At 36.9% G+C, this 72089-nt stretch overlaps 2 protein-coding genes and 1 pseudogene across 2 annotated transcripts; 1 reads left to right on the forward strand and 2 right to left on the reverse strand.

The window, feature by feature from the left end:
- The first annotated feature begins 17671 nt into the window (after window positions 1-17671).
- Window positions 17672-41326, forward strand: LOC143569641 (disease resistance protein RUN1-like; annotated as a pseudogene).
- Window positions 41327-43081: 1755 nt separating this feature from the next.
- Window positions 43082-49598, reverse strand: LOC143569643 (G-type lectin S-receptor-like serine/threonine-protein kinase At1g61390). The gene is made up of 7 exons (XM_077055507.1): window positions 49580-49598; window positions 48423-48620; window positions 46959-47089; window positions 45907-46120; window positions 44785-45016; window positions 44103-44253; window positions 43082-43522 (listed from the first exon to the last, which is right to left on the reverse strand). The coding sequence occupies exons 1-5, from the start codon at window positions 49596-49598 to the stop codon at window positions 44928-44930; spliced, it is 651 nt and encodes a 216-aa protein (XP_076911622.1). The 3' UTR covers window positions 43082-43522; window positions 44103-44253; window positions 44785-44927.
- On the reverse strand, window positions 43145-44746 carry LOC143569642 (cold-responsive protein kinase 1-like). Its single transcript, XM_077055506.1, has 3 exons — window positions 44727-44746; window positions 44103-44253; window positions 43145-43522 (listed from the first exon to the last, which is right to left on the reverse strand). Exons 1-3 carry the CDS (start codon window positions 44744-44746, stop codon window positions 43145-43147), a joined length of 549 nt encoding a protein of 182 aa, XP_076911621.1.
- Window positions 49599-72089: the final 22491 nt, after the last annotated feature.

A 72089-nucleotide genomic window follows, 5' to 3' on the forward strand; every position in this document is an offset into this window, starting at 1 on the left:
AAGTCATCGCTTACGAATCAAGGCAACTTAAGGTCAACGAGAAGAACTACACGACTCATGATCTCGAACTTGGTGCCGTTGTTTTCGCTCTCAAAATCTGGAGACATTACCTTTATGGTACGAAATGTGTGGTTTTTACCGATCATAAAAGCCTTCAACACATTTTTGACCAAAAATATCTCAATATGAGACAACGACGATGGGCCGAATTACTTAGTGATTACGATTGCTAAATTCGTTACCATCCTGATAAAGCGAATGTTGTCGCCGACGCCCTAAGTCGAAAAGTTAATGTTAAATCCGTTCTGCTTCTAAGCGTTGTCGTTCAAACCGATCTTCAAGTTCGAATCTTCCAAGCTCAACGTACCTCCGTTGAAGAAGGTAACATGTACGACGAAATGTCATGTGGAGCCGAACTTCAACTCGAAACCAAACCCGATGGTCTTTGTACTTTCTTAATCGTTTGTGGGTTCCAAATCGCGATGACCTTCGTACTTGTATACTCGACGAAGCTCACAATTCGCGGTATTCCGTTCATCCCGGTCCGGATAAGATGTATTTCGATCTTCGTGCTACCGTTTGGTGGCCGGGTATGAAAAAGGATGTAGCGTTATTCGTATCTAAATGTCTTACTTGCTCAAAAGTTAAAGCCGAACATCAAAGACCTTTTGGTCTACTCGAGCAACCACCGATTCTCGTTTGGAAATGGGAAGACATTGCTATGGACTTTATCACTAAATTACCCAACACCCAAAAGGGCAACGATAGCATCTGGGTGATCATCGATCGTTTGACCAAATCTGCTCATTTCATTCCGATCCGCGAGAAGTATTCTGTCGAGCAGCTTGCTCAAATCTATGTTCGAGAAATCGTGTGCCGACACGGTTTACCATTGACTATTATCTCTGACCGTGATGCTCGTTATACCTCTCATTTTTGGCGTTCACTTCAAGAAGTTTTGGGAACACGTCTCGATCTTAGCACCGCTTATCATCCTCAAACGGACGGTCAATCCGAACGTACAATACAAACTCTCGAGGATATGCTACGAGCATGTGTTCTTGATTTCGGTGGGAATTGGGATTCTCACATTCCGTTCATTGAGTTTTCTTATAACAATAGCTACCATTCGAGCATTGAGATGGCTCCTTTCGAAGCTCTTTACGGTCGTAAATGTCGTTCTCCGATTAGTTGGAACGTAGTCGGTGAAGCTCAAATCACGGGACCCGAAATGGTTCAAGAAGCCACCGACGTTATTGATCGAATCCGTAAGAACCTCCTAGCCGCTAGAAGTCGTCAAAAGAGTTACGCCGACAAACGGCGAAAACCGATCGAATTTAATGTTGGCGATCTTGTCCTTCTAAAAGTATCTCCTTGGAAGGGCTAGCCCGTTTCGGAAAGAAGGGTAAACTAGCTCCTCGTTTCGTTGGTCCTTTTAAAATCCTTGAGCGTGTTGGAAAAGTAGCTTATCGACTCGAACTACCGAAAGAACTTACCAGTGTTCATCCGACATTTCATGTTTCAAATCTTAAAAAATGCTTAGCCGAGGGTAATCTCTATATACCTCTCGACGAAGTACATGTCGATGAGTCGATGGTCTTGGTTGAACGACCCGTTGAGATCATGGATCGCAACGAGAAGAGAACCAAGCGTAGCCGTATTCGGTTAGTCAAAGTTCGATGGGAATCACGGCGCGGCGAGGAATTCAATGAGGAGCGAGAAGACAAAATGAAAGAGAAGTATCCACATTTGTTCGCAGCATCGTCTTCGTCTAAATTTCGGGACGAAATTTTCTAAAGTAGGGGTTACTATGACATTCGTCAATTTCGGGTCTTGTTTGTATTCGTTTTTGTATTTGTTTATTATGTAAACCGACCCAATTTGTAAACCGAAGCTTATGTTATAATCAAAATGATGGATTTATGTTACAATATTGTTTCACACTTGTTGGGTCTTGAAAACATCCTATTTTTATTTTTATTTTTATTTATTTATTATTTATTTATTTTTTTTTTGTTGTTTTGTGTTTTTGTCTTAATCCATTTTGCATGAAAACTCTTGTGTCTCACACCCATATTTGACCACCAACATTACCCTATATATACACCACCTTTCCTCTTCATTTTCCCTTGCTACAACTCCAAAAAAAAAAAAACTCTCTCAAACATTAAAGATTCAAGGTTATCTTCTTAAGTGTTCTTGAAGGATTTTGGTCTTTCATCTTAATTAGTTTATGTAGCCTTATTAATACTTGTTTATGGTTGTGCAACATATATATAATATACACCCCTTGTTTACCTTGAACTTTAATTATTTTTAAAAGGTTATTATTATAAATTCTTAAATAGTCACATTTTAAACCTTGAACTTTAATTATTTACATTTCTCAACATTTATTTTGTTTAAAGACCTTCAAGACAACCTTTCTAAATTCAAGACTTCTTTTCTTTTTAGGCATTGTGCGTTAAACTCGTCGTTACGACAAATCTCCAAATTATCATCTTTCAAGTTTACTACTTGAAGGTGAGTACTTCATATCCCATTTTCCATCTTTTATTTTGTGGGTGACATTTCATACTTATTCAACAAAATGCTTTATATTTGAATCTTAAACCACAAACGTAGTTGTATACTTTACCTAAATAATTGCTCGATTTGGTGTTCTATGCTTATATGCCTATGTGTTTATCGCTTTTGGTTGGTGGAACTATAAAATCCTAGACTATTTGGCATCCCCTTATAGCAAGGTGTCGTTAACGTAATGCAATTAACGATAACTATAAAATCCTAGACTATTTGGCATCCCCTTATAGCTAGGTGTCGCTAATGTGTTTAGCGATATCTATTTATCCAAATTACCACTTTTATTTATCCTTTCGTATGCAAGTTTTGTGGCTATCTTTATTATATACTAATATGATTAAACTTATGAATTGCTCACCGACCTTTGTGTTGACAAACTTTATTTTATGAAATGTTGCAGGTTTGCATCTTGGTTGATTTATGATTGTGAAGAAAACGACATCAAAGACCTTAGGATATTAGTAAAAATGAGCAATATCAAATTTGCCATATTTTGTGATATCTTGTTTATGGTTATTTTATGGATAATTGTTATGTGACATTTTCGATGTTGTGAAATGAAATGAGTTTATTAAATACTGTCACTTTAATTAGTGTCATGTGCTTATGGACAATCGTTACACCTCGGCATGTTCCGCCGCCTTCGGTCGGGGTGTGACACTTTACACTAATGAACTTTAACGAATTAACAAGCATTAAAACCGACATAAGCGTAAAGTAAGCAAAGCAATTCACCCGTGATTCAATTTTCTGTACCACTTGATTTACTTACTTTAAGCTATGAAATTTTCTGTCTATTTTTTTTTCTCATCATGTAAATGATATCAGGGCTACAATGGATTTAGGCATTTGGGTCATCAATTCTGCATAAATGGGCTGCAGTGACTTTAGGCTTTTTGTTCATCAATGTTACATCAATAGGAATGACTTTAGGAAGTATGTAGATATCCTTTATGTAAAACCTTGTATGTAATTGTTGTAACTATCATTACTTATATTCAACTACAATCTGTTTCATTTACTGCTACCAAACAAAAGCAATAACTCGCATTTACTTTCCCGAGCCGCGAAGCGCGGGTACACCCACTAGTTATAATAATATATAAAGCAGTAATTAAACGAACACGGAATTTACATGGTTCAGTCACGGTGTGTAACCTACGTCCACGGGCAACGAACAGAGTCTCTTCTTTTATTGAGGTGCTCAAAAAGTACATGATACAATATGGTTTAGACAGAATTACAGAAATTGTCCTTTATCTTTCACCCAAATTTCACTCGTGGTCTCTTATCTTCAAAATTGGTCTTTTTTGTCCTTTATGTTTCAAAATCCAACAGCGCTTGTCCTTTTCGCTTAACTACGTTAAAAATCTTCGTTAAGTCAGGCCATGTACCTTGCACATGAGGACAAATTGGTCATTTTACATATTAAATTAAAAAAGTGTTTTAATAAATAAAGAAAATTAATAAAAAAAATTAAAATATGTATTTAATTCTTTCTCTCATTCTTCCTCCTCTTCTCTTCCTCCATTACCACCATGCTTTCCAACAGCCATCACCAACCTCTCCGACAGCTACCATCGCAGCCATCTTCTCCGACATGGTGGTCCCATTTGATGGTCGGTCTGCTGTTACCCCATTCATGGGCTCCATAAATAATAATAACACAAATAATAATAATAATAATAATAATAATAATAATAATACTTCCAGTGCCGGTGAAACTGACATGAAACTGATGGCCGACATGGTGGTCCTATCCGCCGTGAAACTTTTGTTACCCCATTGATGGCTGACATGGTGGTCCCTGAAGAAGCGTGTATCGACTTACTTGTATACGATCAACGTTCCTCGGGTACGAGTGTGCTATATCACCGATGGTTTTCCGAGATACGAGTTCTTCCACCTACAAAACGAACAGCACCGTGAGCTTACCCCTCAGAAAGGGACAGAGGGGTCATCTTTGGGGTAACCCTCCGGTGTGAGAATCAGGTATTGTAGGAGAAGATAATCAAGATGTGAAAATGAGTAAAGGACTTAGAGTATATTTTCTTGCCTGCCTCCAACTGTGGAGGTGGTGTGGTATTTATAGTATTAGGGTTTCCAATGATTGGGCTCAGACCCAATTAGGGCCTTTTTGGCCTCCTTCTATTGCTTCGCGCCACGTGTACATAGGACACCTGGTGCTTTTTCATTGATTATTCTCTGACCAAGGTATTTCACCTGACCCATGTGCCATCACGTGGTGGCACATGGGCTTTGCTGATTTGTCCACCCTTCATTGGCAGCTGTCAACATCAGCACATTCTTTATTCCTTAAAAGATACCTTCTGGAAGGTTGCCTGATGAGTACAATCATGGTTGTCCTTATCCTGATTTAGATTAGACTATTGTCTCATTTGTTGTGTGTCGCTTACGCGCGGCCTTTATGCGCCTATCCCGGGGATGCGCAAGGTCTTCTCTTTATTCTCACTGATGTTTTATGCGCTTGCGCGTATGTGATATGCGCCACGCGCAGATGTTTCATACGCTTGCGCATAGGTTTTGGCTTTGTGTCTTCATGACATCCTGATTTCAAGCCTCTTGTCTATATCTTGTGGGTTGACCCGCCCCACTCGATGTTAAGGCGGGTGCATACCCCTTCAAGCCCCCCCAGTCTAATGTGTGTATTGTCTCGCGTGAGCGAGGTAAGATAGATATTAGACTTAATAGTTTGCTTTTTCAATAGGGCTTGTTTTTTCTTTTTCTTTTCTTGTACGCGCGTTGCGCGAAATTCCATCCCTTTGGTTAAAACGAATCGTCAATGCACGTGGTTGGTTGGTGTTGACATGCATCAGAGATAGAGACGTTATGTGTCAGACCTTTCGTGTGCTCGAGGTGCTACAGTGGCCTTTCACGTCTCCTCATGCAGTGTCAGGAACACGTGTCGCGCTTATGTTGGCCTACGCCTGCGAGTGGGGGCGCGTGAGCGTAGATCTGATTATTACTTGTTTCTCTTTCTCTCCCCTGGCCTATAAAACCAAACCTTTTGAACGGTTTTTTTTGTTCATCTTCACTGTCATTTTCAGAGCTTTTGCTTATCATTTACATTCCGATTAAGAGCTTTCGTCTTCGTCCCTGAATTCCGTGCATAAAGTAACCATATTGTTCGATTCGCAATTGTATGTCTGATAACCCAGACACCACAATTTCCTCTAGTAAAGGCCGTGTAAAATCAGTGGTTATGTCTACTTTGAAGAAAACCGGCAAGGGTATTCGGGTTGCCGAGGCTTCGTCGGAGGAGGGGGGAAAGAATAAAACGGCGAAAAGATGGGACGAGATCCCCTGCAAGTTGAAACAGCCTGAGCTTGATAGTCTCATTGCTTCACAGGGTTTTCTTTCTGAGTATGGTTGTCTGCTCCCGGCAGCCGGGCAGACGGCGGCGGATCCTCCCGCCGGCTATATCTCTTTATATTCTCACTTTTTCACCCGCTGTAATCTTTGTCTTCCGATGACGAGGTTTATAGGTGCGCTCCTCCAATTTTACGGGATTCATATATCTCAAGTCCATCCCTGTGGATTAGTGCGCATGACTCATTTTGAGTTCATGTGCAAAGCTCAGCGCGAGGAGCCCACCCCTCGGCGCTTTCAATTTTTTTATAAGCCGAAAATCCAAGATTCTTGGTTCTCATTCACACCGCGCAGTCAAAAGGTTAAGTGCTGCACTGTTACCTTCAAAAGCCTTCATGACTGGGCTGAAAAATTCTTTTATATCAAGGCTGGTGTTATTCCCATTCGTATGACCATGCGCGCGATTACTTCCGCGCCCGCGGATGATGACGTTCTTAAGAATCCATCTGGCGCGTGGGTTAAAAAATTAACTGCTGAACCATCCCCCGCCAAGAATATTTGCGAGGAAGCGTTGGTGGGGGTTGATATGAGCAAGAGGTGGACTGACAGCGAGACTGAGCCTGTCATCCATGTTGATGGCTCAGGTGGGTTGTTTGTTCATTGCATTAATTTTGCGCGAGTATAATTTGTTTTGCTAATATCACTTGTCTTGTTTTACGCAGAAAGCAAGGAATACATCCACGCCGCCTATGACGAGCATACAGAAGGTGGCTCTGTCGCCCTGAACGCTGGGGAAGTTGCTTTCCCTGATCGCTTCGATGATATGTTCATCCCTGTCGACTTAGAATTTTGCTTTGACAGCGATGCGCCTGGTAAGCCCTTGTATTTGTGTTTAGGCCCTTAGAATACCAAATTTGGTTTTAACATTTCTGTTGCGCGTATTGTAGATGCGCTCGCTAATTATGGGTTGGAGCCTGTGGAAGAGGAAGGGGAGGAGGAAGAAGCTGAAGCGCAAAAACTCAAGCGCAAGGCTAAAGGCAAAACTGGCGCAGGGGCCAGTAAAAAACAGAAAAAAGATGATGCCTCTGTTGCCCAGAATCTTCCTCCTACTCAAGTGAAGGGACTTGAGAAAACCAAGGGTTTTACTTCCAAGTTTTCCTCGTCTTCTTTGCCTCAAGGTGTGGGCACTCCTCCAGTCCACACGAGGTATGGTGCTGCCACCTCATCTCTGCGCGCGGCGGGCAAGGGAAGCGGTGCTGCGCCTGCTGGTTCGTCTTCTCCAACAGGTATACTTTGTTTATATTTTGTGGTTTTATGAGCGTGATTCCGATAGAGTTATTAATGAAGCTTTGTTCACTCAAATGTTTGTAGAGCCGGCAACGTTGGTGGCTCAACCTCAGGCACAGCAAGGTGCCAAGGCTATGCCGAAGGTTGTTTTGAAGTCCTCTGTTTTGCCCTCAAAAAGGGGGAAAATGGACTTCATGGCGATGCTTAATTCGCGGACTGCGGTGCGCCAAGGTATTTGTTGCGCTTTGATTGTCTGATTTTTTCCTTTAGTTCAAGTCATGAATCATTTCTCCTTGTTGGTTTTGTTCATAGGAATTATAGCTGGCACACAAGCTGCTGGTGGCACTGCTAGCGCTGGCGCCGTTAGTTCTGCTCCTGCTCCAACAAGTACTGAATCTCCCCTCATTGGGATCACTAAGGAGCAGAAGACTATTTTTCGCGCTGCTCTAACAGCGTCAAGACCTCCCTCACCTCCTCCTGCGCGCAGCCCTCCTCGTGAGACTATTTTTATTCTTCCAAGTCGCAGGAGAAGAGACCTGTTATAGAGGATGATGAGGAGGTTAATTTTGAAAATTCTGATGGTGGCCGCGTAAGCCCTATAGCGCCACGAGATTTCGTGGCGCAGCCTTTTTCTCATGGGGCAGGCAGGAGCTCATCAGCTGGCGCTAATCTTTCTGCCGGTTCTCCTCAGGTATAAGTTTATTTTGCTCCGCTGTGCAGACTTCCAAGTTAGTGTTTAGATAACTAAAACGTTTCTTTGCGTTGCTTTGTGTTTGTAGGGAGCCGATCACATATACCGCTCGAGCTGGAGTATCACTAAAGAGAGCTCATTCCAATCCTTGGGCGTATGTGAAGACTTTTGAGCTCACTCTGTTCCTCCAGCTGAAAGGAGGTTCCAATCCTGGGTCTGCGTTTTTTGCTGCCTCCCAAGAGCTTCGCAATGATTATATAAAGGTACGTGATGCCCTTGTGGAGGCCAAGCAAGAGGCTAAGATTTCTGCTTGGAATCTTTCTGATGCCGGAGAGAAAGCTGAGAAACTCCAAGCGGAACTTAACGAGAACCGGGCAAGTTCCAACGCTGCATTTGTGAAGCGCGGGCTTGAGCTGCAAGCTGCGCGGGAGAAACTGCAAGTGGCAGAGGCAGATGCGGCCAAGTACGCGCGTCAAGCGCGTGACCTGGAGTTAGCAATGGAGGCGCGTGACCAAACTATTGCGCAGGTTAATACTGAAAAATCTTTATTGGAGACTGAGGTTGCGCGCCTGAAGAAAGAGCTCGATGCTGCGCGAGCGGAAAAGAATGAAGCCTTGGCGGTAGCAACGTCTGACAAAGAAGAGCTAGAACAAGTCAAGGAAACTGTTAAGTTATTAAACTCTCAAATCCCTGCTCTTGAGACGTCTGTTTCTTCCCTCGCGCAGGACCGTCAATGGCTGATTTCACAGAGGGTGTGACTCGTTGCGCTTATGCCATGAAATACTCAGACGAGTTTCAGACCCTTGTGATGGACTGTAATGCGGCGTCGCGCTTGGTGGGTCGGGCTGAGGGGTTTAAGGATGGTTATGAATATGGCATGCTAAAGAAGAATCCATCCGACTACCCTTATCAGCTCGACGCTGTCTGCGCTGACATGGCTGAGGTGGGGGAGAAGTACTTGAATACTCCAATTCCCATCCTTGAGCATGTATTTTAACCTTAATGAGTTTACTTGACTTATTTTCATAATCTTTGGTACTTATACTGTTCCTTGTGACTTGCAGATAGCCGCGCTTGCTGACCAGCCCGATCTTGGCGCTTTAAAGAAATTACTTGATGAATGTGAAGGGACTGGTGGCAATGATGATGGCGCGGGCAACGCTACCTCTGCCAGCGGCTCTGGCGTGGCCAAAGGACCTACTCTTGACGCTATCATGACAGAAGACGACTATATTCAAGACGAACAGCTTGATTATGGTAAGTTTGGAGATGACGAGAAGCGGGTTGCGCCAGATGCTGAGGGAGGAAATAATGATGAGGAGGATGAAGAGGCTGATATTAACATAGAGACTTGAAAAGCCCTTCTTTTTTTTTTTTTTTTTTTGTTTGTAGTTTCTACCTCATCATTTGTAAATTTGTAAACTTCTATGTTTCGGAATGAAATTTTGTTTTTCCCTTATTCGCATCTTGCGCATTCCCAATTCATCTCTTTATATTGCATGTGTGTGCTTGTTGAATATAAGGTATGCTTACACATTGAAACTTGAACAAGGTTGTAAGGAAATTATTTTTACTTAATCCTTAACAGTTGTCATATATAAAGTTATTTTGCGATATTCTGAATATGCTGACACGTGCCTTGGCATTTCATTATTCCTCTTTCGCGCGACGTTATCGTGCATTTATTATAGGGAATTATGAATGAGTTTTTTAGCCTTTACGTGTCAGTATGTGTTACTCTGCCTATATCCATTATGATCCTATGCGCGGCCCCGACCTGAGACCTTAACAACTATGCTTTGGCATGTGCTTTGCCTAAGTTGTGCTTAGGTATTTTTATGGTCCAGCCGCGCAATACGTAGGATGGATGCTATGAGTAATTTGAGCTAAGGCTCATATTATTGGGCTAAGGCCCTGACGTTTTAGAGTTAAAACTCGTTAACGCGTCTGAGCTTGAAGCTCGCGCATGTATGCTTTACTTCGTTTTATTTTTAGTTTGATGTCAATACAATGTTGTCATATTGCTCAAAATTAATAAAGGGAAGTGTGAAACATGTATGCAAAAGGTAATAGAACGCATATAGAGCGCATCATTATTCATAATGGCTTAAAAAGCCTTGATTAGAAACTTGACAACTTTTACATGAAACATTTTCTAAGTTGTGCTGCGTTCCATGTGCGCGGGATCTTCTTTCCATTTAAATCTTTTAAAGCGTATGCGCCTTTTCCCAATTCTTCCGAGACTTGATAAGGTCCCTCCCAGTTGGGAGACAACTTTCCCGGGGGTATTGCGCGACTAGCTTCATTGTTCCGAAGGACAAAATCATTCTTCTTGAAGTGGCATTCTTTCACGCGCTGATTGTAGTATTTTTCTAGCTTTTTCTTGTATTTGGCTTCACTGATGATAGCCGCCTCTCTGCGTCCCTCAAGCAAATTGAGATCCAACCTCCTTTCTTGCTCTTTATCCGTCTTACTCATCATGAGCACTCTATAGGATGGGCATCCAATCTCTGCTGGAATCATAGCCTCCGTTTCATAGGTTAGGCTGAACTGGGACTCGCCATTACTGGTTTTGCTTAATGTCCTGTGCGCCCACAGGACATTAGGTAACTCCTCGATCCATGCATGGGACTCTCCCTCCAACCTTTTCTTCAGCCCATTCAGCAAGCTTTGGTTCGCGCGTTCCACTTGACCATTCCCTTGAGGGTGGTACACTGAAGTGAAGACCTGATTGATGTGCAATTCCTTGAACCAACTGGATATCTTCCTGTCAGTGAATTGTTTGCCATTGTCGCTCACGATTTCCATGGGCAGGCCAAAACGGCATACGATGTGGCTCCAAATAAATTGCTTCATTGCCTCGGCTGTAATTTTTGCCAGTGGCTTGGCTTCAACCCATTTTGTGAAATAGTCTACTGCCACTACCAAAAACTTTACTCGGCCTGGCGCTTGTGGTAAGGGACCCACAATATCGATTGCCCACTTGTGGAAAGGCCATGCAGAGGTCACCGGAATCAAGTTGTTCTTTGGCCGCATGGTATTTGGCGCATAGCTCTGACACGCTTTGCATTTTTGGATCTCTTTTAACGCGTCCAAGTACATGCCTGGCCAATAATAACCTGCGTTCATTGCCTTGGCGATCACCATGCGCGGGCCAGCATGTATTCCACAGATTCCTTCGTGTATCTCTCTGATCACATAGCTTGCTTCCTCAGCGTCTAGGCATTTCATGAGTGGTCCAAGATAAGAGCGTCGATATAACGTACCATCGAGCATTTCGTAGTTCTGCGACTTGTGTCTTATCTTCCTCGCCTGTGCGCGATCGTCTGGTAACTTTCCCTCCTTCAAGAATTCCATTATTAGAGTTATCCATGATGAAGGTGTTGTATGAATTACAATAACAGACTTCGCTCCCACCGACGGGTTGCTCATTACTTCCACCCTGACATCTTTGCCAAAATGATCGAAGCTGGTTGATGCCATCTTGCTTAGCGCGTTGGCAGACTTATTATCACTGCGTGGAATGTGTATGATTCTGAAAAAGTCAAATTGTTCGGTGAGTTTCTTCGCCTGCTCTAGATACAGAGGCATGGTGTTCTCCTTGGCATCATAAAGGCCATTGACTTGTGCTGCTACCAGGTATGAATCTACATGAGCCTCTAGCTTTTTAACTCCGAACTTGTGCGCGATGCGCAAACCAGCCAGCAGGGCCTCATACTCAGCTTCATTGTTGGTGCTCCTGAAATCCAACCTGATTGCGTAAGTATACTCATGATTTTCTGGATCCACCAATTTGAGGCCTGCGCCGGACCCTTCGTTGTTTGAAGCTCCATCAGTGAATAATCTCCAAACGTTTTCTTCATTATTGGCTTGCAGAGGGTCTACTTCGCGCTGAGCCTCTTCGACTTTTCCTTCAGGGATTTCTGCGATGAAATCAGCTAAGACTTGTCCCTTGATTGCTGGACGAGGCTTATAGGTGATCGTGTGCTCCCCTAATTCCAGCGCCCATTTTGTCAGCCTTCCTGAGAGCGCGGGACGTCGCAAGACTTGCTGGATGTTGTAATCAGTCTGGACTTCAATAGGATGACCATTGAAATATCTGTGAAGCTTGCGCGACGCATGCGTTAGTGATAAAACTAACTTTCTATGATGGTGTAGCGCATCTCAGGATCTGTCAGCACCCGACTTACATAATAAATTGGTGTTTGGATTCCCTTGCGATCCACCAATAATACTGCGCCAATGGCGCGCTCTCCTGCTGACAGGTACAACGTTAAAGTTTCACCAGGTAGTGGAGCTGTGAGCGCAGGCAGATTTATCAGACATTCTTTTATCTCACTGAAAGCTTGCTCGGCCTCAGGCGTCCACTTGAATTGGCTTTTCTTTAAGCAATTTCTCAGTGTGTTAATGAATGGGGTAGATTTGCTTGCATGGTTTGCTAGGAACCTGTTAATTGATACCAATCTACCATTCAACTTTTGAACTTCCTTCATGGTGGATGGTGAGGGCATGCCGAGGATAGCCTCCACCTTCTCTGGGTTCACCTTGAAACCATCCTTGGTGACCATTACGCCGAGAAATTTCCCTTCTTCAACACCGAATGTGCATTTGCTCGGGTTGAGCTTCATGTTTACTTCCTTTAGGCGCCGAAGGGTTTCTTCGATGTCTTTGAGCATTTGTTTTTCCTCCCTGCTTTTAATCACCAAATCATCCACGTAGACTTCTAAGTTTTTTCCAATCTGCTCGTTGAAAATTGCATCCATGAGTCTTTGGTAAGTGGCTCCTGCATTCTTCAAACCAAAGGGCATTTTTGTGTAACAGAAAACACCCTTGTCAGTTCTGAAAGCAGTCTTGTCTTCATCCTGTGGTGCCATTTGAATTTGGTGATAGCCCTTATAGGCATCCAGGAAACATTTGAGCTTAAATGGCACCACAGAGTCCACCTTCATGTCAATGTTTGGGAGGGGGTAACAATCTTTTGGACACGCCTTGTTGAGGTCCTTGAAATCAATGCACATTCTCCATGACCCATTGCTCTTCTTTACCATCACAGGATTGGCTACCCATGTTTGATATCGTATTGGGCGAATGATATTCGCGCGCAGTAGATCTTCTACTTGCTTATTCATGGCCTTTGTCTTCTCGTCTCCCATGACTCTTTTCTTTTGAGCAATTGGCTCCACGGACTTGAATGTGTTGAGAGAGTGTTGCGCCAGGTCTCGCGGAACCCCAGTCATGTCAGAATGTTGCCACGCGAAGACTGACATATACGTTGTGAGCAATCTTTTCATTCTCACTCTTGTGTCATCTGATATCGTAGCTCCGATTGTGATTGTTTGTTATGGGAATTTTGGGTTGAGAATCCATTCCTCTGGCGCGTTGTTTGCCACTGGAAGCTTCATTCTCCCCTCTCGAGGTATACTTATTACTGCGCATAAGTGATCTCGGTACACAAATGTTACTCCTGTTGGTGTTGGGAACCCCAACGCGCCATGCGCTGGTGACGGTATGGCGTTGAATTGGGCAATTGTTCCTCTGCCCAAGATCATACTATGGCATGAAGTGGTGGGTAAGACCAGGAAGTTGACAATTTCAGCTCGCTTGTGCTTCTCATCCCCCATAGTTAGTTCGAATTGTATCTGACCTAAGGGGTGAATAATTTCGTTTGAGACACCCGAGATTGGTGCACTCACAATTTCAAGCCTTGCTTGGTCTGCTGGATCCAACTTCCTGAAACATTGCTCATACATGATGTCTGACTCACTACCGGTGTCCACCAGGACTCTTGACACCTCATAATGAGCGATGTGTGCAGTGATGACTAGAGGGCTGCTGATAAACGGGCCTCCTCTGATTCTTGGAAAGATTACTTGTTGCTCGCGCCAATCCCCTTGGATTTGTGCGCTTCTCTTCCTCGATCTTTGTCCTTGCCTTCTTCCTTCAGCTACACAGATTCTTTTGAATTTTTTACTGGCTGAGGCTCCGTCTGGTTGTTCATTCTCTGGTCTTGGATTTTTTACCAGGTGACCCAACTTGCCTGATTTCACATCTTTTACGATCGCATCCTTCAAATGATGGCATGCATCAGTGTTGTGCCATGTGGATTTGTGAAACTCATAATATTTGCCACTGTTCGGTGGTCCCTTATGGAGTAATGGCCTGGGGTTTTTAAACTGGACATTCTCTGTGCTTAACACTTGCGAAGGCCTTTTGGTGATGGGAGTCCATATTCTTGGTAGAGGTCTGTTAGGCTCTCTGCCGCCTTCCTTCTTGTCACCTTCTCCGCGATTAAGAATGTCTTTTTGGGGTTGGGGTGAACTTTGTTGCGCTTGCTTTTCTGTAGGAGAATAATTGGTTTGTTGCAACCTGGACCATAAGGAGTTTTGTTTGCGCCTCTTTTCATTGTTGCGTGGTGCTTCTGTTTGATGCCCTTTATCTCTTGCTCTGTCTTGGGCAATTTGTTTTTCATTTCGCGCGAAGACTCGCGATGCTTCCATAAGCTTAGCCCAAGTGGTTGGCATGCCTTCTCTGCTCACGAGAGCTCTGCGGAGTTGATCACTGCGCGCACCTTGTATAAAGGCCACGCGCAAGATTTGTTCAGTGATGCCTCCAATTGCAAGAGATTCCTGATTGAAACGAGTTATGTAGTCTTCAATGGTTTCATCATTCCTGCGTACGCAGTGCATGATGTCATCGGGGTCGCGCGTGTGTCTGCGCTGCTGTACAAAGTGAGCCTGGAACTTTTCCAATAGCTCTTCGAACCCATCGATTTGTCCTGTCGGCAAGCTTTCGAACCAGACACGCGCTGCGCCCGTGAGGCAGCGAGCAAACATGTGACACCATGTTGGCATCGTCCAGCTTTCTAAGTTTCCAGTGTTATAAAAACATTGTAAGAAATCGTCTGGATCTGTTGTACCATCGTACTTGCCTAAACCACTTGGCATCTTGGTTTTGTGTTGAATGGGAGCCTTCGCAATGCGCTCAGCGAATTTTGAATGTTTTACCAAGATGGCTGGCCTATATGGTGTGGTTACGTCCACTTGCTCTTTCGCTTGTGGGTTGTATGGTGTGTATAAATCCATATCAGCTTTGGCTCCAGGTGCTATGTGCATGTGTGCGCGAAGCTGTGAACCTCCTACATGAGTATCTCGCGTCTTCTTCATGCTGTGCACCTCTTCCTCATCACTAATATCAGCTTGTTCGGTGTGAACAGAATGACCGTCTTCCAGCGCGCGCGTCTTTTTTGTTGTTCCCTGAATGGTTTGTTTATCAAATGCAAGCCTTTGTGTTAAATCGGCTAACTTTTTGTGTTTTACCAACTCATTGTATTTGTCTATTAAACGCCGTTGTTCGTTTATGAGCCATTCTTTAGGGTCATTGGTTTCAACTTCCGGGCCCATTGGTCCTTTTTGTTTTGCACCAGTCAGATTTTGGAACGTGAGATCGTTTGGGGGAGTTTCAGTTTGACTATGAGGTGTTGTGTTGAAGGGATGGTTACTGGTGGTGCGCGCAGTGTCACGCGGCGCCCTCAGAACCTGATGTCCCTCATTAACATCCTCAAGCTCATTATCCTCCAGAACTTGATCATTGTTTCGAACACCGGAAACCATGGTGAAGAGAAAATTGATGAAATAGTAGTTTTGTTGCCGTTGTAACAGGTGATGGCGCCAATGAAGAAGCGTGTATCGACTTACTTGTATACGATCAACGTTCCTCGGGTACGAGTGTGCTATATCACCGATGGTTTTCCGAGATACGAGTTCTTCCACCTACAAAACGAACAGCACCGTGAGCTTACCCCTCAGAAAGGGACAGTGGGGTCCTCTTTGGGGTAACCCTCCGGTGTGAGAATCAGGTATTGTAGGAGAAGATAATCAAGATGTGAAAATGAGTAAAGGACTTAGAGTATATTTTCTTGCCTGCCTCCAACTGTGGAGGTGGTGTGGTATTTATAGTATTAGGGTTTCCAATGATTGGGCTCAGACCCAATTAGGGCCTTTTTGGCCTCCTCCAATTGCTTCGCGCCACGTGTACTTAGGACACTTGGTGCTTTTTCATTGATTATTCTCTGACCAAGGTATTTTACCTGACCCATGTGCCATCACGTGGTGGCACATGGGCTTTGCTGAGTTGTCCACCCTTCATTGGCAGCTGTCAACATCAGCACATTCTTTATTCCTTAAAAGATACCTTCTGGAAGGTTGCCTGATGAGTACAATCATGGTTGTCCTTATCCTGATTTGGATTAGACTATTGTCTCATTTGTTGTGTGTCGCTTACGCGCGGCCTTTATGCGCATATCCCGGGGATGCGCAAGGTCTTCTCTTTATTCTCACAGATGTTTCATGCGCTTGCGCGTATGTGATATGCGCCACGCGCAGATGTTTCATGCGCTTGCGCATAGGTTTTGGCTTTGTGTCTTCATGACATCCTGATTTCAAACCTCTTGTCTATATCTTGTGGGTTGACCCGCCCCGCTCGATGTTAAGGCGGGTGCATACCCCTTCAGTCCCATCCGCCGTGAAATTGATGAGCCGCCGGAATCGTTCTGGTGCCAGTGGCGGCTATAATTGTCGGCTCAGCTTGCTGCAACAGCCACTCAATTGTCTCACCGTCGGACTTATGACCCAATTCTCTAGTCAACCGAAAAACCCTAGCCGCACACGTGGCCAGAATTCGAATTCTCCGGCCACGGTCGTCGACTTTGGTGTCCCGGTCCTTTGTTGACCGTTTTGGAGGTACGGCGATCACCAGCGCAGGTGGGTCTTTGGTCAGATCGTCGGATCTGGTGGTGATTGCTAGTGTTGGGTCCACCGGAGATGTGGTGGTGGGGGTCGGAGGTGAGCTGGGAGTTGCACTGTTGATGTTAGAAGTATTATTATTATTATTATTAGTGGTGGTGGTGGTGGTGGTGGTTGGTGGCGACCTCCGGAAAGCTTGGCGGTGGCTATGGAGGAAGAGGAGGAGAAAGAAGAAGAAGAAGGGGAGAGAGAGAATTAAATATATATTTTAAGTGTTTTTATTGTTTTTATTATCACGTTTTTAATTTAATATATAAAATGACCACTTTGTCCTCATGTGCAAGGCACATGGCCTGACTTAACGAAGATTTTTAACGGAGTTAGGCAAAAATGACAAATGCTGTTGGATTTTGAAACGCAGAGGACAAAAAAGATCAATTTTGAAAATAAAGGACCACAAGTGAAATTTAGGTGAAAGATAAAGAACAATTTCTGTAACTCAGTCTATGATTTATATTAGAAGGCATCTAGGGTTTATTTCTTTCTCTACAAGTTATAAGAAATAAAATAAACAGGCCACTAAAGTTGAGTGGGTGGCCAGTCCATTCAACCCTTCAAGTCTTCAATTGGACAACCCAAGACGGGCCGAGGCTACACCCGTAGAACCCAACACTCCTAACTTATTAACAAGTCCGCTTGAAGTTGAAAACTATATAATAAGTCGAGATCGAACTTTAAATACGGCCTTAAGGAGCTAAGGATAATGAACACAAAATGAAGATGGGATAGGCTTAGGTTTTTCAAACAAATAAATACAATAATAATTTATAAAGATTAACGCGGAAAGAAATCTGCATCCCTAAAAAAGTCAAATGTGGTATTTTTTAAGGTAAAGAGAAAAAACTGGACACTTATTTTAAAAGATAAGTCAGCATCACTTGGGGGCCTCTTGAAAACAAATTCCACAACTACTATCAAAAGTGGTGTTTAGATCTCCATACATATTGGATCGATTACTCTGAATCACTCGTAGCTCCAAATGGTTGTTCTCAATGAACTTTTACTAGGATCTTCATCGAATCACCATCATAATTATAGATATGAAGTTTTTTTAAGTTTTAGAGGCGTTGACACTCGTAACAGTTTCACGGATCACCTCTATAACGCCCTGTTGGATGCCGATATCATCACTTTTTTGGATGAAGAAGAGATTGAAACTGGAGAACTTAAGCCAGAATTGGAGAGTGCAATTAAATCATCTCGAGTTTCTATTATCATCTTGTCCAAGAATTAAGCGTCTTCCACATGGTGCTTAGATGAATTGGCATTAATCCTTGAGCAGAAAAGGAAATTCAACCAAATCGTTATCCCCGTATTCTATCATGTAGAGCCCACTGATGTCAAGAAGCAACAAAATAGCTTCGGGGAAGCAATGCTGAAGCATAAACAGAGGATGGAGGATGAAACAAATGCAGAGAAAAGAAGTGAATTGGCTCAAAAGATGGAGGTGTGGAAGCAGGCACTCACAGATGTTGCTGTGTTAAAAGGAAAGGATGCCAAGTACAGGTAAATGTAATCTTTTTGAGAGGATGTGATACACCACTCTTATCGTGATTATAAGCCACGCATGACCGACAAATGTATGAAGGGACTTGAAAGAAAAACAACTTTTTCAGCCTATACGGGCCACATATTCACAAGTAAATTTGGCAGATGTGCATAATTTAGGGGCGTTAAATGAATCGAATTTCAAATATTCAAACATTAAAACTAGATTCAAATTCGATTTGAAATATATTTGACAAATTCGATTCAAATTTTGAAAAGCCAATTTGAATTTCGATTCAAGTTTGAAATTCGAATTCGAATGATTTTTTACAAGAATTCAGTAAAAAAATTATTTCTAATTTCAAAACCACCACGAATTTTTTTTTTTCACCAAAAAATACAAATATGTATAAAACAAATAAACCTTTCATAGTAACAGCATCATATAATTATTTAAAGTGGTAATCCATATGTTGAAATTACATGTTTATGGCAACGGAAGAAACTGCAATGAATTAATAATCCATATGTTGAAATTCCAATTTTTAGTCTTTAGAATTGTAATTTATTTGCTTTTATAAATATACTAGGTTTGGTATCCGTGTTTTACACGGGTTGAACAACTTAAAAAATGATAAATAAAGTTGACTATTACATTAAATAAGTACAAAGTTAAATTGCAATTATAATTCACAAACTTAAAAATAAATCATAAATCTCTAAATATTTTTTCGATACAATATTAGATGATACACTAAAAATATGGTAACTAAAGTAGAATAGTATTATGAGAACATAACAGGTACAATCGGAACAAAACGAACCTATCATCAGTGGAAGAAAGCTTTCGATTAGTCGAGAATGTGCAGTAAAAGAGAATTGATATGGTTTTGATTAACAATATATGGATAGAGAAAAAGAAGGCAGGTTGGGTTCTAAAAAAATCCATGTGTTTTTTTAACAATAAACCCGAGTAAGTTTTAAATGAAAAAGTGATTCATATATCTGTAAATGTTTTTATATATATATATAAACGATATAATTCGTATTAGAGAAGTTAAATCATGAAAAATTCCCAATTTATAAAAATGTTTAATAAGCAAACCTAACTTTTTTTAAATAAAATACGTTTTGTAAAAACAATTATAGAAATCAAAATGAATTAAAAAATATATAGGTTTAATGTATAATTAATAGGATGGAGAGGCAGGAAGAAAGAGTAAGTATGCACCAGAGAGTGACATGGGACATAAGAAAACTTTTATTTATAATATAATATAGATGCATATATATGTGTGTGTGTATAGGGGAGGGTTATACTAAAAGAAAGTATTTTTCTAGGAAGACTAAGAATAAATCATAGCCATTGGATCATTAATTAATAGGAGGGAGAGGCGGGAAGAAAGAGTAAGTATGCACCAGAGAGTAACAAGTGGCATAAGAAAACTTTTATTTATTATATAGTATAGATGCATATGTATATGTGGGTGTGTGTGTTTGTGTGTGTGTGTATATAATATATATATATATAGGAGAAGTGTATATATATATATATATATAGGGGAGGGTTATACTAAAAGAAAGTAGTTTTCTAGGAAGACTAGGAATAAATCATAGCCATTGGATCATGTTAATCAATGGTTGAGATTTAAAATTATCAAAACCGATATAGTTTCCTAGAATTACTCTTTCACCATTATAATCGACATAGTTTTCTATAATTATTCTTTTACCATAGGTTATAATGCCACATGTCAAAAATCTATTGGTTCTTACCATTCGTGTGAAACTCTTTATTCTTATTTGAACCATTATATAGAAAATGGTTCAAATAAGAATAAAGAGTTTCCTAAGAATGGTAAGAACCAATAATTTTTTGACATGTGACGTTATAAATTATGGTTAAAGAACAATTTTAGGAAACTATGTCAGTTATAAAGGTGAAAGAGTAATTATAGAAAAATATGTCGGTTTTTGGTAATTTTAAATCTCAACCCTTGGATCCCCTAATCTAATGGCCCATAATTATTCTTACCATTCTTAGGAAATATTGTCTTTTTACAATAACCTATCCCCCATTTTATATATATATATATATATATATATATATATATATATATATATATATGGGAGGGTTATAGTAAAAAAAAGGTAGTTTCCTAGGAAGACTAAGAATAAATCATAGCCATTGGATCATGTTAATCAATGGTTGAGATTTAAAATTACCAAAAACCGACATAGTTTCCTAGAATTACTCTTTCACATTTATAACCGACATATTTTCCTAAAATTTATTTTATATATATATATTTGAACCCTTTTCTATATATATATATAGAAAAGGATTCAAATAAGAATAAAGAGTTTCCTAAGAATTGTAAGAACCAATAATTTTTTGACATGTGGCATTATAAATTATGGTTAAAGAACAATTTTAGAAAACTATGTCGGTTATAAAGGTGAAAGAGTAATTCTAGGAAACTATGTCGGTTTTTGGTAATTTTAAATCTCAACCCTTGGATCCCCTAATCTAATGGCCCATAATTATTCTTACCATTCCTAGGAAACATTGTCTTTTTACAATAACCTATCCCTATATATATATATATATATATATTAATTTGAATTTGAATTTGAATCAAATCGAATTTAAAATCATAAATTTGCATTGTATTCAAAATTTAATTACTAAATCGAATATGTACCAAATCGAATTCGAATGATTGAAAGCCAAGTTGGAACCTTCAAATTCGAATACGAATCAATCCGAATTTCGAGTTTCTCTAGTCCAATTCATATATTGAACACCCCTAATTAGCATTTTTAAAATGACATTATATGATATATTTGGTCTGGATGCTTCATATTTCTCACTGAAATAAATTCCAGGAAAGAGACTGAGATTATTAAAGAAATTATTACCGACATCCACCGTAGGCTAGGTGTACCTTTAAGTACTACCTTGCCGCGTCTGATTGGCATAAACCGTTACATTGAATCCATTAGTTCATGGTTGAAAGATGGATCCTGTCATGCCGTCGACATTCTCAGTATCGTAGGCATGGGCGGGATTGGGAAGACATCATTGGCTAAATACGTCTTCGAGTTACACTCTAGTAAATTCTACAAAAGCAGCTTTATTGAAGGTATCAATACAAGATGCAATGAAAGGTTTGATGGATTGCTTGATTTACAAAAGCAACTTTATGAAGTCGTTTTAAGAAGAGTCTCATCACAAGTTAATCAAGCCTCTAAAAAAGTGTTTATAGTGCTTGATGATATCGGTAGTCTTGACCAGTTAGATGCTTTACTTGGAAACCAAGATTTGCATCCCGGGAGCAAAATCATAATTACAACCAAGGATGCGTCTTTAACAGAAAGGTGTGCAATATTTAAGTCAAAACTTCATCTCAATCACATAAAGGTTTTAGTTAATGGCTTAAATCAACGTGAATCACTAGAGCTTTTATGCATTCATGCCTTCGATCGCCATAACCCTAAAGAAGGTTATGAAGAGGTTTCAAATAAGCTTGTGAAGTATTGTGAAGGACATCCGTTGGCTCTTGAGGTTTTGGGCAAGCTCTGCAAAAACGAGATGTAGCATACTGGGAAGAGTGCTTACAAGGGTTAAATAAAGAACCTCATTCTAGAATAAAAAGGATTTTTAAGATGAGCTTTGACGCTTTGCCATCTAATGAAATGGAACTGTTTAAGCATATTGCTTGTTTCTTTGTTGGAGAAGATAAAGACTTTACAGAATCAATATTAAATGCATGTGATATAGAGACAAGATCTGGAATCATGAATCTTATTGACGTATGCCTTCTTAGTATTGACGTGAATAAGAAGTACTTGATGATGCATTCATTGATTCAAGAGATGGGAAGAGATTTAGTGCGTCAAGAATCTCTTAAGAAGCCAGGGAGGCGTAGTCGACTATGGTGTCACGAGGAGTCATTCAAAGTGTTGAAACAAGGAAAGGTAAGAGCTCATGTATATTTTTAGTATATTATATGTTTCCACTTAAGAGTTTTTATTATTCGTATATATGTATATAGCCTTTATATATAATTTTGTTTACATTCCCTTTATTGACAGGGCACAGAAGATATTCTAGGCCTTGCCCTTGACATGAGAATTCTTGAAAAAAAGAAGTTACGTGGGTCATTTGAGGTGAAAATAGAGTCATTAAAAAGGATGGATAATCTGATGCTACTACAACTCAATTATGTGCAAATGAATGGCTCTTATGAGGATTTTCCAGAAGAATTAAGATGGTTGTGTATGCATGGGTCTCCGTTAAAGTCTATACCGTTAGACTTACCGATGGAGAATTTGGTTGCTCTTGGCATGTCTTATAGCAACATTGAATCTTTTGACATGTCAAAACACAAACGATTCCTTGGATCATTAAAAATTCTTGATCTAAGCTTTTGTGAACATCTTCGTAGTGTTGGTGGTTTTTTGGAACTCCCTGCACTTGAGAGATTAATAGTTAGAAAGTGCATAAGCTTGATTGAGGTGTGTAATTCGGTTCAGCAATGTCTTGAACTTGTCCACATTGATTTGAGTTACTGCTACAAGCTTAAAAAGGTTCCAATATCCATAGGCAACTTAAAAAAGGTTGAAACACTAATATTAGATGGTTGTAGTTCCTGTATATCTGAAATTGGGACTACACCAAGAGATTTGAAGCTCGCTGCGTTTTCTTTGCCGAGCTCATTGAGAACTTTGTCACTTGCAAATAATAATTTGTCTAACGAATCCTTTCCCAAGGACTTCAGTAGCCTAGCCATGTTGAAGGAGTTGTATTTAGATGGTAATCCAATTGTTTCAATGCCTGATTGTGTAAGAAGCCTTCCTAGGCTTGAGATACTTGGTATGAATAATTGTGAAATGGTTATATCAATCGAGAATCCTCCACATACACTAAGAAAACTATCAATCTACACTCCTTATAGAAATGGTTTGAAGTCTTCGCTAAGGAAAATTAAATTTAATCTAGACATGTCCCCACTCAGTTTAAGATTTTGGCAACCTTACCAACTTGTTCATTTGAAGTTGATGGCGTGGTGAAAATCCAAGCTATGGCAGATGTTAACGAAAAGTTATAACATAGTTTGGGCTGGACAAACTCTGACTTTGTTAAAGAACGGCGCCTGACAACTCACATATTTGAAGGAACATCAACCGAATGTCAAACCCAGGTTTCATCTAATTACTTGTCCTTGGTAGTGTAAGCACACGCACACATATGTGTGTGTTCTGAATTTAAGGTGATTACTAATGTTGTATTTAATTGGCAGATGATGTTTTATGAACTAGGAATATTCAGCACATTTTATTGGGGGGATGAGATGCCGAATTGGATTGAGTATAAAAGCAAGGGCCCATCAATATCATTTACCATTCCATCATCTCCTGACAAGTTACTTGGATTAAACTTCTGCTGTGTGGAAACATTTCAATTTCATGTAGATGAATATGTGTTGTTGCCAATGATCAAAATAAGTAATATTACAAAAAAGCTCACATGGATTTATGATCATTATATTGGCAAAGTGAAAGTGGGTGGAGAGTGCTTAAGTTTGTTAAGCCACTGGATGTTTGGGCCAAATGAGATGAAAGGTGGTGATCTGGTTACTATTACGGTAGAACAAAATGAGTGTGACAGTGATGTTAAGCCATTTATAAGGGAGTGTGGGATTAGTGTTGTGTATGATGATGAAGATGGAAAGATTGAGGAGGAAGAAGATGTGTTGTGTTATTACTAGTCATGGAATCACATCGTTGGTGGAGATCTCTCCCCTTTTCAATTTACACAAGGATACTACATCTTGAATAACTCTGGATTTTTTGAAGGTAGATGTCATATTTTATTAATGAAATTTACACCTACACTTATTTGTAGCATTACTTTATTCCCAAATGGATGTGAATAATAACTGATTGGTGAGTAACTTTTCGTCTTTTATTTTTCTTTTTATCTGAAGGAGCCCGAGTGAACTTTAGAGCATTCTCACAAAACAAGTCTGAAATAGCTCGTCAGGTACATGTCAAAGCTGTTCTCTTAAAAGCACAAAATATGTGTTCATTAAAACCCTTCTAACACCAAAATTTTTGTAGAAAACTAGAGAGGGGGTGGGCGGGGTTTAAATAATTTTTCTTAAATTTTAATCTAATTTTAGTGAGCTAATGATTTTATTAAACTCTTTTCACAACTTATAAAAGTAAACACATTTAAGTACAGAATTTAAAGGTTAGAGATGACATAGCCATATTTATAAAAATATGGAGATTCAAGTGAATGCCAACTAATTCAATCCACTTCATCTCCCTGATCCACCGATCGAGAGTTTTATTTACTAGTCGTCTCCTTAAAATGGTGGAGATCACCAATACAATCATCTCACTCTACAAAGGAAGTGATTACCTTCTTCACCAAGCACACCAAGTACTTAGCTTTACAATTCTTCTTAATCTCACTATTGAGTCTTCACCAAACAACTATATAGCTGTAAATCAAGATAAAGTTCCCAATCAATACAAAACAACACTATATTAAAATAATGTGTTTCCCTCTCAAATTATCAACTAAATGATAAATCCTCACCTGTCCAAACACTAGAACAACCTCTAGTGTTGACTCTTCAAAATACAAGTAAGATAATAGGTTGATGGCTTTGAAAAGTTCCTCTTTTGCTCTACATGACTTGATATTTTCTCTTTATAATTGAAACTTTGATTAGTAACGTTGAAGTGTATGTGTAGCGTTGTAGAGAAAAGTGGTGAAAACTTAGATTGAATAAAAATAAAATGACAGAATTACAAAGATTGTCCTTTATGTTTATAACAAATTTCAGTACTTGTTCTTTATCTTTAAAATTGACAAGTTTTGTACTTAATGTTTACAAATGATACATGGTGTGTCCTTTCCACTAACGGGCGTTAGATTTTTCAGTTAAATTTGATCATGTGCAAGGCACATGAGGGTACTTATTATACCCCCACTTACTTGTATTTGTATGTATGATATATCTCACATTTGGAAACGTAAAGTACAAAACTCGTCAATTTTAAAGATAAAGAACAATCTCTGAAATTTGGTATAAACATAAAGGATAATATTTGTAATTATGTCTTACAAAAAATACAGAACACTTTGATCTTTAGCTTTTGTCTTCAATCTTCAACTCCCCCTTAAAAAAAGAACACTTTGAGGCTAAACTCCCCTTAATTGAAGAAGCATTTTGAATAAGCTCCCCCTCAGTCAATACTTAATCCTTGCAAAATAAAGTTAGTGGTACAAGCAAAATATATATCAAAAATATCATAACAAAGCATACAAGCAAACACATCGCATGACAAGTACAAACAATCATGAGCAAGATGCAAGCACAATAAGCAACCACACAAAAGGTCTTACACCATGCAAATCCTAGCCGGCCTACATAAACTGGAACCTACAAGTAGTTTAGGTCCTAACCGGCCTACACAAACTGGTAACCTACAAATGTTAACAAGTTTTCATGGTTTAAACAAAATATAACATAGCTAAGACATAGCACCAAACTTTGAACCAAGAAACACTCCAAACAATGAGTCTTCAGGCATTCATCATGGATGATAACAGATTCCCATGGAGTGTAGAACACTATTTCCACAATCCCCCACTCCACTTTGGTATGAAAAAAATATACAATTGTTCTGGGTTAACCATTTGACGCATGCCATCATAGCCATCATCATTACATGTAGCACCGCACAAGACTTGATTCTCTAAGTCAGCAAATTCTTCATTGAGAGTATGGATATGGAGATGTTTATTGACATGTAAGAAACCTTCAACTTGTGAAAGTGACATGGCATTGAATAACCGGGTAAGGAGCATTCCAAAAGGCAAAGAAACGCGGCGTTTTGTAGAAAATTGCACATGTAAAACACAAGCACAAGTCCAAGATTGAATTGAGTAAGTGTCTTTGTCACACCCGGCCCTGAGCGGCGGAAACAGCCGGGCGCGCGCGAGTGGGGATTGATAATTAAGCACGGGCCATTGCAAACATTCAAAGATTTTCATTGCGCGTGAAATGTTTAATACAATACATTACATTGTTTAAAAATTACATAAAAACATCCAAGTATAAAACTGTTGAAGATTTCCAAGCCATATCCCCTTGCGCGGTGGGAACAACCACGCGCATCGAAGGGATAGAACTAAAATCTTCCAAAAAGCTGGTTTTAGATGTTCAGCGTGAGGTGCTCTAAGTGTGACTCCATGCGCTACCTAATTATCTCCTGAAAGACACGTAAAAACATTTGAATCAGTATAAACTGAGTGAGTTCACAAGTTTTAGTAACTTGATAAATCGTATTGCATCATAATCTTGATACAAATCATTATGAAACACAATTCTGATAGCATCATTAAAACACAAGCTTGGTAAAACATAGTTATATCAACATATTCTGATAAAATCGTTCCGCGGGTTACGCGCGAACATTTCTGGGAACTGTGCTCGTCTATGCAAAGTGGCGCTGCCACTACGAGCTAAAATAAGTAATACCGTCCCGCGGGTTACGCGCGAACGTTTCAGGAACATGTGCTCGTCCATGCAAAGTGGCGCTGCCACTACGAGCTAAAATAACGTATTATCGTCCCGCGGTTTACGCGTGGACATTTCTGGAAAACTAGGCTCGTCTATGCAAAGAGGCATTGCCCCTACGAGCTAAGGATACTGTCCCGCGGGTTACGCGCGAACAATTCTGAGAAACTGTGCTCGTCCATGCAAAGAGGCATTGCCCCTACGAGCTAAGGATACCGTCCCGCGGGTTACGCGCAGACGTTGTGCCGGAAAACAAGGCGCTCGTCCATGCAAAGAGGCGCGACCCCTACGAGCGGGCTCAACCCCATAGTACTGCCCCATGCCAGGCACTCGTCCATGCAAAGAGGTGCGACCCCTACGAGTGGGCGGATCAAACCAGCAGTCCCTACCCTTAGAGTTCCAATGGTAAAGTGATCACTTACTCGAGTTCTAGCGCACATACATTGAAAACCTTAGATAACCGTTTGCATTGCTCATCATGAAACATAACTTAAACACATAATCGCTTGCATAGCTTGTAAGTATACCATGATAAAACATTATTTAAGTACGTGTCCCTCGCCCCGAAAGCAGTTTAAAAACAGTGAAAACAGTGAAAATAGGGGCTGTGAGACTCACCTGAGGTTCTTGTTAAGGGATTAATCGAGATTCGGGTTTTCTTGGTGTTGGCCTCGGAATCGAAGGTCTAGAATACGATTAAATAACAAGAAATCTATATTAAGATCAAGATATAAGGGTTGGAAAGTAGATCTCAAGGTTATAATCTCGGCTTACCTAGTAACAGGAACGGAATTGAAAATCAAATAGATGCTTGGGAGATGATTCAGAGCAGATTTGCAGTTTTAAGAGAGAAGTTTGAAGTGTGTTGAGTGATAATTTTAGGTTACATATTTATAGGCAAACTCAATGGAACACAATCCCTTGATTTAGGGGATTGTAATCTTTTCATATCTAGGTGTGATGATGATAAAGTATGGAAAGTATTATTATTTATTCAAAAGTGGAGGAGTAGGTAAAAGATTCTGATTTTCGCAGGACATGCAGGTCTGTGGTTGGTGAGAGTAGGGTGGCTGATAGTTGACTGTTCATGCCACAGTGTGCTTTTGCCAGTGCACAGTAAAAAGTAGAAATTTTCTGAAACACGTTACTGTTTTCTTTTGGGCGGGAATAATCCCCTTTATTCTGAAGAATACTGTGTTTTGTGCGTGTAACCTTGCGCGTACAGCCTTATGCGTGTAGGATTCTGCGTGTAGAATGTTTCTTTGCTGCGGGTAGGTACGTAACCTTCTCGCAGTCAGGGACATTGAGTTTCATTTGTAGATTCTCCAGGTGGTCTTGGTATTTCAACATAGTGATCAGTTATGTTGAAGTCAATTCCATCCTGGAGCTTCAGACAAACTAGCTCTCAATGTTCCCGCCATGCGGGGAGGTTAGTTCCCTTCCGCACGCGCATAAACGATTTAGGGTGCACCCGCCTTAGCATCATGCGTGACGGTCAACCCATTAGACATCATAACGTTACGGTACATGAAAACATAAAGCCAAAACATTCGCGCATGGCGCATATAACATATGCCCACGCTGGTTCTTATCATGGTGCGCTCGCGCAGGGCGCACATAACAAATGCACGCGCTGACTCACATGGCGCGCTCGCGCAGGGCGCACATAACAAATGCACGCGCTGACTAACATGGCGCGCTCGCGCAGGGCGCACATAACAAATGCACGCGCTGACTAACATGGCGCGCTCGCGCAAGGCGCATATAACATAATTACCTAATATTTAGGTTGATTACTTGGTTTAAGGGATTGGGATTTTACCGGGTGTCACATTCTCCCCTCGTTAAACGAATTTCGTCCCGAAATTTAGGAGACGTTGCTGGCAGAAGCCATGTTCTGAAAGAGGTGTGGGTATTTCATGCGCATCTGGTCTTCTCTTTCCCAAGTGAATTCAGGCCCACGCCTCGAGTTCCATTGAACCTTTACTAACTTGATTCTGCTTCTGCGCAACTTTTGTTCTTTCCAATCGGTTACTGCTATAGGTTCTTCTACGAAGTGCAGCTGTTTGTCGATGTGAATCTCTTCTATCGGCAAAATCAACGTTTCGTCAGATAAACACTTTTTGAGGTTGGACACATGAAACGTATCATGAACTCCACTGAGTTCGGCGGGTAAACGAAGTTTATAAGCAACCGGACCGATCTTTTCCAGGATCTCGAACGGTCCAATAAAGCGCGGATTCAACTTTCCTCGCTTGCCGAAACGGGGGACTCCTTTCCATGGAGAGACTTTCAAAAGTACTTTATCCCCTACTTGAAACTCCAATGGTTTCCTTCGCACATCTGCGTAGCTCTTCTGTCTGTCGCGCGCTGTCTTAAGGCGATCCCTTATCTGAAAAATCTTGTCTGTTGTTTCTTGGATCAATTCTGGACCAGTCATTTGCTTGTCACCCACTTCAGCCCAGCACAGTGGGGATCTACACTTGCGCCCATACAAAGCTTCGAACGGCGCAGCCTTAATACTTGTGTGATAGCTGTTGTTGTAAGAAAATTCAACCAATGGGAGATGAGTATCCCAGCTACCACCGAAATCGATTGCGCACAGCGCGCAGCATATCTTCCAATGTCTGGATTGTTCGCTCGCTTTGCCCATCCGTTTGAGGATGATAAGCTGTACTCATATCAAGGCGAGTACCTAGAGCTCCTTGTAACGATCTCCAAAACCTTGATGTGAACCGACTATCTCTATCAGAAATGATGGACACTGGGACTCCATGCTTTGAAACTACTTCTCGCATATACAATCGGGCTAACTTTTCCATCTTATCGGTTTCCTTGATCGGCAGGAAGTGCGCTGACTTAGTTAGCCGATCTACAATAACCCAGATCGTGTCATAACCCCCAGGTGTCCTTGGCAGTTTGGTGATGAAGTCCATAGAGATTTGTTCCCACTTCCACATGGGAATTTCTGGCTGCTGAAGTAACCCCGACGGCTTCTGATATTCAGCCTTTACTTTTGAACACGTCAGGCACTTACTGACATACGTCGCGATGGCGCCTTTAAGATTGGGCCACCAATACAACATTTTAACATCTTGGTACATCTTGTCTGCGCCAGGATGTACGGAATACCGCGTCTTGTGAGCTTCGTTCAATACTTGCTCGCGCAATCCTCCCTTGAGAGGGACCCATATGCGGTTAGCGAAATATAGATTGCCGTTCTCTTTAAGTTCCAAATTCTTAACCATACCCCCAAGGCATTCGTTTTTAACAAACTCTGGTTTCAAGGCTTCTTGCTGAGCGTCTCGGATGCTGGTAAAGAGATCTGCGTGAATGGTCAACCTTAGAGCCTTGACTCGTAGTGTTTTTATTCGCTCCTTCCTGCTTAGCGCGTCTGCTACCACATTCGCCTTTCCAGGGTGGTACTTTATTTCACAATCATAATCGTTCAACAATTCAACCCATCTTCGTTGCCTCATGTTTAAATCCTTTTGATCAAATATATGTTGAAGGCTCTTGTGATCCGTAAAGATTACACACTTTGTACCATAGAGGTAATGGCGCCAAATCTTTAGCGCGAAGACAACCGCTCCAAGTTCCAGATCATGCGTTGTGTAGTTCTTCTCATTGGTCTTAAGTTGGCGCGAGGCATAAGCTATGACTTTGTCTCGCTGCATAAGGACACATCCGAGTCCTTGATGTGAAGCGTCGCAGTAAACGACGATGTCGTCTGTCCCCTCGGGCAGAGATAGAATTGGCGCACTACATAACTTCTGCTTCAACATTTGAAACGCTGCTTCCTGGTTTTCGCCCCAAACAAACATCCTTTCTTTCTGAGTTAGCGCGGTCAGAGGTAGAGCTATCTTGGAGAAGTTCTCAATGAAGCGTCGATAGTAGCCAGCTAGTCCAAGGAATTGCCTCACCTCAGTTGGAGTTTTTGGCGCTTCCCAGTTTTCGATGGCTTTAACCTTAGAAGGATCGACGTGTATTCCTTTCTCGTTTACAACGTGACCGAGAAAGTGAACCTCTCTAAGCCAAAACTCACATTTAGAAAATTTCGCATACAACTTTTCCTTCCTTAACAATTCCAAAATCAATCTCAGGTGTTGCTCATGCTCGGCCTTGGTCCAGGAGTAAATCAAAATATCATCTATAAACACAATCACAAACTTGTCCAAGTATGGTTTGCACACACGGTTCATCAGATCCATGAATATAGCCGGCGCATTAGTTAGCCCGAAAGGCATCACTAAGAACTCATAATGGCCATATCTAGTTCGGAAGGCTGTCTTTGGCGCGTCTTCCTCATGGACCCTAAGTTGGTGGTATCCTGATCGTAGATCTATCTTCGAATAATAACTGGATCCCTGCAACTGGTCAAATAAGTCGTCAATCCTCGGTAAAGGGTACCGATTTTTGACTGTCAGCTTGTTCAGCTCCCTGTAGTCAATACACATCCGGAAGGAGCCATCCTTCTTCTTTACAAACAGTACTGGAGCTCCCCAAGGTGAGAAACTTGGGCGAATGAAACCCTTATCCAATAGTTCCTGTAACTGATTGGATAGTTCTTGCATCTCAGATGGAGCTAATCGATAAGGCGCTCGTGCTACTGGCGCAGCTCCTGGGACCAAATCGATGCGAAATTCGACTTGTCGCGGGTGGCGGTAATCCGGGCAGATCTTCAGGAAAAACTTCTGGAAATTCGCGCACTACTGGTAAGTCTTCAATTCTTCGCTCATCTTTCTTCTCTACTACATGCGCCAGGAAGGCGTAGCACCCTTTCCTTAGGCACTTACGCGCCTTTAGGCACGAAATCAGTTTCGTCGCAACTCCCTTTCTTTCCCCTTGAATCATCAAAGTTTCTCCGTTCAACAGTGGAATCCGGACATGCTTCTCATGACAAATAACCTCTGCGAGATTCTCGACTAACCAATCCATACCTACCACAATGTCAAAACTTCCCAAATCTATAGGCAACAAGTTAATATTGAACTCGTGACCTCCCATGAATAAAACACATTGCTCAGCCCTTTCGCTCGCGCACAACTGCCTACCATTGGCCAGTTCTATAGTATAAGGTATGTCTAGCCTACTGGTTGCTAGACCGGTTACCACATTCGGCTCTTCTTTTGCTTCGCCTGCGCCGATCACAAAAGCTCTCCCACGAGCTTGGTTCCCCTTTTGCGGGCAATCCCGACTAAAATGCCCTGGCTTCCCGCATGCGTAGCAGTTGTCGCTTGCTCCAGCGTCCCTGACACGGCAATTTATCGTCTTGTGCCCTGGTCTGCCACATTTGGCACATTCGATTCTTGCGCATTCACCCTCGTGGTGGTACTTGCATTTGTTGCACCATGGGCGAGGCCCGCTGTATCCTTTTCGTGGTGGCTCCGCGGCCTGAATCGCGTAAGTCCTTACGCTCTCCTGCTTCTTGAACGGTGGCTGCTTGGAGTCGGACCCTCGGTGGTGAGAGTTCCATTTCCTTTTGGAGTCAGAGGTTCGCTGCTCGCTTCCGCGCGTAGTCAACATACCCGCACGGGCCGTATCCCTTGTAAGGGTGATGGCCCGCGCAACCGCCTCATCGAAGGTTGGAGGTGCTGCGGCGTTGAGCGGAACCCTAACAACAGGAGGCAACCCAAAGATATACCTCTCGACCTTCTTTTCCTCTGTGTTTGCCATATCTGGCACCAACTGACAAAGCTCGTTGAACCGGTTGTTGTAGGCGTCGATATCCGTTCCTACCATAGTGTGGTTCCAGAATTCTTGTTGCAGACTCTGAATCTCTGCGCGTGAGCAGAACTTTCTCATCAACATTTCCTTCAGTTCCTCCCAGGTCTTGTGAAGAGCAACTTCTCGCCCCAAAGTCTTCACTTGAAGCTTCCACCAAGATGAAGCTGCTTCTTGGAACATGCAGGTCGCGTAAAGGACCTTCTGGTTCTCACTACATCTGCTAATGGAGAGAACTGTCTCCATCTTGTCAATCCAATTGTAGAGCCCAATGGCTCCTTCAGTTCCCTTGAATGGCCAAGGCTTACAGGCCATGAATGTCTTATAGGAGCATCCTTTGTCCAAGGCTCCTGATTCGGGTTCTGGGGTCTCATTCTGACGACCCTGACTAGATTCGGCCTTGCTGGCCTCATGTGTCGCAATCGCCTGCGCGATTATTTCCGCGAGTTCCTCGGGTGTCATGGTAATTCCTTTGGCTTTAGTTGGAGGCATTCTCGCTTTAAAAGAGAATGGAAATATATCAAACTTAGCGCATGTACTCTGAGCACATAATGTTATCATTATTTACTAGACACTGTGTGACCCGTGTTCCTAAGTGTGTGTATAGTTTCTTTTGAAAATATTTTCTTTGAAAAGTATTTCATGTGATTCCCCAACGGTTATAGTCTAGGTTAAAACTTCTTTTCCTAGTTCGCTATAACCAGTGCTCTGATACCAATCTGTCACACCCGGCCCTGAGCGGCGGAAACAGCCGGGCGCGCGCGAGTGGGGATTGATAATTAAGCACGGGCCATTGCAAACATTCAAAGATTTTCATTGCGCGTGAAATGTTTAATACAATACATTACATTGTTTAAAAATTACATAAAAACATCCAAGTATAAAACTGTTGAAGATTTCCAAGCCATATCCCCTTGCGCGGTGGGAACAACCACGCGCATCGAAGGGATAGAACTAAAATCTTCCAAAAAGCTGGTTTTAGATGTTCAGCGTGAGGTGCTCTAAGTGTGACTCCATGCGCTACCTAATTATCTCCTGAAAGACACGTAAAAACATTTGAATCAGTATAAACTGAGTGAGTTCACAAGTTTTAGTAACTTGATAAATCGTATTGCATCATAATCTTGATACAAATCATTATGAAACACAATTCTGATAGCATCATTAAAACACAAGCTTGGTAAAACATAGTTATATCAACATATTCTGATAAAATCGTTCCGCGGGTTACGCGCGAACATTTCTGGGAACTGTGCTCGTCTATGCAAAGTGGCGCTGCCACTACGAGCTAAAATAAGTAATACCGTCCCGCGGGTTACGCGCGAACGTTTCAGGAACATGTGCTCGTCCATGCAAAGTGGCGCTGCCACTACGAGCTAAAATAACGTATTATCGTCCCGCGGTTTACGCGTGGACATTTCTGGAAAACTAGGCTCGTCTATGCAAAGAGGCATTGCCCCTACGAGCTAAGGATACTGTCCCGCGGGTTACGCGCGAACAATTCTGAGAAACTGTGCTCGTCCATGCAAAGAGGCATTGCCCCTACGAGCTAAGGATACCGTCCCGCGGGTTACGCGCAGACGTTGTGCCGGAAAACAAGGCGCTCGTCCATGCAAAGAGGCGCGACCCCTACGAGCGGGCTCAACCCCATAGTACTGCCCCATGCCAGGCACTCGTCCATGCAAAGAGGTGCGACCCCTACGAGTGGGCGGATCAAACCAGCAGTCCCTACCCTTAGAGTTCCAATGGTAAAGTGATCACTTACTCGAGTTCTAGCGCACATACATTGAAAACCTTAGATAACCGTTTGCATTGCTCATCATGAAACATAACTTAAACACATAATCGCTTGCATAGCTTGTAAGTATACCATGATAAAACATTATTTAAGTACGTGTCCCTCGCCCCGAAAGCAGTTTAAAAACAGTGAAAACAGTGAAAATAGGGGCTGTGAGACTCACCTGAGGTTCTTGTTAAGGGATTAATCGAGATTCGGGTTTTCTTGGTGTTGGCCTCGGAATCGAAGGTCTAGAATACGATTAAATAACAAGAAATCTATATTAAGATCAAGATATAAGGGTTGGAAAGTAGATCTCAAGGTTATAATCTCGGCTTACCTAGTAACAGGAACGGAATTGAAAATCAAATAGATGCTTGGGAGATGATTCAGAGCAGATTTGCAGTTTTAAGAGAGAAGTTTGAAGTGTGTTGAGTGATAATTTTAGGTTACATATTTATAGGCAAACTCAATGGAACACAATCCCTTGATTTAGGGGATTGTAATCTTTTCATATCTAGGTGTGATGATGATAAAGTATGGAAAGTATTATTATTTATTCAAAAGTGGAGGAGTAGGTAAAAGATTCTGATTTTCGCAGGACATGCAGGTCTGTGGTTGGTGAGAGTAGGGTGGCTGATAGTTGACTGTTCATGCCACAGTGTGCTTTTGCCAGTGCACAGTAAAAAGTAGAAATTTTCTGAAACACGTTACTGTTTTCTTTTGGGCGGGAATAATCCCCTTTATTCTGAAGAATACTGTGTTTTGTGCGTGTAACCTTGCGTGTACAGCCTTATGCGTGTAGGATTCTGCGTGTAGAATGTTTCTTTGCTGCGGGTAGGTACGTAACCTTCTCGCAGTCAGGGACATTGAGTTTCATTTGTAGATTCTCCAGGTGGTCTTGGTATTTCAACATAGTGATCAGTTATGTTGAAGTCAATTCCATCCTGGAGCTTCAGACAAACTAGCTCTCAATGTTCCCGCCATGCGGGGAGGTTAGTTCCCTTCCGCACGCGCATAAACGATTTAGGGTGCACCCGCCTTAGCATCATGCGTGACGGTCAACCCATTAGACATCATAACGTTAAGGTACATGAAAACATAAAGCCAAAACATTCGCGCATGGCGCATATAACATATGCCCACGCTGGTTCTTATCATGGTGCGCTCGCGCAGGGCGCACATAACAAATGCACGCGCTGACTCACATGGCGCGCTCGCGCAGGGCGCACATAACAAATGCACGCGCTGACTAACATGGCGCGCTCGCGCAGGGCGCACATAACAAATGCACGCGCTGACTAACATGGCGCGCTCGCGCAAGGCGCATATAACATAATTACCTAATATTTAGGTTGATTACTTGGTTTAAGGGATTGGGATTTTACCGGGTGTCACAGTCTTCAAGCAATATAAAGCATATGCTTCCATGGCATATAAATTACAAGAACACACACTAAGAAAAACGCTTAGATCTACAACCGGACACTCTCAACGAACATTACATAAACAAACACTATTTGGCAAGCTCAAAATATACATTGGCTAAAATAAGTTCATAGGCACAATATGAAATATACGTAGATAATAAACCTAATTTAAATGTAATATGAGACATATCGTTGTTTTCTTTTGATCTTCTGTAATTTGTGCATCTCAAAGACAAATGCGATGAACTAGGGTTTTAATTTTTCTACTGGCTTAACCTTCGATTCATCTATTTTTGTGAATATGCGGTGCCAAATTATCGTCACGCTTGATCTACGCTCTATCTTTTGGGAATCCAGAATATAAAGTGACGCGAGTTCTAGATTTTTGATTTATGAACTCCTTTGGAACTGATTTAGGAATTTTAGGAGTGGAATTTGGGGGGGTTTTTATGATGAGAATACCTTTTTGTATGAATGGGATCTAAGTTAATTAAGAAAATTGCCACCGCATTGTTAAATTTGATTTGAACGCTCATGGATGTTGCGACGACTTGTGCGATTAGAGATTATTCTACAGTATCCGGCCCTATATGTATGTGTGTATATAATTGGATTCGAGTTATAATCATTTGAAAATTGAAAATTTCGAGAACCATTTTGGACAACTCAAAAAACCCATTCTAAAATAAAAAAAATTGTAAAACAAAACATTTATTTAGCATCCTGATTTAAAAAAAAATCGGTTTAGCCTTTGGGTTCTTTTAGTATGTACACATGTTTATATTACCATTTAATCTTTAATTACATAATGTGTACATATGTGCGTTATCATTTCTTTTAATTGTTTAGGGTTAGGTTATAATATGAAGTATACTTTTTGTAGGAATGATAAGAAGTAATCTTGTCCATTGATTTTGAATATGAAAGGTTGAGATTAGTTTAGGGGAAAATCAAGTGTGAACACAAGGTAAAGAACATAAAAAGAATAACACATTTGTTGACTTTCTCTCTCCACATGCAAGGCACATGCCAAATTCCTCCATCATTTTAAAACGTCCATAACTTTTTTTACGACGTATTTATTGAAAAACAAATTCACCATAATAACGAGTGTTTTTTTATCTTTTATATGAGTACCATATTGTAATATAAAAATTAAAAAAAATTAATGGGATTTTTACGAATTGTGTTTTACAAAATTGTGTTATACAATAGTATTTTCCATTGTGTTATTTACATTGTGTCATACAATTGTATTTTTTATTGTGTTTTTATCATTGTGTTTTTTTTCATAGTATATTTTTCTATTGTGTTTTTTTCATTATGTTTTTTCGGACTTTTCCGGCGAGGTGGTAGCGGTGGGTGACGGTTGTAGTGGCGGTGGGCAGTGGAGTGGTGGTGGTTGTAAGAGATGAGTGAAGATGTAATTGGGTTTTATGTAAGTGGGTTTTTGAAATTAATTTAAGTGGGTTTTGAGATTAAAGTAAGTGGGTTTTGATATTAAAGTATTAGACTAAAATACTCTATTTCCTAGCCTTTTTAGGAAAATCAAACTTCTTATTTGAACATAACCTTAATTGTATATACATGCACTAATGTACATTATCATTTTCTTCTCCATTTGCATAAGTTGTTAATCTATATACATAAATAAATTATCGATTTTCACACCCAATCACACAATTTGTTACTTTTGTTAATTTATACATATATGTATAGTATTTATTTTTCAATTTAAGCGCGTGTATACATATACATACATACATGTTATTCTTTATATACATACATATATTGTCATTTTCGTATATATTTACATAATTTATTAATATGTATACATACATTATAATGTACCTATTCAATCATATAATTTGTTATTTTTTTTTAATTTGTATATATATGTTTAATACTTGTTTTCAATTTTAAACACGTATGTATAACAAATTATGTAAATCGAGAATAATATAATAGTCCACATGTATGTACAATTAAGATAAATGACAATGCACATACATGTACTAGGGAGTAAATGATAATGCACACATATGTACAAAATAAACCCAACAACCACACGAAACCCTTTTTTTAAACGAGGAATACTAGATAAATATTTTGGTTTTTTAATATTTTTTTATTTTTTCATTTATTTTTGTTTTATAATTTTTTTTATATTTTTTTTAAAGGTTTTTTTTCTAGTGGTCCAAAATGCCCCTCAAAGTTCTTAATTTCAAAAGGTTATTTTAGAATCTTTACCATATATATATATATATATATATATATATATATATATGGTTAGGTTAGAATAAAAACCCACTTGAGTTGTGAAAACTCTATAAACTCATTCTCAACCACATGTTTTTAATGAAAGATTAAATCTTGTGGTTCACAATTAAAGTGAATAAAAAAAATGTAAAAGTTAATTTATATTTTCTCTCTCATGAAAACATATATAAAAATTAGTAAAAAATGTAAAAAAATAGCAAAACATTTTTTTTATGTTTTCGATGTTTTATATTAAATGTAACAACATATATTACATGTAAAAAGAAACCGATGTTACATGGGTTTTCACGGGTTTTCACAACTCAAATGAGTTTTCATTCTATACTTTGCCTATATATATATATATGTGGTTAGGATAAAATAAAAATCCATTTAAGTTAAGAAAACTCTATAAAACTCATTCTTAACCGCATGTTTTTAATTAAATTTTGAATCTTTTAGTCCACAGTTAAAGTTACTAAAAATGTAAAAGTAAAATTACATTTTCTCTCTAATGAATTTTTTTTTTATTTTTCAATGTTTTATATTAAATGTAATAACATATATTACATATGTAAAAAAATAATGTTACATAGGATTTTCACGGGTTTTCTTAACTCAAATTGGTTTTCATTCTATACATGTCATATATATATATATATATATATATATATATGGTAGAGTAATTGTAAAAATTAGAGTTTTCTAAGGAACCTAGGAATAGATATGGCATTTAGATCAAAGTAAAAAAAAAACAAATTCTCGATTTATCTAAATTATACATATATGTACATACGTTTTTTATACATATATGTATAATTTAAAGTAAATGAAAATGTATATGTGTATATTACTCAACTAGACATTAAATGAAATTATACACATGTGTATAGGTATAATACGAATTAATTTTTTTATAAAACCGGAATGAAATATAAAAATTTTGGTTTTTTTACTTTTTTAAAATTTTTGTTTTTGTTTTTTGTTTTATAATTTTTTAAATATATTTTTAGATGTTTTTTTTGTGCCCTAAAATGGTTCTCAATTTACAAAAGGTTCTTTTAGGATCATTACCATATATATATATATATATATATATGGGAGATTTCAAATGAGAACCCTTTGAGTTTTAAGAACTTGAAAGAACTCAGTGTAACAGATTTTTTTTTGTGAATTTTTTTTTAAACATGCGTAATATATGTAGGTTACATACACGTAAAAAAAATTACAAAATCTTTTCCGCACCGAGTTGACTTTTTGCACATGTATAACAGACGTAAAAGTTAGTGTAAACACTTACATCTTTATTCTCTCTTCTACTTTGACTTTTTGGCAGATTTAATCTCAACCACATATTCCAATCCATTTAATTAAATGTGTGGCTTAGAATGGAGTTCTTAAGTTTTTAAAACTCAATATTGTTTTCAAAAAATCCCTATATATATATACATATATATATATATATTGTATTTTTCATACACAAAAAAACATGAAAATTCATACAATACGAAAAAGTATGTGCGGTTATTTCAGTACGCAACATAAATTTTTAATTTAGTTAAATTCTATACTAAACCAAATCACGCAAGGCCACTTGGGCTAGAACCCTAACTCAATTTATGAAGTTCTAGAAGTGGGACAAACCCATTTGGACTTTTCAAGAGAAAGTTATGATGTTGGGAATCAAGGTCAATAAATCAATCTCCGTAATAGCCTTGACACATGTTTTTGTAAAATCATAAACACTATTCTAAACTTGTCCAAAAATTACAAATCTTATATTTCTGAAAACTAGACTCAATGTAGTATAACTTAGCATCAAGAATCGACCAAAACTAATCATGCATCATTAAGTTACAGTCCAATAAACTAACAAGAACATGTTTGCATCATACCTAAGGTATCTTATCAATCAATTATCAAATACACATCATTATATACATGATTTATCAACATCATTACAAAGGTACATGAACGTCTAGGGTTTTTGCACAAACTTCAAATTAACCACAAACTTGTCATCAACATGACTAATTCTTTTTATTTTAGTGTGATTGATTTTACCAATTATTTAGATACTAAGTTTTCATAAACCTTATTAAGAAATACATGACCAATAGATTGTATTTATAATCCGTTACTTGTTATATGAAATGCAATCACACAATCTTCTAGCGCCTTGATTTAAACCCACCAAAAAGATGAAACGTGTGTGTTCTTAGAGAGAAATTGAAGATGAGGGGGTGGGGGATAAGAGTTTTGCATCTAAAGAGTTTATAACCTATATGTCTCGTAATTTCATCAGAATATCCATCATAATGCTCCCATTAATCACAATCTTTTAGTTAACTTATTATTAAACTTATGATAACATGAATTAATAATATGTGTGACATGTAGCATTAAGCATGTAGCATGTATCACCTTATGACATGTAGCATATGTAACAAACCAAGTTCACATATAACATCCAACACTTTTATATATTTATTATATGCATTTTCACTTATTATTATTTATGACTTAGCATTCATGTTAGACCAATGTACGCAAACAAATTCATGTGAATGCTCACGTGACACGCATGCATGTTTTCTAACGGAGTTAACAAAGATAAAAGATAACGGAGTTTAGTTAAAATAGTTAACCTAAAAATTTCAGGTGTCACGTATGCGAATTCGGTCAGTTCCCGTCACACTCGTTATGGTACCAGAATTATTACAAAGAGAAAAAACAAAATTAGTGTTCGGTCAATTGTCATTATGTTCGTTACAATATCGAAACTAAAAAAAACAGAAACAAAAATACCAATGACCAATAAGATGTCACTAAGTGGCCTAATGACGGCTTATCGACACCAAAATTCTTATTTGTACTTATTAGATGATAGATAATACCTTAGCAAATAAACATAAGGAATATAAATAACTAATTTTACAAATGAGCATGTTTAAGCATATAAGAGACTAAGGTGTCTTTAAAGCAAGGGGTTGTTTGATAGCCATGTGTTGCGTCATTATAAGTCTGATTGATTAAAAGTAGCATCTGAATGACCTGATCGATTATAATGTTTTTAAAACTTACCGACTAAGAAGCTCCATGACTATTAAGAGATGTATTTTAAGTGAACCAAACACATTCTATATTTGACCGATTAAAAAACAGTCTCTTAATAGAATCATTAAAAGGCTATCAAATATGCCATAACGTATTGCAACCCAGTCTGTAACATAATAAAAGAAGCTACAACCTTGCGAGTAGATATATGCTCAGAAGTTACAATAATAACCTTTTATTTTTTTATTGTTTAATATTGTTATTAATCTATGTAGGCTAAAAGGAGGAAGCTCTGATACGAGAAGACCAATGGCGGACCTACATCAAAGGTGTAGGTGTTGGTCGACCCTTGTGAAAAGAAATTTTAAAGGTATATATATATTACATCCCTATATAAAATGTTGACATCGACACTCTTCTTACCCCTGTCAAAATTTTCATGAAAGATCGTTCAAGAATACGTGAAAGAAGCACTAGTCAAACACCACAGTATGAATCAAGTTACATACATATGCTGTATTTCATGTTAACTTTCGTTTGAATATGTATACGGTATGCGCATTGCAATTTCCCAACGGTATAAAAAGGGTATCTTTATTAGTTTTATTAATATATTATAATAATATTGTGATTCACTTCCTACAAAATTGTCGTATTGTCTTATCTTAGTATTCATCCATAACCACTTAGTACACTCATCTGAGACACGGGTATGCTAATTCCACTCTCATATTCTATTGTAAAACCCTGTTTATACTCGGCTCAATATCCATCGTGTATGTATTGGGTAATTATCATTGGGTATCAGGTCCATGGTCATCGAGGAAGGCCTTGCAAGTATTAGGAATACCTCGTAGGTATCGGATATATCCATCTGTTTATTGAAGTTGCTAACATTATTGAAGTTCTCACATATACATTTCTTAGTATTTTATGTTTTATATAGTTTTATTATCCAAAGAAAATAGAAAAACTAAAAACCATTGAATTATTGAAATTTTCTATTACAAAGGACAAAATAGAAAGTAAAATGAAATGTTTACGGGTATAATTCGACTAAACGGATACGCATGCTTTGGCTAATCAGGTGACCCCATACCAAATACCATGTCGTCTAATAATCGTGAAATTTTTTAAACTAACAACATACCCAAATATCCACTCCATTACCAGTCCCCAATGTTTCAGGGTAAGCTCGTTTGCCGTCCATGTGAGTATGTGACTCATCCCAAAAAATGATTACTTTTTATTTGATGTCTCTTATATAGTGGTCATACCTCATAAGAATGCATCCATACATAAACTATTTGAATGACAAAGTCTAATAAAAGTGTAATCTGCATTAGAGATGAATAAAAATAAAGGAAAATTGAAAATAAATAATCTGATCTTTTGTGTATTGGCCGATAATAATCTCACCTTTAAAAATCACTACCAATGGTCCCACCTTTCAACTATTTTTGTCACAATGGTCCTTCGTTAAAAAGTACTTAACGCCGTTAAGTTTTTTCCTAGTTTCAACTCGATGTTTTAGGGCTTTTGATCGGAAGAAGGATACGAGTCGATCGATGTAAAACTTATCTCGAAATGGTGATCCAAACGACGAAACAATGTTTCAATTCGGGTGCTTGAATTTCTGGTTAACAAAAATCAAGCCATTTGAATCACCGTTTCGAGATAAGTTTTATATCAGTCGACTCGTATCATTCTTCGGTCAAAAGCCCAAAAACATCGGTTTGAAACCAGAGAAAAAACATAACGACGTTAAGTATTTTTTAACGGAGGACCAGTGAGACAAAAATAGTTAAAAGGTGGGACCGTTGCTAGTGAATTTTAAAGGTGAAATTATTTATTTCTAATTTTCCAAAAATAAAAGAGTGATTGAAATAGAGAATATTATATCTACAAAAAGGCCAACAAAATACAGAAATAGCAGTCCTTTATTGGCATAAAAAAGAGTTGAAACAATCTTTGGGTTAATAAGAGTTTCCTCTTACCCCTTATTCATTACATGCCCAAAATCTATATAGTCTATTCACATATTTTTCTATACTAAAAAAAAAATCATTAAAAAAAACTCATATTTATACATATAAAAACAACAAATATGTATACTAGACATTCACCATTGTTCCTGAAAAGCTGTGGCTGGCAGTAAAATCTCTTGAATTTGGAGGTGGTATTAAAGAAGGTGACTCACTTTCAAGATTTGAAGGAAAATCAGCAGAAACAGTTTCCCATGAATGCTTTTCATTTTTCCACCGGTTTTTTCGCTCTAAAAATTTCGGTTTTGATGGCGATTTTACCATTTCGACCTTCCACGTCAGCATTGCTACAACTTCTGACATGGGTGGCCTTATGTTTGCTTGAGCTTGAAGGCACAATAAAGCCACATGGATTGTTTGCATGACATCTTTTTCTATAAAACATGCGCTTCGCATTCGTGGGTCTACAAGATCGATCATTTTCGACCGTTCGTATAGCTTCCAAGCCTGCAATGGTTTGAAAAATAATAAACTTAGTAATCATCAAGAAAAAGAATCTTGAAAAACATTAAAAAAAAAGCTTCATAATTTATAACCATGGGTTGTTTTACATGTGAACAGGTTGACCCGGGTTATGTTTTATCATTTATCATTACTGGAATATTCAGTAAAATGGAAACGGGTCGGGTCAATCGGGTCGAAAGTCTCCCAAAATGTACTTTTAATGGATTAAACGCCCTGCTTGTGGTGTGAGCATATAATGTACATACATGTGGGACCGGGGGGGGGGACAGAATTGGAATTGCACTAATTTTGACATTATTTTACTAATTTCACGAAAATAACGTTAAAAGTAGCGGAAGGTTAATCATGCATCATGTGGTGGTGTTGATAGCCGAAAGACAAGGGTGCATGCACCATTTGAATAACTGTTCCCTTTAGCCCACTTCACTTTTCAGGTAAGTATTTAAAATGATCCGTTAAAGTCGTTAACCTGGCCCGTTTTTCATGTAAATGGGTCAAAATAATCGATTACCTGCATTTTGAATTTCTTTTTCCGTATACATTCAATGTTAAGAAAACTTACATATTCAGGGAGGTATTGCATTTCTAATGGCAAGTTAAGATTGGTGTTTTTCCTGCAGCTTATGATTTCAAGCACAAGAACTCCAAAGCTATAAATGTCAGCCTTTTCGGATAGCTGTCCTCTAATTGCATATTCAGGCGCCGTATAGCCTCTACAAAAAGGCAAACAAACATTATATTCGAGACCATATTATAAGAAATGTTGTATATCTAATCGTGTACAACCAACATGAGGTTAGAGAGTAACAGGTCAAAATGCGAAAAAATTTATATGGCCCAAAATTGTTTAATGGCTGACCCACCAACCAGTTTCATATACATATCGACTCGCTAGCCTGTTGAATCTATATTTTACAACCCACCAGCCCAATTAACACGTTTACAATTTGATTGCCACCCGTCAACCCATTTGACATGTTTAGATAAATGAGTTTAACATGCCATATTCAGGTTACAAGATGTCAAGTGTGTATGGGTCAGGGTTAATGTTTTTGACATGAATAAATATACGAGTCGTGTTCTGATTGCACAGTTCAACCCGCCAACCCAAAGTTTACCAGTCTGACCGTTTCATGTTTTTTATGGAAAATAACAAAACTTTGTGAATATTAATATCATCAACTACCCAACCACCGGGCCCACCATTTTGCGATGTGGACACCTATAACTGAATGAAGACTTACAGTGTTCCAGCAAATGTTGTGCTAAGATAAGCTTGATCTTCTGGGAAAAACCGGGCCAACCCGAAATCGCCAATTCTGGGTTGAAACTTGTTATCCAGAAGAATATTGCTAGCTTTTATATCTCTGTGAACGATCCGAAGGTGTTAATCTTCATGTAAGTACTGCAAGCCTCGAGCAATGCCTAATATTATTTGGAACCGAGTGTTCCAGTCGAGATACAGATCGGTTTTTCCTGTTCACAAAGAAAACATAATTAGAAACACATTTTTTTTTAAAAAGGTAACATGAATAGATGTGGTGATGTTCATTTGGGTTATGTTCTTCTCTAACACGTCAAATTGGTAAAAATAAATTAGCTGAAAAGGAAACGGGTCGATAGGGTCAAAAGTTGCCCAAAGTGTACTCTTACTATTGGGTATTACTGAAAATGTATAATTTTTGGATCACGTGGTACTATTTATTAAAAAAAATTAGTAGGGTTATGCATAGGTCAGTTTTGGGCTCAAATCAAAGCAAAAACCGAAAGTTTGGCTTTTTAGTTTTTGAAAACCGTTCAATTTCGGTTTTTTGGTTTTTACAATGGGTTTTGTTGGGTTTCGGTTATTTTTGGTTTTACTATTTGGTTTAAAAAATATCGGCCAGAAAATGGACCAGTAATGAATCTAGGCCTAAATCTTTTTTTTTTAATAATTAATTGATTAATACACATCTGGACCTAAACGTTTTGGACCACACAGTTCATTGATTTCTTTTAAATGACTTAAAGTCAGGTTTTTTCGGTTACTGTTCGCTCAGTTCTTTTCTTTTTTTTTTCTTTTGTTGATTGCAAAACCAAAAACCGAACCAAACCATTGGCTTTTACTGGGTTTGGTAATATTTCGGTTCGGTTAAGTCAGTTTTTCCAGTTATGGTTCAGTAATTAGTAATATGTATAAAAATTTGATACACATAAATAAGAAGGGAATCTTGTGACAATATCAATATAATCAATTATTATAACTTTGAAAGTTTTGAGAACTAAAAATGTCAAATCTTGCACAAAGACAACAATCTTTTGACCAAACACTATTTTTTTTATTTGACCCGTTTAACCCGTTAGAGATAAAACATAAATGCACGTACCATATATAATGAGATCCAAACTTTTGTTCTTCATGTATTCATACACGAGTAGCCTTTGAGGCCCTTCAGAACAACAACCGAGAAGCCGAACAAGATTCTTGTTTTGTATGCTTGTGATCATTCTCACCTCTGCAAGAAACTCTGCTTCCCCTTGTTGTGATTTTTCAAGGGCCAGTTGTTTTACTGCAACAAGTTGACCATCTTCTAGTTTACCCTATAAAAACCACTTAAACGTCATTAAGAATGTTAATTTATGACAGTAACGACACCAAATGAATTTCGCATGTATTGGTTTAGTCTTATTATTTTGGTCTAAAAGGCCGTGTTTGGGTCAAACCGGCTGATTCATGAGTTGGCCCGTTTAGCCCGTTTTTTATTTTTTATAAATGTGTTTATGTAATAACTTAAACTGGTTTGGGTGTCATTATGCCAAAAGTTTGGAGTTTAATAATAAATGGGCATGTTTTAAACATAACTGCTACAAAAGAATAAAAATAATATGCAAAATTTAGAATTTTAAATTATAAATATGCAAAAATACGAATAAATAAAAAATTTCGGGTTAAACGAGTCGTGTTCATGTCAACCCGTGAATACACATGCTGTGTCTGGTTAATGTGTGTGGCATGATTTTCTGGTTTGTGTGATATTTCGGGTTCAACCCACTAACACGACCAGTTTAACACCCCTAATCTTATTAGAGGTCGGTGGGTTGGATAACGGATCAAAATAAGATCAGGTCCTTTTATAAAAAATTAAAGCATTATATATGATTACAAAATCTATATTATTATGATAATAAAATATCCTTTTTAATAAAATGGCTTATGAGGTTCTATCTATCAGAATATACACTTTTAGACAACTTCCGGTCTTTAAGCTATTTATTTTACCAACCTCTTTGACCCATTACCCATTAGAGATAAAACATAACTCAAAATGGTCCGTTTACAAGTAAACGGGTCAAAACTTTGACACTTCTTCATTAATTATTGGCATTTATGAGTACACAATTTTGGACTTTATAAAAGAAGGTAATGTGGGATACATACCAGATAAAGTGGCCCAAATCCGCCTTTACCAAGAAGATTAGACTCACTGAAATTTTTAGTTACCTTCTTTAGTGCCTGGAAACTAAAATAGTTTATTGTCCGAAGATTCCCACTCAAATAATCTTTCGGGTCTACAATGCGATAAACGAAGGTTTGATTAATTTGACATTTTTAATAATAGCATTAGGCTAAACCATTGCAAATCATAAAAATAATAGAAGTGACAAAATGCGCAACTTAGGTAACAAGCAAAACATGTAAATTTTTGTCCGGGTCAATATGGGTCGAGCCAAATCAGGTTGGACGGAAACACTTTATGAATAATGCGCACCTTAAATATGGTTTGGTAAACGAGTTAGTCGAGTCGAATCAGGGTGAGCTTGGGCGTGGCTCGTTTATGTTAACGAGCTGAAATGTTACCTCAAGCAAGCTTGTGGATCATCGAACCGGCTTGCTTATTTTTATCATTTTGTAATTTTCACACATATTGTTATATATAAAAACTAGATATAATATTTGTAGCATACACATACTGCATAATTTATAAACTACATGATTCATAATTCATATATATTAAAATTAGGGTTGTATTTTTTATATATTAGAATCTGGGATTTACTTTTAAACAAGCCAAACAAAATTTTCAATATTTTTTGGATTTTTCTATATCAAGAGAATTTTCAATATACTAAAATTTGGAATTTGCTTGTTATTTATTCATTTATTTATCTATCATCATCATCGTACTTAGTATATCCCACCAATAGCAAAACTATGGTAGGGTCTAAGGAGGGTAAGATGTAGACAACCTTACCTCTACCCTGTAGGAATAGAGAGGCTGCTTCCGGTGAGACCCCCGGCACGATAGTAGTTTTGCATCAAGCCTTGGACATAAGGCACATAACCCTCAACCATTGGCACACCGGTCGATTGGTGCATGTACCCTTGTCTTTCGGCTATCAACGCCACCACATGATGCCTGATTGACCTTTCGTCAATTTTAACGTTATTTTCACGAGATTAGTAAAATAACGTCAAAATTAGTGCAATTTCACTTTTGCCCACCCGAGGGTTCACACATATATACATTATATGCGCGCCCGCAAACAGGGCGTTTCATTTATTTATCTATATATTTTTAAATATATGAGCCATAAATTAAACGAGCGAACCAGCTGAGCTGACCTTGGCTCAGGATCTCGGCTCAGCTTGTTTACAACGAGCCAATTTCAAGCAAGCAGCGAGCTTTTTGAAGTTTGAACAACCTTAAAGTATAGCTTAGAGAGGTCTTATGCATTGAATGTACACTTCGGGTGACCTTGAACTCATTTGACCCATTCAAACCATCACTTACCAAGCATTTTCTTATTATATTTTGAATTTACTTTTTTGACCCGTTAAAGATAAAACCTAACCCGAATCGGCCTTTCATAAGTAAATCTAAAATACTCAAAAAGCAATGACCTTTTCCGCTGTTTTTATTGTTTTTCCGCTTTCCCGACTTCTTCAACTGTGCTGGTTTGATAAACTTCAGATAGACAAATACAAGAATCAGCAAACTCAGAAGCATAATCAATGCCACCAGAAGGACCAACAAGATAGCTGTAGACTGACGCCCCCCAGATCTTTCTTGATTAAGCACCAATGGTACCGGATATGCAGCTGCATTCACAAACTTTACAACATTAGTATCAAGCAAAAAACATAATCAAATCATATCTTCTTTTCAACAAGCTTTAATATCATAATGCTAAAAAAACAACAAAAAAAAAAAACTAGGACTGTAACGAACCAAAATGAGCCGAACAAGGTCTTGTTCACATTCGTCCGTTAAGCTTTCATTGGACAAGCAAATGGTTTACGAATACCTAACCGAATGAAATTTCTTATTCGATATCGTTCATTTATAAGAAAATGAAGGTTCATGAACACATCGAAGACAAACAATGTTTATTTTAGATAGCTAACCGAGAATGGTTAAGGTCTACGGTTCGATCCGGCTACCAGCTACCAAGTTGGTGTTGGTGCTTTTTTTTTCTTAACATTCACGTTCATATGTTAATTTACATATAAGTTAATCGCATGATACTCATTTATAATTTTGTTCGATAGTTTATAATTTTGCTTAAATATATATGATAAGATTAGAAAACTCATTAAATTGGAAATCAGACCCCAATAATCAAACACGAGAACACACAATTTGAACAACTCCCTCAACTTTTTACTTTATTATGTAAAACTTAACACTTGGCCCACACAAACAACCCATTAACCTTATCAAACTATTTATACTAAACTCAAAACATAAACACACTATTTACACTTAATGACTTTAAACAACTAGATAGATAAACTCAATATTAACTCCAAAAATTTAAACCTTTCTCATTTCATTAAAAAATATTAAAAACCTTTAATGAACAAAAATTAACAAACATCGATCAATGGATCACGCTCACGACACAACTGAACGAACGTGAATTCCTAGTTCATTTATTAAACAAATGAACATAAACGAACTTCAGCTGTTTACAGCCCGAAATCCATTGATGCACACCGGTTAAAAAGCCAAAGAGAAATAGTTAGCATTTTTAAACAATTGTTCAAGATAAAATTACCTTCAAGTACACGACGCATTGTTCTTTCTTTCAAACTTCACGAAACCCGAATTCGATACACATCAGCTGATAAAAAAATCTTTTGTGTACGTGTTCTGGAATGATCTTGAGAGCGTGGTTATGTTCGAAGAAGACATGTTTGAGATATCAATGTGTTTAATGATATATACGAGGTAAGAAAAATGAGTTGTCTTGTTGAAGCCGGCAAGTGTTTGCTGTAATTCGATTGATTTGTGACTAGGAAACTGATAGCGGAATTAATGTTATTGTTCCTAACGTTTGTCTTCACTTTGAAATTTGGAAGCAGTCGCAGACGGTTGATTCGTTGCATGATAGAAAATTAGCATGTAAGTTTGTAACAAACCGCAAATGTTTGTTTTATATATACCTGTACGGACATAGGACTTATGCTTGTTTTTTTTTTTTCTTTTTTAACAAATTTACCCGTTAATTTGGTGTAGTGATAGGAAACCTGAGTTCCCGGTTTGGTCCTGAGGGCATCCGGGTTTTACCACAAGTGGACCTTCAGACAGGTGGATTTTCCCCGAAACTGAAGATAACTTGGAGGTGTTTAAAGGGCTACATGCGACTGGGTTGGGCCAGCTGGTGGCGACTTTTGCTATCGGGTCACCCCGTAAGGGATACCGAGACAATTATCTGTTGTTGGCCGTTAAAAAAAATTTCTTTATTGGACTGAAAAATCAAGATTGAGCTCAACTGGTTTAAAGCTCGAGTTTATTAATTTCTTTTTATTTTCTATTTATTTTTTACTGATATTGAAACATTTTTTAACTTGTTAAAAAATCAATTTCAAACAATTGTAAAAACATTTCGCAGTGATAATGGTATTGAGTTTATAAACGGACAACTTCAAAATTTTTTTAGATTAAATGGTATTATTCATCAAACCACCTGCACGTACACAACCCAACAAAATGGAACATACACATCTTCTTAATGTTGCTAGGTCACTTTTGTTTGAATGGGGGTTCCCCTCAAGTTTTGGTCTGAATGCATTCTAACGGCCACAAATTTGATTAACAGGACTCTCTCATCAGTCTTAAATGCTAAGTCTCCATATGAACGATTCTTTGGTTTTAAACCCTCACTAGGGCGCTTGAGAAATTTTGGGTGTTTATGTTTTTGTACTGTTTTAAACAACACTAATAAGTTTGAGTCTAGGGCTAATAAATGTGTTTTTTTTTAGGATATTCAAATTCAAAAAAAGGTTATAAATTGTGGAATCTAGATCTTAAACAAGTTGTGTTTTCAAGGGATATAAAATTTTATGAAACTGTTTATCTTTTTAAAGATAGTTCTGCCCTAAAACTTACTAATTCTCACACTGATAATACAATAAATCATTTAAACTTTTTTTTTTGACAAATATGATGACATTGATTGTTTTTCAAGTGACCCAAATCCCAGTGATGAGGAGGGGATTGGTTTAGAAAGTATAGACCGTGAACAGCCACATGGTGATATTCCTGCGGGTGCAAGTGAGGCTAATAGTGTTCATGTAACAGCTCAGCTACCGCCGCATCATAATATTGTCCACTTTTGCCGGGACGTACCACCATCGCCTCACTGATTTGCTTTTGGTTACTAAGGTGAAGACTTCCCAGAAAGTCACCTATTCTGATACTACTTCCACATGAGCACGCTTAATTATGGAATTCTCCTCTCATCCACTACTATTAAGCGCCCAAAACGCGTTATGATGGGGAAGGTATCCACCTCCTTATAAAGAAGGCTTAGTTCTCCTCCCCAACTGATGTGGGATGTCATAGTTCAGCAACCTTGTAACCAGGATACATCGACTAGTGAGGTAGTTCATGATGTTAATTATTATATATATAATTTTACAACTTTCTCTTCACACTCATAAACACTATTCATTTTATTTGGCTTCATTTTATTGTACAATTAGCTTGGTTTGTTGTACAGTTTTCATTACCTCGGTTACGATACACGTGTGTTGGATCTACTGCACATGCTTCCCTGTCAGTTCAACCATCCTCTCCTCTCACTTCATTCATGCATATTCCTCTCTAATTTCATCTTTCAGGTCTACTACCACCCCCGGTGCCACAATCAGCCGCTTCTCTCTTTTATCCTTCAAATCTACCGCCACCGGTTCCATGATCATCCGTCAAATCCACTACCACCGGTTACTGATTTTAGGTATTATGTTGTTATTTTTCTTGAGTAACGTAGGCGGTGGAGGTTTTAGCCTAAGCGGTGGTTTCATGGAACCACAAAATTACATAGCCCACGACGATGGCAATGTGCCATGCCTCTGGCTCCGATTTAAATTGTTGTCGGGTTTCATTTTGGAACCCTTGGCGACGGCATCGTCGGAGACTGGCGCCTGTCCACCACCGGTCGTTTCCATGGTTGCTGTAGATCTGTTGTACGATGCCTTCTTTGTTAAATATGTTTCACTTTGATTGTGATATGGGTTATGATGATGAGGTTAGATTCATATAAACCTCCATTTGAGCAACGAGCCGTTGCCGGAGACAGTGGGGTCCGGTGGCTGGTAATGTGTTCGCAGCGGCGGTGTTGAGCCGAAATGGGTGTCTTATAATTGCTTAAATTATTAATCATTAGATAATACTCATCTGGAATTTATGAAGACTTGAGAACATAACCCTTACATGTGTTCAAAGTGCATTTGCAGAAATATTAAACATTTAGAGACAATGAAGAAATGTTTGAGACACCATCTCTTATTTTTAGGACTTCAACTTTAATATCTTTGTTGAAATATTTCTTTACTGTGCTCAAAGCTGATGATATGATAATGGTAAAGGTGACGCATTTGCACTGTATTCCTTGCTTTGTAAACATGCTAGAGTGGGTTCATAGCCTATATGTTTATTAGCTGATGAAGAAATGCCAAGCTATTAAAATGATACACCTAACTTACCCTTGAAACTCCATCTGGACAAAAACTTCATCTGGACAACTATCTCATTTGAAAAATGATATTTAACTCGATGATGACGAGGTGACCTTGATCTGAGAGGCGGTCTAAATGACCATTTACTGTCTTGATAATTTACTATACATTCAACTTTTTAGAAACGTTCGGAGTCTCAACTTTTTAGACACGTTCGGAGACACGCGTTCGTTTTTTTCCCAACTTAACACCGCCCGCCGCAACACGACGGGTCTAGATACTAGTTATTAATAATAATGAAGTTAATCATAATGCTGAGGATAGTGAGACTAGTATACCAACAACTGTGAGGAGGTTAACTAGAACATCTAGCTTACCTAGGAAATTACAAGACTATGTGGTTGAGGGAAAGGTTAAACATGGGTTAGAAAAAGTTTTAAATTGCTCTAATCTGTCTAAAGATAGTTTCTGTTTTGTGTCTACACTAAATAAAAGTGTTGAACCAAAATTATATAAGCATGCTATACTTGATAATAATTGGACTATAGCAATGAATGAAGAAATGAACGCTCTTAATAGAAATAATACCTGGGAGCTTGTAGATTTACCCTCTAATAGAAAACCAATAGGTTGTAAGTGGGTATACAAAATAAAATATAAATCAAATGGTGAAATTGAAAGATATAAAGCTAGGTTAGTAGCCAAGGGTTTCAATCAAAAAGAAGGTGTTGACTTTGAAGAGACTTTCTCTCCTATTGTTAAGATGATAACTATTAGAGTTGTTCTTAGCTTAGCTGTAGAGAATGGTTGGTCTTTATATCAGTTAGATATAAATAATTGTTATGAATAATAATTATTATTGTTATCAACACCTAAAATAGATTTGGCTTCTTCTCCAAGTTTTCCCATACTTATATAATATTCTATTGTATCTCATTGTATTTTACAATTGATTAATGAAATCTTCATATTTCTCCCTACATCTCTTTCTCATATGTTAAGCTATTAGGCTTGTTTCACAACACGTTATCAGCACGAATTGCTTTTGGTGTTGGATTGATGGCATCATCATCAGGTAAGTCAGTATTGTATAATCAACTTATCATTGTTTTTATTCTGTAAACATAAACTATATTGACTTGAATGGAGACCGATATTTATTTTTTCCAAAACAGTTAGAAATCATGTATTGTTCAAGAAATTAAACCTTGATTAATTTATGTTAATTTTTTAAAAAGAAATTTAAGTCATAAAGAGAAAAAAAAGTATGATTGAAAATAAGTTCCTTCCGGAACGAAAAATATATCAAATTAAAAAGATTGTTTAAAATCAATTTGATAGTTAATACCTTTTAACTTACGTTTATGCTTTTCGATTTTTATTAGAAAAAAAGAATTCAATTATATTTCAAATTTGTTTCTAAATTAACTCCACTAAACATGGATATAATGTTTTGCAAAGAAAAAGGTATTTTATTCTGATATATAGTTTACAATTTTAAACCGATGGCTCGATATAATGTTTATTATTTGTTTAGAAGCTTATAGTTAGTTTTTAGCTTTTATTGTCACACTATTATTATAACTTGTTGCAATTATTCTACACATAAAAATTAATATTTTTATGATCCTTATATTAAAGTTGATAATAAATCAAGTTGCTAGAATAAAAATCATAGCGTTACATAAATATTTAGGTAGATGAAATTTTGTCTTTGAATTATGTATGCAAATGTGTCATCGTGTTTATGCTATAGTTATATGCTTCGATTTGTTTATATCAAATAATATGAACCGAATTGATATGTTACATTCGGTATGAAAGTTTAATATATATTATCCTAAATTATATTTATAAGCGATTTTTGAGTTTACTTCGATCTACTAGGTTATGAATATTATTAACAATTTAGTAAAACTATCAAAATAATATTAATCTTATGATAATTGAAATTGAAAAGAACCTTATTTGAAAACCCTGTTGATTTATTTGTATTTAGAGAGAATGCAGATGAGATGTGTCGATCTTTTACATACTTATTGATTGAATATACATACAATTTATAGATTCAAATAATTTGTTTTAAACAAATTTCAAATTTATATTTGTTTAAATGAACGCAAACTATTTTAGTTTCAAACCAATATTTACAAAGTAAAAGAGATCAATTCTATTGGTTTATATACATGTTGTAGCATGTATTAAATTCTTACATTGTGTAGTTTATTATTTAGATAGCCTTTTGAAGTCTACATTGTTAATATGATAATTGCACATGCAATTGTTTTATTTTAAAAGCAAGGTGTATTTGTATTTTGATGTAAGATACACATCTGGTTTAACATGCTAGATTAATAGATAAGCTATAAATCTTGGCTTGTGATTGATTAAAGAAGGAAAACAACATATTTCATTCTTATAATAACTGCTTTAATACGATTACATGCTGTAACATGGTGTATTATATTCTAATTTTATGGCATGCTATTATGTGTTTGCATAGACGGTGTCGAATTGAATATATGATAAGAGTTGTCTTTTATTATCTCTCTAGTGATAGAGTAGAAATATGCTTAGATCTTGATTTGTCATATTCCTTAAATCTCATTATTAATTAAAGGTCATGAGATTTAAGACCGATAAATCTTATTCTAGAAATGTCATGTAATTATTTCTCTGTTGATATTATGTGAAGAAAAGATTAATTATAAGGAAAAAAAGTAGTTAAAGCAATCTTCCATTTGATACGCGTGAAATATACTCTTGAAGTAGCAAGTGTTTAAAGAGTATAGAAGGCTTGACGCAACTTCACATACACATATGTATGAGAAAATAACGAAAGTCGTTGAATTGTATGGTTTTACTCAATTCCCTAGAGTGAATGTGATATAAATTGATTGTTGTAAAGATAGTGATCTCGGCTATAGTTGAGCTTATTGTAATGATGGTCATGTTAATCATAAGATCAACTATCAAAATTTTAATGATATTTATGCTAATAATGAGACTGGCCAACAGAAGTGGCAAAGGGATTGATTATATATGAGGACAAAATATGAAAATATAAAAGTGAAATCACATCATCGTTTGAAACGACAGTACAATGTTCTCTCATATTTATAATTTTGTATTATAGAAGCATAATACATATACGATCATAAACCTGAAGTTTATGAATCATGATTATCTAATGGCATGACCGGTTAGACCATACCGAGTCAATGATGTGAATTTATTGAATAACCAAATGATTATTCCTAATAATTACACATGTAATATTGCTCTCAGGGGGAATTATTTATTTACCAACTAAAGGAGGGTGTGAATACCTAAATGTCATGGAATGAGAAAAGGATACACATATCCTAACATGATAACATTTAGTGTTTTAAATCGATGTATCGTCTAAATGGTTATCAATTTCACAACATGAAGTTTGTGTGATTTGTGGCTTAGCTAATGAGATAGCAAGCACCATATTCTAGATTTTCATATTTATTTTGGTAAATCACTATTAATAGACGAATTGATTTTGTTGAGACGATCATCAAACGTCTACAATTGGTTGCAACGTCAATGATCATGAGAGCAAAAGTTCATGTTTTATTTGGGTATTTGTCATTTTACATGCATTCATATCGCGCCAACAAGTTATGATACTTTCTCCCCATTGCAATTGGTTTTTGGTCAGTAACCAAGTATCTCTCATCTAATATTTCGTGTGTATTATATATTAAAATTAATCCACCACAAGACACAAAGATGAGACCATAAAGGAAGTTGGGAATTTATGTCGGTATTATATATGATTAAAGCGTTAGAGCTATTAATGAGATATTTGTTTATGGCTTATTGGTTTTCACTTTAGTAAAGCAACATTCCCAACATTAGGGAGAGATATAAAGCAGTTGGAAAACGAAATTAGTTTAAATTACTATTGATCCTCAAATTAAATTATATGAACTAAAAGTTCAAAGAATAATTCGTGTATAAAGATTAACGAATCAATTACCAGACGATTCATTGACCAAAACAAAGTGTCTAGCTAAGACACCTATAACAACTACTTATGCTCCAATTAATATAAATGTCCTGGAAGGACAACCATACATTGGTAATGACTAATGAATCTAAGGCACGCCTGAAGCGTGGTAAACTAGTCGATTCCAAGAATAATGATTCCTCGAAAATTGGAGCAAGTAATAAAAATGGTTAAGTCGATGTATAGTAAAAAGGTCTCTTGAGAGACGTTATATATGATGGTTATTGAAAAAAACCTCAGGTACCTGAAAACAAAGAGCTCTCAGTAAATTGTATTTTATCATGTTTACAAGATGTATGGAATCGAAATAAAGTCGACGTCGTTATAACTTTGTATATAAGACAGCGCTTGAAAATGATGAGGATCATGATTTAAGATCTGCATATGAAAAATGATTGGCCAAATTGGAAAGACGCAAATAGGGGCAGAGTTGAATTCTCTAAATAACGGTAAGTTTTTTGGACCAACAATCCGTACAACTAAAGTTGTAAAATGTGTTAGATTCAAACGGATCTTTTATCCGAGTTATGAAAATTCGATAAAGTGATATAAGGCAAAATTGGTGGCACAAGGATTTTGCAAAGATCCATGATGATTTTGAGGAGACACATTCTCCAATGGTGGAAGCAATGACTTTCTAATACCTAAATAGTCTGGTAATACGAAGAGAGAATTGATATGCATCTAATAAATATTGTGATTCAGTTGATACTGAAATTTTAAATGAAAGTCTATTAAGGATTTGAATTCAAATCATGTCAATTATGTTCTCGAGAACACTATGACACATATTGTATAAAGATTCATATTTGAATACATTATGATTATTTTATATGTTAAATACAGCTGGAACTCTTGAAGAGTTCCTAGCATGTGAATGCTTAAAAGGTTAATTGAAACATCTTAAGGATGTAATTTTTGTGCACCAATTAGCATACATAGAAGAAATTGTACCTAATGATTATCATATCTTAATAAACAAAGAATGATACAATATGGGTTTTGATATATGATATATAAATTGATGTATCAAATGAGCAAGTTCATATAGCGAAACTCACGAGGAGTGAATGCACATCAATAATTGGTTAAGATGGAAAGAATTTTGTGATGGATTGAAAACGCCTAAGCATTGGCATGAAAGCATCAATAAATGTTCTACAAGGTTAAGAAATTGCATATGGACTAAATAGTCGGATTCAGCGTGGTAAGTACAATCAGGAAATATTTTGATAAGGAGGGAGATAAGCCGGATGTCATTAGCCATGCTTTTATCAAAATTTTACTCTTAAAAGTTCATATAATCATAGTTTACAGTGATGATGTACACACCATCGAGAGAAACTGCAGAACTTTTAGAAGGAAAATTTTTGAAATATCTTGATATGATGTAATTATTGCTCTACCTGCAGTTCAAGTAATGTGTAATTATATGTTTATCAATCCATCAAAGTGCATCTAAAAGATGTTGAGACATTTTACCAAAGACAAGATTTATTCTTTGAGTACGTTAAAGGATGTCCAACAATGCACTCTATATCATTTCCTACTTGAATATGAAATATTATTAGTTCGGAAATACCGCAATTAAATGCATAAGTGCATTTATGTCGTATTGTTAGCTATATATGATTATTATTTTCTTCATTTATATTTATCGGCATGTGTTCAGCTATGAGACATCGGAATGGGTTAGGTTAAAACATATATTTCATGTATGAAAAATATGTGTTTATATTTTACTAACCCATCAAAACAAGTTTTGTTAATCTTGTCATGCAGAGAAACACAACAGGGTATCAATAAAATAGTATATGGTTACGAGATGACACAAAAGAAGTTTTCACGTGAAGGGACGAAGATCATGCAACATTGTTCAACTTAACAATTCGTATGTCAAGGGATGAAGACACAAATGATTGAGTACAAAAGTTTTGAAGTTTTCATAGAAGATCGATATTTGCCATTTTAACGGATATATAAATCAGGGGGAGACAATACGCGCTGCACTCTTTTTCCCTTAGCTATGGTTTTGTCCCACTGGGTTTTCCTAGCAAGGTTTTTAACGAGGTAGCATCCCGAAGCGTATGAAGTTGATAACCAGGGGAAGTGTTATGAATAATAATTATTATGGATATCAACATCTAAAATAGATTTGGCTTCTTCTACAAGTTTTTCCATACTTATATAATATTCTATTGTATCTCATTGTATTCTACAATTGATTAATGAAATCTCCATATTTCTCCCTACATCTCTTTCTCACATGTTAGGCTATTAGGCTTGTTTCATAACAATAATGCATATCTTTATGGAGACTTAAATGAAGAAATATACATGTCTTTACCTGAAGAGTATTTTTCAAAAAATGAAAGCAAAGTGTGTAAATTTAAAAAAATCTTTAAATGGGTTGAAGAAACAAGCCCCTAGAATGTGAAATGAAAAGGCTCTCAACGTGTCTCTATGAGCTCGTATGAACTCCGGAGTGACCTTCCATCCCTCCTTCTCGCCCTCACCTCCTTGGGGGTCTTCTTCATCCTCTCGCCCCGTAACATCCTCCACAAGGATGGCCCCCCTGGTTTCCGGCTGGGTGACTGGCTCTTGTTGAACTTCACTTGCTTCTTCACTAACAGTGTGACCCTTCCCTGAGCCTGAAGGGAAAGGTGGTGGTATATTTATTAGGTTTTGATTGGCCATTCTTTGATGTTACGGTGAGACCCGTGATCAAGAGGTCCCACGGATGGCGCCAATATTGGAACCTATTCCGGATGACCGGGGAAGACTCCTAACGATCACAAGAATGGGATCTATACCAAGTAAAAGTGAGAGTGTTTTGTATTGAATGTGAATGAATACAAATGTTAATCTCCTCTCTATTTATAGAAGAGAGTGTTTATACATATAATCCAATGGTTTATCTATTCCGGTTGAGCCCTTTGGTCCGATCTTCTTTCCCTTGGGCCTTGTCGGCTCGAAGATCTTTATCTCCTGGTTACTATCTCCTATCCCGGGTCATGCATGCCTCAGGCCACCCACCAGATTGGACGTGTTACATGGAGTTTCCCTCCTGAATGGTTTTCCCTCTCAAACCGTCTTCTAGAACCTCTTGTGCTATTGGGCTTGCACTTGTTAGGCCTTACCTGGGTTATTGGGCTAGGGTATGCCCATGTTATGGGTAGGCTCTTCAATATATTATGTTTTTGTTTTTATTAATGTATATATCTACCTCTACCTATATATTAAAGCAACACAACTTTCCACACTACCTTACTTTTAAAATATTTGTGGCTTACCAACTGAACTAAGATAAATTAATGTTGGCTTTCTCTTTTTCTTAATTGTTATAGATTCATAACCTTCCATTTTGTTTTATCACCCGTATATCACACGGGCTATATCCTAGTTTTTAATTATTTAATGATTTGACACCAATATGAAGACAACCCAAGAGCTCGCCCAAATTGATATGATTAGTCGTGTTAATTATCTATAGTTGAGGTAACAAATCATTCTATTTATTTGTTTATCGAATAGACATTAAATGCTATTTGTTAATGGCATTTCTTAAACAACTTTCGTGGTACTTGGTTTCAGTTATAGTAAAATAGTTTTTGTTAAGTGTTTGAACTATTATATTAAAAGAAAAGTGTTCTAAAATAAGAAAAATACCAATTTACCATATTCATGTGTAGATATTTAATTTTAGTCGTAAGAAATATTTTTAAAATTTATGAATTATATCGTTTTTAATTATTTCAATAATGTTGGCTGTAACTATTATATTAAAAAAGTGTTACGAAATAAGAAAAATACTCATTAGACTAAACGGTGCACTCAGTGTTTCACCTACCTTTTCCATTTTCACATCATCTTCATTTTCATCCACTCAGCCCCAGTCTCACACTCTCACCAAGGGTATGAATCACTCTCACCGTTTCACCGCCATTTGACAACCCCCCCCCCCCCCCTTCAAAACCTCACATGGGAAGAAGATGTTTGAGCGGTGTTTTGGGCAGCGAAAATTCCACAACAAACTCACCGCTAGCGGCACCAAGATGGCCGGGGCGGTGTTCGCCGTCGGCACCGCTAGCCACCTCATCTCTTTCAACGGCATATCAAGCTTCATACCCGTTAGTCTTAACTACATTCACGTTTCTATATATGTAATTTTAGTCACAATACATATTTATGAGATTTATGAATTATATCGTTTTCATTATTTCAACACATCGGGTGTAACTTTTTATTTCTTATTATTTAATGTGATGTAAACCATAATTCCATTAATAAAAGGAGTACGAGTGAAGTATCAAATTTTATTTATATTTGTTTTATGATTTATGTCGTAAAATACACGGGTTTTAAAGTTAGTTGTTAATAAAAAAACTTTTGCTATATGAAAATTTAAATGTATAAAAGGATAACAAAACAATTTTCATAACTTACAATGTAAGATTTTATAAATAATAAGGTTTTTTTTTAATAATATCAGATTTTATGAAAATCTATATTATATGGAACACAAATGTCACACCCCGATCAAAGGCGGCGGAACATGCCGAGGTGTAACGATTGTCCATAAGCACATGACACTAATTAAAGTGACAGTATTTAATAAACTCATTTCATTTCACAACATCGAAAATGTCACATAACAATTATCCATAAAATAACCATAAACAAGATATCACAAAATATGGCAAATTGATATTGTTCATTTTTACTAATATCCTAAGGTCTTTGATGTCGTTTTCTTCACAATCATAAATCAACCAAGATGCAAACCTGCAACATTTCATAAAATAAAGTTTGTCAACACAAAGGTCGATGAGCAATTCATAAGTTTAATCATATTAGTATATAATAAAGATAGCCACAAAACTTGCATACGAAACGATAAATAAAAGTGGTAATTTGGATAAATAGATATCGCTAAACACATTAGCGACACCTAGCTATAAGGGGATGCCAAATAGTCTAGGATTTTATAGTTATCGTTAATTGCATTACGTTAACGACACCTTGCTATAAGGGGATGCCAAATAGTCTAGGATTTTATAGTTCCACCAACCAAAAGCGATAAACACATAGGCATATAAGCATAGAACACCAGATCGAGCAATTATTTAGGTAAAGTATACAACTACGTTTGTGGTTTAAGATTCAAATATAAAGCATTTTGTTGAATAAGTATGAAATGTCACCCCCAAAATAAAAGATGGAAAATGGGATATGAAGTACTCACCTTCAAGTAGTAAACTTGAAAGATGATAATTTGGAGATTTGTCGTAACGACGAGTTTAACGCACAATGCCTAAAAAGAAAAGAAGTCTTGAATTTAGAAAGGTTGTCTTGAAGGTCTTTAAACAAAATAAATGTTGAGAAATGTAAATAATTAAAGTTCAAGGTTTAAAATGTGACTATTTAAGAATTTATAATAATAACCCTTTAAAAATGTAAGTTTGCTCGAAACCGGGTTAAAGTATCTAACCTTAATATTTACTCAACCTATGTTAAGTAATAAGGTGGGTAAAATGCAAGAATGCAAATCCCTTTGGAATAAAGATACTAAAACGGGTTTTTTTATCGAGTGTTCGGGTTGTCGGTTCGGGTCTTGATAATTGGTCAAACCCAAAGTCAACTTTTCAAAATATTGAATGTTATGAGATAACTCAATAAAATTTAATAAGACTTAACCAAGTATGTAGTTCCATTGTTTTAGAACTAACAACGCATGTTAAGCGAGTGTTCGGTTTTGTCGGTCCAAACTTTGTTATGAGATCAAGTTGGATCCAACATTTCCAAGTACTTAAGAAAATATTTAAAAATCAATTTGTAACTATTTTTAAAGAAATATACAAGTCTTGATTGCTAAAAAAAACACACACTTGTGTGTCTTAAGCGAGCAAGAATCGGTTTGGTTCGGTTTCCATCTTACAACAAGTTCATAGATGGTTTCCACATGTCCAAACACTAAATAACTTGTATAATAATGTACAAATAAAAAAATACCAAAAGTTAACAATAAAGTCTTTAAACAAAAGTTCGGTTTTCGATTCGGATCGTGTTTCGGGTTAAGACCGAGGTAAGATTCTACAAACCCATAACCATAGAATTTGTAAAAATGATTTTAGAAACTTAGATCTAACACTAAGTATGTTTAAACAAACAAAACTAGTAACAAAGTTCGGTTTACGGTTTAGAGTTATTTACGGTTAAACCGAAGCATAGACTCTTAAAAACCCATAACCATGGAACTTGTAAACATGACCAACAAACTAAAATAAGCAAGATTAATATGTATGAACAAGTTATATAGATGTATATATATCAAGGACACGAAGTCCTCCATGAAGCCTTGCCTTATGGGGTCCGAAACCTCACCGACAGGAATCGGAGAAGTAACTACCAAAGGTAAACAAGGGGTGTATATTATATATATGTTGCACAACCATAAACAAGTATTAATAAGGCTACATAAACTAATTAAGATGAAAGACCAAAATCCTTCAAGAACACTTAAGAAGATAACTTTGAATCTTTGATGTTTGAGAGAGTTTTTTTTTTTGTGTTATAGCAAAGGAAAATGAAGAGGAAAGGTGGTGTATATATAGGGTAATGTTGGTGGTCAAATATGGGTATGAGACACAAGAGTTTTCATGCAAAATGGATCAAGACAAAAACACAAAACAACAAAAAAATAAATAAATAAATAAAAATAAAAATAGGATGTTTTCAAGACCCAACAAGTGTGAAACAATATTGTAACATAAATCCATCATTTTGATTATAACATAATCTTCGGTTTACAAATCGGGTCGGTTTACATAATAAACAAATACAAAAACGAATACAAACAAGACCCGAAATTGACGAATGTCACAACAAATTCAAGCAACCATGTTTAATGACGGCGCAAGGATGTTTTTCGACTTGTTTGAGCTGGGAAAGGTGTACTACATATACAATGGGTCGCTAAAACTGGCTAAAAAGGAATTCAAGACCGTACCAAATGACTACGAGATGACTTTGAATGAATACTCTAAAGTAGAGGAGGCAGTAGGCGAACCAACTATCATTCCTGAAACCACCTTCAACTTTGTGCCAATCGATCAACTACAAAAATATGTACAATAGAAGGAAGTTATTGCCACTTATTGGTGTGAGTTTTCTTTTACACCATACGGTTGATGATTTTCACTATTAACTTTTGCTTCTTTTACTTTAATTAACTGCAGATGTTATTGGCGTTGTCCTACACGTTCCACCTACAAACGCCATCAAAAGGAAGCTGGACAACGATATGGTCCCAAAACGCGACATAACTATCGCGGATGACACGTACGCTCACTATATTTTCCCCGATAAATAGTGAAACATTTTGTCATCTACATATCTTACGTCCAATTATGCATATCCCAGTAACAAATCGGTGGTGGTATCTTTATGGGGGCCCCTTGCAAATGATGTCGGTGACAAACTATCCGTTGTGGCTGCAGACACTATTACTATCCATTGTTACACTTAACACCATCAATTATCTATAAAATTTTTAATTACACTACAGTCTCTAACATGTTCTTTAAACAGATGTTTATATCAACATACAACATCGTCCATACGGCTTTTCAAATGTTTACATTCTTCTTTAATATAGTTATCTAAAATGACAACTCTTGGTATTTCAAACTAAACGGAAACCTAATATTAACGTCGACAATGTCGGTAAAAAAGAAACACCCTACGAACTAGATTATAATTGTGACTCCGCCGCAACGCGCGGGCACTCTTACTAGTATACATATATAAATATTAAAAACGGATAATGTAAATCAACCCCGTAATACGGGGGATAAAATCTAGTAATATATATAAACAAAACCTTTAAAATCTCTCTAGTTTCTCTCTAAGTTAACTCAAGCCACCATATTGCTTTATTTGTAAATGAAAGTTTCTCATGCATTTGACCCGAATTCACGGGTATGGGTCTCATCAGACCCAAATAGCTCTTAAACGGGTTATAGCATCTTATTAAATTAAATATTAATCTTACCAAATATTTGATATGAAAATCCTACAAAATAGGGATATACTAAAATTGATATTCGATTAAAAAAAGATATTATTTATAATTAAGAAACAATTTTTATAGTAAAAAAAATAAGCGGGTCATGGGTTACCAAATCCAGATAGCTTTTAAACGGGTTATGACGTATCACTTATTTGTGAAATTCTTTCATCATCAAACCTTAAGTATATCATTAACTTTCTTACAATAAAAAAATTAAAATCCAAAAAATAAATATTAAAAAACAAAAAATGTAAAACAACCCCCGTAATACGAGAAAGAAAACCTAGTTACAGTATATACAAACCTGTACGTGTCTAGCCAATGACAGATACCATGCAACCATCCTTGAACTAATCTATAACAATCACCCGATCAGGTTGAGTCATATTTTCAAGAAAGTAACAACTTTGCACAAAAGAACAGAAAGTTATTATCAAATATATATTTGGATATCTAGCATCGATCCTTCTGTGCCACTCCACAATGGTGTATATAATGTTTGAAGAAGCAAATAGATTGTAGATGGATCAGAAGCAGGGGTCGGTCGACCCCTGTGAAGGAAAAATAAATAGTGTTATTATAAGGTTAAAATCCTGATAGACTCCTGTAAAATTTTAACACCGACCCTTGTGGAATTTCGAGATCTGATGAGTGAGGAAAGAAAAGTAGAAGAAAGAATTTGGAAAATTTTTCTACGGCTTATGCAAAGGTGGTTTCCATATGGTGTTATTTGGAAGATTAAGATGAAAGTGAAAAGCTTGTAGGTAGGTTACAGCCAACAAATACCCTAATTGATTTTTAATTAAATAGGCTTTTTACAATATATTTGAGTCCCAGTTAAAAAGCTAACTTATTTGAACTTAAAAAATGTTTACTGGAGCAATGAAAACTTCATTTGAAAATTTTAGACATCAATCATTCAATCCATCATCATTGTGTAAACGTAAAAAAAGGTATAATTAAAAAAACATATCTAACTATAAGTCTATCACTATAGTTTAGTTATTTATTATGCTTATCGATTTAGTAACCATATAAATTCTTTTGGTTCTTTATTGTTTGTATTTTATTTAATTTCACTTATTATTTTATCTATTTCTTAGATTATATATATTTTTTATTACTTACTTTTATACAAAAAGACCTTAGAACAAATATTGATTGGTATGCATGTCTAGTCTAGAGTTAACAAATTCAAATTTGTCAAGTGATTGTATATCAAGAAAAATACAAATTTTAAATACATTTATGCATGTATGAATTATATTTTATATTTATTTTTGTCGAACCAGACAAAAAAAAATTATATACCAATTTGACCCGACCCGACACGAACGGCTGAACCAGAAACAAAAATTCTTTTTTATATAATCGGTACGGACCCAAAAATTTTCCGACCCTGTGAAAAAATTTCTTGAATCCGCTACTAAATTAAGAAGTTACATAGTTGAATAGAAATATGCTTGGAAATTCTACAAAAGTTGATTTAGTATTAAAACTTTATGATGTGGGCCCTCTTGCCACATCAAGTTTTAATTATCCACTGGTATTATGACTTGCGCTTCGCGGCAAGCCTAAGGTATTAATTTGAAGCGCGAGCGAAAGCTGTTAATTCATAGTAGATGCCACATAGTTTTGACCAACATCGTGTGGAAACGTTTGATCAGCTCAAAGTCGCGTGAATCAATAACAACAATTAACTTCTTATATTTTGTCAATAATTAACTTCCTATATTTTGTACTTGTCATGTCTGCTTTAGAAAACGTATAAGATTTTGTTCATGAATGCCACTTTCAACACATAGTGAATGATATGATGTATTTGTAATAATGGCAAATATTTATGTCATTTATTCCTTCAATTAGGAAATAACATGGTAGTTTTCAGAAAGTTCTTTTATGTTAAATTTTGATTTGAATGTGGATATTAGTCCTTCATTGCTGCCTTCGGTTGCATATGAATAAAATCCATATTTGATAATTTGACTTTTGTGTATAGTGGGTGAGAGATACATAAAGGACACGTGATAGCATGGTAAAAGGCCACATGAACACTTCCACGTATCGCCATAGGCGGACAAAACTGAACATCATTGAAATAAGGGGGGCTGGGAGCTGAACATATTGTTCCGTGGACACATAAGCTTGTACATGTTATGCACAGTTGCATTTTATGAGTAAGAATAAGTTTATATTTTATTGTAATCGTTTTATAGTAAATTATATAAAACTTTGATTATTTATAATTTAAGTATATATATAATTTTGCATTTTGTCACATGTTTCATTTTTTTTTTCTGCATGTTTAATTATAATAGATCTGTATTTTCTTTTTAACTCTCACATGTTTCCCTTCAATTAAGGAAGATAGTAGGTACTGGGTAGTGTTCTCATGATCTTCACCTATTGTAACCCTATTAAGTACCCTTTTGTTCGGAATAAAATTATCAAAAAATTTGCGTCAAATATTCCTTCTTATTTTCTTGCAAGCTTCTATCCTTTTTCTTGGCCATAACATCTTCTCCGGACTATATCACTTTAACCTTCCTATATCATATCCATAGAATTAGAAGAGGTGCTGCTTACTGATTGTTCTTTTTTTAATTGATTGAAACATGGAATATTGGTTTTAAATAATCCCAACTATGGCATATTAGTAAATATCAGTCCCAACTTTACACTTGCCTGCTGACCGTCCCAACTATTGATGTATTTGTTTTTAACGGGCCGCGACTAACGGATGTTAACTCCGTTAGTGATTTGCTGACGTGGACCTTCTTCTCCGGTCGGAAACTTGCCGGAAACCTGCAACTCGCATGCATTCTCCCTAATATCGTTACACCATCTCTCTCTATCTTTCCCCTCATTCAAAACCTAACCGACGTGCTGCCATTGTCGTCTCCGGCGAAGTCCACCCTCGTCAATCGTGCACCATTCGAGGTAATTGACACATCATTCGACTCGTTTTTATCCTCTTAACAAAAGCCCTATGCTTATTTTGTAAATCGTGTAACATTGATTTCATATTTTTGAAAATAAAATCGGGTTTGGTATATAGGGATTGGCCATGAAAGAAGATGAAATCTACTTCATTTTCTAATTTCCGATGTCTATTGAAGAGGGAGGGAGACGGTGTGACGATATTAGGGTGAATGGAGGCAAGTTGCAGGTTTCCGGCAAGTTTCCGGCCGGAGAAGAAGGTCCACGTCGGCAAATCACTAACGGAGTTAATATCCGTTAGTCGCGGCCCGTTAAAAACAAATACATCAATAATTGGGACGGTCAGCAGGCAAGTGTAAAGTTGAGACTGATATTTACCAATAGGCCATAGTTGAGATTATTTAAAACCAATATTCCTTAAAACATGGGTATTGTTACGCACATGATTTAGACTTTAGATGGTTTTGGAGATTGGGACTCATTTTTTTTGGTTAATGTGTTAACTATAATTTTGTTATTAGTATAATACGGTTTTATTAATGGAGTTTGTTTTTGTAACTGTACTAGAGTATCCATCTATCACTATACTATAACTATATATATATACATACATATATATATATATAATACTAGGTTAGAGCTGTGTTTCATACGGGTGAAAAATATAATAAAAATAAAGAATTATTATATGTAATACGTAAATTCGATTGATTAATAATTTTTATTTATGACTTTTTTTTATTAAGTTTTTGATATATTATGCACTACAATTTTAAATTGAAAACCAAATCTTGATGTTTGATTTATTTTAAATAAAACATTCGTACCGATATTGTTATATTAAATATTGTGTGTATAAAAATGATATTTATAACAAAATGTTGTCACATATTTAAAAACTAAATTTACAAATACTAAGGTTTTATTGATAAAATAAATAAAAATATATTATATTTTAAAATAAAAAGAGAAACGATGAACAATCTTAAATGATTGTGTTAAAGAGATATGAGAAAACAATGTCATATTGTGAATTACAAAAATGTTAACAATTAAATATAATTCTTGTTTTATATTTGAAAAGAAATCACATTAATATATGCATGCTAAGTCAAGAAATCAGACACAATTACCATTTTAGTAGAGTTGGTAAGCACATTTGGTTTGAAATATGAAGTTTGGTCCAAAACCCCTATCACACAATAATATATTTTTCAAAATTTTATAAAGCCGTATGAGTCATGGGTTATAATAAGAAAACAGGTAACGAGTCATAATATAACAGAAAATAGTGACATGACATCTAATTAATATCCTATGTGACAACTTGTGTTGCTTTAATAGTATAGTTGGATTTCTTTTGAGCACTTAGCCGTAGAATAAAAACATATGAAATCATTTGGGCATATAATTGCTAATAAAGATCCTTAATATAATATTTATATAATAAAAGCATATAAAAGTTATGACAATCTAAAGGTTTTTTTAAGGTAATTTAGTAAGAACTATGGCAAACGGCAAAACCGATGCCTGCTGTCAGACAGTCTCTGTTATCCTATGATGTGTGTAAGCTGCACAATTTCATTTTTTTCTTCCTGATTATATAATGTTTTGAGTGGGTTGGAGAATAATAATCTCTCACCAGATGTAGGCTAACAATTTACTACAAACCATTTGGTTGAAATGAAATATATATGTATGCGGTTTATGTTTTTGTTTCTATCAATGTATATATCTACCTATATATTAAAGTAACATAATTTTTCATACTTTTAAAATGCTTGTAGCTTACCAACTGAACTAAGATAAATTGATGTTGGCTTTCTCTTTTTCTTAACTGGTATAGATTCATAAGCTTCCATTTTGTTTATCACCCGTGTATCACACGGGCAATATCCTAGTTTTTAATTATTTAATGATTTGACACCAATATGAAGACAACCCAAGAGCTCGCACAAATTGATATGATTAGTCGTGTTAATTATCTATAGTTGAGGTAACAAATCATTCTATTTATTTGTTTATCGAATAGACTTTAAATACTATTTGTTAATGGCATTTCTTAAACAACTTTCGTGGTACTTGGTTTCAGTTATAGTAAAATAGGTTTTGTTAAGTGTTTGAACTATTATACTAAAAGAAAAGTGTTCTAAAATAAGAAAAATACCAATTTACCATATTCATGTGTAGATATGTAATTTTAGTCGTAAGAAATATTTTTAAAATTTATGAATTATATCGTTTTTAATTATTTCAATAATGTTGGCTGTAACTATTATATTAAAAAAGTGTTACGAAATAAGAAAAATACTCATTAGACTAAACGGTGCACTCAGTGTTTCACCTACCTTTTCCATTTTCACATCATCTTCATTTTCATCCACTCAGCCCCAGTCCAACACTCTCACCAAGGGTATGAATCACTCTCACCGTTTCACCGCCATTTGACAACCCCCCCCCCCCCCCCTTCAAAACCTCACATGGGAAGAAGATGTTTGAGCGGTGTTTTGGGCAGCGAAAATTCCACAACAAACTCACCGCTAGCGGCACCAAGATGGCCGGGGCGGTGTTCGCCGTCGGCACCGCTAGCCACCTCATCTCTTTCAACGGCATATCAAGCTTCGTACCCGTTAGTCTTAACTACATTCACGTTTCTATATATGTAATTTTAGTCACAATACATATTTATGAGATTTATGAATTATATCGTTTTCATTATTTCAACACATCGGGTGTAACTTTTTATTTCTTATTATTTAATATGATGTAACGCATAATTCCATTAATAAAAAGAGTACGGGTGAAGTATCAATTTTTTTTTTATTTGTTTTATAATCTGTGCCGTAAAATACACGGGTTTTAAAGTTAGTTGTTTAATAAAAAAAACTGTTGCTATATGAAAACTTAAATGTATAAAAGGATAACAAAACAATTTTCATAACTTACAATGTAAGATTTTTTAATAATAAGATTTTTTTTAATAATATCATATTTTATGAAAAAAAATTTAATATAATATTATAAACAATTTTATGGAAATAAATTATAAAGAATTTAAATTTGAAAAATCAAGGGGCGTCTAGATTAATCTAGTAGCCTCCTAGAAAAAAAACACTCGACTACTATAAAATTCACCCCACGTCTAGAAAAATCCACTCGACGCCTGGTTTGAAATAATCAGACGGCGCCAAAAACATTTTTGTCTAGCGGTCAAAAAATAGATAACCGGCGAGAAACATTCTTGACATGTGACGCTCGGTCATTAGGGTAAAGTAACTAGACGTCTAACTGGTTTTGAGGTGGGCATAATAAAACCGTTGGAATTTAAATGAACGTTATAAAAATTATCATGGTAAATGAACATTTTGTTAAAATAATTAGATCAGTAAATGAAACGCCGATACAATGCGTTAAGTCAAAGTCAGAGTCAAAGTCACTACTAGTCATATATCGGTTAATATTGCAACTATATATACATACAAAGCAACGGTCATTAAACATTAACCCTAAAACAAGGATCAGTCGCCGATAAGTTTCAAATTCTCTTCCAAACATCCTTAATCTTTCGTCGATCGTTGATCTGCCATTCCGGTAGGTTTTTCAATCTTTCCTAATTTCCTCAGTCGATTAATATTTTACTTTCTTTCTCTAAAAGTAAAAAAAAATATGTGTTCTTATTATTCATCAAGTGATTCAATGGCGGCGGTTTCATATACCGACGACAACTACGGTGGGATGAATGCAAGCTACTGTAATCCCAAACCCAGAAAGGTATTCGCAAAACCTGTGATTGAAGTTCTAGAAGATTCGGTTAATAACCAAGTGCTTGATTTCATCCCTCTTGGATCGGAATATGTGTGTACTACTGGTGATGATGATAAAACAGTCGAGTCTGATGCTGATGGCATAATACCAAGGATATTTACGCGTGGTTCGGATGATAATGTTGAAGAAGTTGCTGAGTCGAGGCATTATGACGTTATGCCTCGGAGGATAGTTAATAATTCTAAAAAGCGCGGTTTAGATGGTGAAAAAGCAGGTCCTTTTACCGACTTGGTAATCCGTGGGGTATCTTTGAAAGAAATGCAATACTCCCAGACGGAGGACGGGATGAAAATCCAACTGTTGGTTGAGAAGTTACCGAAGAAGAGGTACAGCAGCAAGTGTGTTGAAAGTTATAGACAGGGTGGTTCTTTCAAACGAAGAAGAGCTTCCGCTGTTAGAAGTTTTCCTCCGAGATGTGTGCCAGATGCTGAAAAGCATATCAAGAAAACATATGAGTAGTAGGAAGATTGAATTTTATTTCTTTGTTTTCTTAGAATTACTTTGTGTTCTGTATTTGAAGTAAACTTGTAATTCATGTTTTTGCTCCACTTGCAAAGATGATATTGAAAAATAAAGTGTGTTTTGAGAACTGTTGTTAGTTTGTTGCTATGATGCATTTGTGAAACTAGCTTAAGCTTTAATTATCTTTACTTTGTGATATTAGCTTAAAATCAGACACAAATTTCCTTATTCAAACACCAATTGATTCAAGTGAAAGCATTTCCAA

This window comes from Bidens hawaiensis, unplaced genomic scaffold, assembly GCF_021521415.1.
Source record: "Bidens hawaiensis isolate Kalapana, Puna unplaced genomic scaffold, B.hawaiensis_p1.1 tig00024624_1, whole genome shotgun sequence".
NCBI lineage: Eukaryota > Viridiplantae > Streptophyta > Magnoliopsida > Asterales > Asteraceae > Bidens > Bidens hawaiensis.

What these genes read in the sequence shown, in the direction of transcription:
- LOC143569642 (XM_077055506.1), bottom strand. Translation starts at nt 44,746, where the DNA reads ATGGTGGGCCCGGTGGTTGG. An exon ending in ATGGTGGGCCCGGTGGTTGG is followed by an intron (nt 44,254 to 44,726) that starts GTAGTTGATGAT and finishes GCCTTTTTGTAG; the next exon opens with AGGCTATACGGCGCCTGAAT. An exon ending in TGCAATACCTCCCTGAATAT is followed by an intron (nt 43,523 to 44,102) that starts GTAAGTTTTCTT and finishes AAACCATTGCAG; the next exon opens with GCTTGGAAGCTATACGAACG.
- LOC143569643 (XM_077055507.1), bottom strand. An exon ending in CAATAAAAACAGCGGAAAAG is followed by an intron (nt 47,090 to 48,422) that starts GTCATTGCTTTT and finishes ATCGCATTGTAG; the next exon opens with ACCCGAAAGATTATTTGAGT. An exon ending in TTTGGATCTCATTATATATG is followed by an intron (nt 45,017 to 45,906) that starts GTACGTGCATTT and finishes CTTTGTGAACAG; the next exon opens with GAAAAACCGATCTGTATCTC.